This window comes from Sitophilus oryzae, unplaced genomic scaffold, assembly GCF_002938485.1.
Source record: "Sitophilus oryzae breed Bouriz unplaced genomic scaffold, Soryzae_2.0 scaffold_1170_pilon_pilon, whole genome shotgun sequence".
NCBI lineage: Eukaryota > Metazoa > Arthropoda > Insecta > Coleoptera > Curculionidae > Sitophilus > Sitophilus oryzae.
Genome location: NW_022145805.1, coordinates 237,101 through 309,189, shown reverse-complemented (window position 1 = coordinate 309,189; position 72,089 = coordinate 237,101). Strand labels below are relative to the sequence as shown.

Genomic DNA, 72,089 nt, shown 5'->3' with positions numbered 1-72,089 from the left:
CCCGGGTCCTATACAAAACCAGACAGCGCCACAGGAAATGCAGGACCGTTCCCTCTTCTTTCGGGTCCTTTCAGCTGCGGCAACCTTTGTTAAAAGAGATGCGCATTCTCGTCGCATGTTTACATTTTGGTCAGTGAAATCCTTACGCGATTTAGTTATCAGCTTCCTCGATTTCGTAAGGTCGTATTTGGGCCAAATTTTTCGGGCTGTTCTGCAGGTGCATAAAAGTTTTTCAACTGTGGTATTGAGGAGTTATCAACTATGGGTGGCTGCAACGACGTCCCGTAATCCTGTTGTTAAAACATAACAATATGTTTTTATATGCAAAAACGAGCTGTTATGTTTTAAGAGCAAGATTACGGGACGTCGTTGTAGCCACCGGAAGTAACCAAAACGTTACCTACATTTTTTCGCCGAATTAGAAGGGTATTATTTGGGACGTTTTACTAAGGTAACATACTCAAGGTAGTTTGCTATTTCTTTGAGGAAGCAGATCGCTGACCGTACTATATAAATATTTATTTAAATAATTAATGTGCTCGTACCGACTGGAAGCTAAACTTAATAAGCTTGGGCCAACAGTAAACACATTAACCACTAAGCCACAGCCAACCACTGCTCATGTCAAACAGAACTTCATGTACTTTACAGTTGAGGATTAGAACCTTTGGTGTTACAACTAGTAGTGGGAACTATCGAATGAATACTATCGAAACATTCGATAGTTGCAATTCATTCGAATAATTCGATAGCTAGTAAAAAAACATTCGTTGAAAACTATTCGAATAAAATCTGCCTTGAAATATTGTATTCTAGTAATTCGGCAGCACAAACCATTCATTTATTAAATTCATTCATTTATGAAATTCATTTATTCGTCAGGATCGATTATAATAAAATATTAACTGGATTTTAGTTGTCGCCCGGCGACGTAGGTTTCTTTCCGAGAAACCCGACAGCGGTCGGTGGCAATGCTAGAAAGAAGCCGGCATCTTTGATTTTTTGCGGAGTCATATAAAGATAAGGACACATTATTTTTTTTTATTGAGGTGCTAGTATTTACACAGAAAATACATTATGAAGGGCGCTGTTGCCATATATTGGTATTAGTTCATATTAGCAAAGAATATTATTGTTTGGCTTTAGTTAGTTAGGGATAGTATGTCTATATATTTTGCATTTTTTTTTATTAATATTCTGTTGTTAGGTTAGGTTAGATAATAAAATATTTTGGATGTAGGAAAATGATTTTTAATGATTTTAAACAAAGACTGGTTTAATAAAAATAATAATAACAGTAATAATTTGTTATACCTATTAACAACAAAATTTAAAATAATTTAATATAAACATTTTTTTTACGTAGTAGCAAAATATAAACAACAAATTAGATGTCAAAATTATTTATATTAGATCATATTTAAAAATAATATAGTCTTTAAATTTTGGCATCGTTGGTTTATTAAATAATAATAATTACAGAGCTAATTTGTTATATTAACAACAAACCTTAAAATCATGAAATATAAACATTTATTAATTTTCTAAGCATGCAGTGTAATGGAAGGAAAATATAAATGAAAAATTAGAAATCAAAATTATTTATATTAGGTACTTTATATTATTATTTAAAAATAATATTTACTTTCACTGGCATTTACTTTAAAAAATAAATGAAATATTTCTTCGCAAAAAACTACATGTAAGAGAATTAGCATAAACAAAATACAAACATCGTTAACTTTTTTTTTAAATTGGCACGTGTAAAACTTTAAGTTCATCTCATCTCTCTTAAAAATTGCTACTTCTCAAAATTTCCCATTAAAAAATAGACCATATATACCATATAAAATAAAATAATTGAAAGATCGGGCTACGGAAAATCACACAATTTTCGGAAAAATTTTGACACCTGCACACGCACACAATCGTCAATTTAAAAAACTACTATTTTAGTATTTTAAATATTTTAATAAACGCAAAAATAGCACAGTATTTATAAGGTGAAGTTATAAAAATTTGGAAGAACTAATAATGCACTGACGCACACAAAAATCAAACGAATACTAAATTTTATTTTTCATTTATCAAAAGCATTCGATAGTCGTGGCTCAACGATAACCATTTAGTCGCACGGCGAGGTTGTCACATATGCTTTAGTATACAAATGAATGAATGATTTTATTCGAATAAAACCATTCGATAGTTGAAATCATTCATTCAGTAACCATTCGATAGTCTAATTCATTCGATAGTTTCCATCGCTAGTTACAACAGCAAAATAAAACACTAATTCACCACAATACATCAAAACGCTTTATTTTTGGACTGGGCGCGCGTTTCGCTAACCATGTTAGATCATCCGCAGATGATCAAAACTGCTAAAAAAAGTTTAATCGTCTGCTGATAATGCTAATATGGTTAAAGAAACGCGCGTCTCGTGCAGAAGTAAAAGTGTTTTGGTGTATTGTGGTGATTTAGTGTTTTATTTTGCTTCATGGTCTTGTCAAAATCAAGGGTCGCAAATCTAAAATAAATCGCATTGGAAGAATTAAAGAAGATATTTTTATTATAAATAGTAATAATATTTTCAGCAAAATAAACATTATCAAGTGCCAAAATTTTTGGAAAACATATTTTAACGTTTTGAACTATGTATATGAACGTATATAACACTACTACCTCCTTAAATCATCCGTACGTGCTGCCAGTCAACGGCTACTTACTGTCGAATCGATCTTATTGAGAGACGTGAATGTGAGTTAAAGGCGCGCTATTTCGCTCATTTTTATCACCGTCTAACCGCACATGAAAGTTTTTTCTTCGCGTCGAATAAAAATGTTTTAATTGTAGCGAATTTATCGGATGTAACAGTACCGCGTACCGCGCAGGTTATGTAATTGGGAGAGGTCAGAAGAAAGAGACGAAGAAATCAGCTGATTTTCATTAGTAACTTTCCATTTAAAGCCGGTGCCGATTTCCCGTTTCTAGGATTCTAAATTCGTGTCAATATCGTGTTGATAAATGATTTTTATTGAAAAAAAAAGAAAAATGCTTAGTTTTCGATTTGCATTTAGGTACGTTCAATTTCTCTTAACTCTTGACATTGTCATAGGTTTCATTTATTAGAAATCTTCCTTTCATTAGATCTGTACGTGGAAATAAAGAAATGTGATTTATAGTCTGTGTAGGCATAGATAATAAAATAAATGAAGGTGTATTTATTGGTGGTTGGTATTGGTAGGTGGTGTTAATACACGAGACTGAATTATGATAGACAGAAGTTGCTTGTTAATCTTACACCGCAGTACATAAAGTTTATGTCGAATCAATTCAGTTTGCCCGATAAAAAAATGACAGTGTCATGTGTCAACTTTACATAAAAATAAATTGGCGCCGGGAGGCACTTATAGCCGCCCATACTAAAATATGTTAAAATATGTTAATAAAAAGTTGGTAGGCAGTCATTTTAGTTTTAATGTAAAGGAACATTTTAATTTTTTTTATCACAAAAACTGCGACTTTGACTGATTTTGATGTTATTACAAATTTTGTTGCAAATATTATTCCTAAACTTAAATTGAAAACCGCGTTTCGCTAGCTACTGTAATTTTAGAGTTACGATTTTTTAAAATTTTTAACTCCCTCCCATACCGCCTTAACAACCCCCCACCTCACCAAAAAGTAATTCCAGATTCTCGGGTGCCACAGTATTTTTGTGCCAAATTTGGTTAAAATCGGTTTAGCGGTTTTTGAGTTATCGTGTTACAGACGGACAGACAGACAGACACCATGAAAATATTTTGTATTTAGGTCATTTATGACCCAAATAACTAATTTTGAGTGAAATCAAAAAAACTTTTTTTTTGCCGATCTTAATAGCCTACCATATCTATTGGTATGGTCGGCTAAAAAGTGAGGTTATTAAAATAATGACGATATATTGAAAAACCTGAAAAATAAGTTGTACAGACGTAGATTTCATGTCTATGTTAATTTTCAAAAAAATATGCAGAATTTCAAAAACATCTCTATTTTAATCATTTCGAAAAATTAAAAAAAAAACAATCTTTTGACTAGAATCACTGGATCTTTTTCAAAAGTGGCTCACATCTATAATATTTATTTTTTTTGGATAAAAAAACAAAATTTGGTATTTTAGTATATGACACGATACATGAGAATTGATCCGTATAGCGAGAAAAAGCCAACCGCAAAATCTAAACTAGTCTAAATCCAGTTACTAATCCGAAAATTCTCTAACAATGTATTGCCAACTATTTATATCGTTGTGGATAGCTCCATGCAACTAAATATGTACCGTATGATTGAAAAAAAATGGCGTCCAGTTGGTTTGGAAATGACGAATCGATGACATATCCCATATAATTTTACATATAAAATGACAGCGATCTTCATTTCATAACCATCGCTGACACCGTTTTTATTCGATCATACGGGAGTAGCTATATTAATCCAAATCTAGTTGTTGATATTATAAAACCATTGTATCTTTCATTCTTTTTAAAATTATTTTTATGTCTTAACATTCATGTATTATTTTTTGTATACTCTAGATTTTTCAAAACCGCTTAATATTTAATGAGACATAAGCAGGCGTTTCATAATTGCAACAACTAGACTGTTACATAATCGTTTTTATAATAAACTTTTAAGTCTCGTTTCCTCAGCTAATATACTTAATTCATATGCTAACCCCTTGTCTAAATATTTGCTCATTCTCTTCGTTATATTAAGGCTTTTAATGCTTAGAGCTTATTAAAGGAATTATATCACTACAATTGGTTTTATTCAGTTTTTAGTTCTTTTTATTGTTTGTTTATTGTAAATATTATTTTATTTATTTAATAATAAATTTACAGCGTTAATAAGATTTTATTAATTTTATTGGTGAGATATGATTTAGAATTTTACTTAATTATATTGATTTAATCATCAAAATATCGAAATTTTGAAAACGAAAGTATGCAAACATATACTGGAGAATAAATTACACAGCATTGACATAGTTTTTAGTTTAAATAAAAAATATTGATTGTTTTAATACTGCACAATACGTTAAATATTATATCTTTATTAATTTAATGATACCTGACCTGTCTGAAAGTATATAAATATACAAAATTAGATTTAGGTGAGTTCCAAGTAACAATATATTTACAATATTAGATAATATCGCAATTAAGACAAACTATTTAATAATCATCAAAATATCTGCTTTGCGAAGAAAAACAGGATTAGAGAGAAACGATTCTTTTTCATGGTTCTTTCATGGGAGACTCACTTTGTCTAAGCCCTCAAACAACATAAATTTGTAGAAGAAGGTAGCAATGTGATATGATGGGTTTGTAAATTGATCACAGTAGGCCGATGATAGGGGTGAGCATAGTACATATTGAACGGTTTTTTTTGCAAGTCTCGGGTTCATCCCAATACTTCTTAAAACGATTTTGTCTGTCATTGCTGCAATAGGTAATGAGCTTGGGACCGGTCCAATAATAATATTTAAACCGGCTACCTCCTTAAGCAATATATCAGAGTTTTTGTTGTCATTACATATTGTTCGTGTCGTTTTATGCAGCTCAACGCAATCTTTAATATGAGAGCCATTATATTAGCCATTATACGCTCACCCGATAGTTATTTTGAATTTTCATAAGTGATCTACTATCTGTTAAGAAATTGATGTTCAGCAACAGTTTCACAGAAGATAATTTTCTGGTTGTCATGCCTACCAGTTTCACCTGTAGGATACTGGTGTCTTTTTCGAAGGCACTAGTATATTTCATCTTGGATTTTAAGCCTGCGTGAAAATATTTTGCAGCCTGTATTTTCTTGCCTTTTTGAACCGTCTTTGAAGATATTGATTATACCTTGATAAAAATGTAGAAATCCATAATCAACAGATCCATTCTGTTATTATATTTTCAAAAACTTGTAAGGAGGAAAATTGTTTTTTAACAAATCTTCAGGGTTTAAAAATACAAAATAAACATTTCAATTGAACAAAAACTAAAAAACTAAAATTGAACAATATAATAAAAAAAGAAAATATTAAGAAAAAACTAAGTCGTCGAATTCCGCGCAAAAAAATCTAGAGGTGCGTCCAGACTTGAACATTTTAGCCTGAACGAACAAAACGAACCAAACGCGAATCAAAAGAATTAGTCTGAACAAAAAATAATTGTGTTCGCATGAATATAAATTTTTATAAATGTTCCATCTGCTCAAAATGTTTGTAAGTATACCGCGGTAGTTAATTTTTTACTGGTAAATGGTACAAAACCAACAAACATAGCAAAGTATAAAGATATAAAGAACATGAATACTGGATTTCCGAAAATCTATAATTACTGATAAGTATTCAAAACCCGCCAAATGCAATTAAAATGGGATACTTGGTAATACTGCTGCAGTCTTACAAGCAATATTTTTTAATTGGAGTATACGGTGTGGTGCATCGGAACACGGGACATAGGAAACCCATGTTAATTTTGAAAAGGTCAAATATTATCTCCCCGGATGATTTTGACCAAAAGTTGTATTAGACTTTTATGAAGAAGCGTTAAAGTTGGACTTTTGTGTAGAACTTCGAATCCACCAAATTAGTAAAAATTTTAATACGGCCCAGAGAAAGCTACAATTAAAATACCTGCAAAAATGTGTTTGTGTCATTGTCAAATTCGATGTCACATTTTGTTTACAAAAATTTGAAGATACCAAACAAAGTAAATTTGTATAAAATAATTATGAATTTTGCAACTTCTGTACAAGTTATACGATGGTTAAACGGCATTTTGCTGGAAATAATATTCCCGCTATGTTAGATATGTTCGCCCAGCTCAGTCGTCGGAAAGCGTTACCACAGTTTAAAGAATAAACCGGAGCTGAGGTTTGAAACTAAAGGCACTAAGGTATGGTCATGGAAATGTGAGGATAAAAATAATTAAACAGGAAGAAAATAACAATGACTTGAATATTCTTCATGTTGTCTTCAACATGAACGAAACTAACTCCCGTTTATTGCAGATACAGAAGGAAAAGGCCACACGATCTTTCGCCGAACGACTTCTTCCCTTTGGAGTACAGTCAACAACCGTCTTTATGGGTATATTAAATACAGAAATTTAGATGAACTGAAAACGACACCTCTGTGTTATGCTAAAAATTCTCCCCTTAACAGTTTTTGTATTGTGAGGCGTGTATTTCCTAATCATATGAGGTATTGTGTGGCTGCGAATGGGGAATTATGTAAACATTTTTAATTAGTACAGTTTAATAAAGTTTCTTGTATTACAAATATTTCGATTATCTTTGAATTATTGTGAATGTATCTGGTATGAGCGAGGCCTGCGAGTGATAAAGAGCCAAAAAGTCATACACGGCGAATACTATTTTCAGTTCAACTGATTCTTCCAATACGGAAAAAAAAATAACAACCTTTTTCAAACCATAGAAATTCTTGTAAATAAAAAAATGTGACATCGAATTTGACAATGACAAAATCATATTTTTACTGGTATTTTAATTGTACCTTTCTCTGGGTCCTATTATAAATTTTTAGTAATTTGAAGGTATATTTTTGCAAATAACATTTAGATGCATATTCCAAATAAAACGAAATTCTAGACAAGAGTACAACTTTAGCGCCTCTTCAAAAAAGTCTAATACAATTTTTGCATAAAATCATCTGGGGAGATAATATTTTACCTTTTCAAAATTTACATGGGATTTCCTGTCTCGCGTTCCGATGCACTACACGGTATATTTATAATTACAATCAAATATTAGTTATATAAATGAATATTGGATAGGATTTGGTATGGAACGGTAGAAAAGTACATTCATGTAATCATTAATCATGAAGATAAAATTTATTGAAACTGGGTTTGATGTATTCAGACCTTTTTTCCTGGTGGATTATATTCAGCTAGATATATGCGATGTCCAGGTGTCCGTAATAGTATCGGAATCGGAAAACTGCCGCTTTCCGTCGAAAAGAAAAGTCCGTAGCGGCCGTATTTCAGGCGCCTTAACAACACTGTGGGTGTAAATGCAGACGCTCCGTGGGTTTTATTTACAGTATATTACCCGGCCGCGAACCAACGAATATCTGGAGATGGGATGAGAACGGACCTTCGAGTGCGACAAGGATACGAATAGGTGTAAACCCAGAGCGATAAATAGATAGGGTGTATGTGTCGTTTGTACTATATGTTTGTTTCTCTAAGGTTCAGTTTACCACGAACTAAAAAATGTATTTTTTGAACAAGATTGGAAAATTAAATTTTATATAGTTGTATATAAAATAAGTCACTAAAGACATTAGATTTGTTGATGACACAATTCTTATTGCTCTTATATTGGACTCCAGAGTTTAGTGATGCGACTGTTTCCTGTAGGAAATGAGATGAAGATCAATTGCTCTAAAACTAAAATCATTGTATTTGGAAAGAACCAAAATATACCAATTCCCATTACTATTGGAGGCAATATCTTGAAACAGTTCTAAAAGTTCAAATATTTGAGGTCTCGGATTGTTAACACCTTGAATAACGACGTAGAAATAAAAACCAGGCTAGAACAGTCCAGATATGCATTTTTAAAAATGAAGAATTTTTTCCAAAACCCCAGGGCCTGGATTCTGGAACTTCGACTCAAAAACATTACGCTTTCAAAGCGGTAAGCGAAAGTATTCGATTAGCGGAACGCCAAGCAGTCGATTTTGGTACTCTCGGTAGTGCGAATCGTTTTCTGGCTTCGCGTTGAGCACATATTGGGAACATCGCAATTTCTCAGGTAAATAGTCAAATGTGGATAAACAATGAAAAATTCCAATGTTACGTTAATTTCATAACCTATTGTTGAGTTATGTCAACCTTTTTTTTCTATGGATTTCTATGGATGTGTATTCTTATTATACAAAGGAAATATTGAAGATGCTTTTCAGCATTTTGGATAATTTGGATAAGCTGCCAAGTCGTAACTTATCAATTACTTATAGAGGAATTTATTGAAGAAGTAGTTTTCACTAAAGAGCAAGAGAACGCACAAAATCACAATTTTGATCACAGTTCGACAAACAAAACGATCCTAGGTAGCCGTTTTCGAAACGCTTAGCACAATCAGTAAAGACGCTAAGTGCATCAGATGAAAATACCCAAATCGGTAGTTAAGTGTGGACTAAGAGAAAATTAACGTCATATATGCTGGGCGTCTAAAAGCGCTTAGCGTTAAGTTACTGAATTCAGGGCCCAGATTATATCTATAGAGTTGAGAATTAGGCTCGTCAGGTGTTATGTTTGGTCAATCCTGTTATAGGCGCAGAAATATGGATACTGAAGGTATTACTAAGAGATGAACCTCGAATCGTTCGAAACATGGATATATCGAAGAACACTTAAGATACCATGGACAGCCCGTTTCACAAAAACCGAGGTTTACGAAGATGGGTAGTTTACGAGAGGGTAGAGAATGGGAACTGCTCAATATATAATGAAAATGAAAAAAAACACCGTAATTGTTAATCGGAAAAAAATAAAAGAAATCGAAAAATAATAAAAAAAGAAGGAAAAAGGGGACTCTGCAGCAAAAAAATCCTTGGTTGAGAATCTTCAGAAATTGGACTCATCTTACTTTTGTTTCGTTTTTAGTCCACTTTTCCCATTCTGTTTACGAGACATGGTTTATTCAATATTTATGTCTTGACCTCACAAAACGTACGAACATGCGTCATCTCCAGCTCTTCTTACAATGGTACTTTTTTCGTCTCTAGGGGTGTGAAACAGAAATTTGATCGATTTTGATTTTTTCGCTTTGGTCGTTGCTTTAGATATTCTAGTTTTAGCAACCGCTACGGGTAAGTTTCTACTTGATTGTCTGGTAACCTTAACTTTAACTTTACATAATAAGAGCCTAAGTGGTTTAGCTGTCCTACCTAAGTGGTTTAGCTGTCCAATGGTGCATTAGTGCCCTAAAGGTTTAAATGAAAACCTACATCTACTTTTTTATCACTCTGGTGCTCTGAAACAAACACAAGACAAAATACGAAAAGAGAGACGCAGATAAACAGAGAGATGAATGCCGTTCTGGACCGGTTGCCGCGTATTTTTTTCTCTCTCTATACCCTCAAGAATCGATGCGGCCGGGAGCTTTTGGGCTGATGGTATTTCGTTCTTTCTGTCTTTTATTCTCTCCTGGGCACAAGTCGGGAAAATATCTTTTCCTTTTCACACAATTATCTAAGTTGGAAAGAGTGGCCATTAAACAGGACATAATTACCAGAAAGTTAAAAACAAAAATGATTCACTAAAAAATGATTGAGGATATTGATTCCCTATAGTTTTAAATAATGTATAATATTTTAAATGCTCTTATTACTACCAATAATCTTAAACAAGACTTTCAGCAATATCCCTACCTATAGATATTCTAAACAATATCTTTTGCAACTGTAAAAATATAAAGTGTTCGAGAAAATTAAAATACCTCTTTTTGATGAGAAGTTAGGTACAAAATGATGAAATAAACGATGGTAAGAAATTAATTAGGGGTACAAAATGATACTGATAGTGTTATATTATAATTATTATTGCATATGCATACTATTATTGTTTAAATCACCACAATACACCAAAACACTTTTACTTTTACACTGGACGCGCGTTTCGCTAACCATGTTAGCATCATCAGCAGATGATTATAAACTAGTTGTTTATAATCATCTTAGTTTATAATCATCTGCTGATGATGCTAACATGGTTAGCGAAACGCGCGTCCAGTGTAAAAGTAAAAGTGTTTTGGTGTATTGTGGTGATTTAGTGTTTTTATTTTGCTGTGTAACACCAAAGGTTCCAACCCTCAACTGTAATCTATTATTGTTTACTATCATATCAGGCTGCAAATATTGTCTTCTATATACTATTTTAAGGGTTTGTATATGTTTATATTTGTTACCTATATTGACAATGACATTTTTGTGTATAGTACCTATTTGGTTGATCTCTATAAATAGTAACAGTCACAATAAGAACCATGGATGGAGAGAACAAAGGCCATTGAAGGAATGCGATACAAAAAACTATTCTATTAATAACGAACAACTTGTAATAGTACTAGTATCGAGTAACTCTTTCACTCGAGTCAAGGAGACACGACACAAAACCGAAAAAATCAGTACCCATTGCGCAACCATGAGAAGACAACGGCAAAACAACGGTATTGTAGGTACTACGCTGGTGCGAGTTTCGGGAGATTTAACAGTAGCATAACAGAAAGATATTTTTTTAATATTCCAAATATCTACATTGAAAGAAAACTTACTAGTATTTAACTCTGTAATATCATGTAGAATGTATGGGAGGAGGGTTATTCACCGCGACCTTACATGTCTATTGTATCCCCCTTTTCTAAATAACGGTTTATTGTACAAAAAGCCAAAATAGCTTCATCGATAAAGCTTTTAAAAATTCCAATTTTAAAAAAAAATACGTCATTAAAATTACAAATAGAATATATATGGACATTGCAGAACACAAAAAAACATACATATCAATAAAATTTGATAATAGGAAAATTGTAAATGGATATAATCATGTAAGAGTATAATTAAATATTAGATACTAGACCTTTAATCAGTGTGTAAGATGATCAAAATTTTAAAATTCAAAATTGTTCATGATTAAACATCAACAAAATAGTCGTTTACCGCATATAGGGCTCTCTCTAGTAAGTATGATTTCAGAGCTTTGCGAAGTGCCGGAAAGAATGAAATCGATTTGATATCCAAAGACAGATGATTGTACCGGGTGGCCAACTAAGAATGGACGCCAGCTGTATCTCAGAAACTACTTATCCAATAACTTTGGGAAAAAAATTCTAATAAGTAAATTGATCAAGAGAAATCGCTGGAAATTATTTTCAAGTTCGAAAAATGCCCGCTAGGGGGCGTATCTAATAGCCAATCACAAAACAGGATTTTTCTCAAAAATATGCAGATAACAGGTATTTTTAATATTACTGTTGTAATCATCGAGAAATTTGTAATTCTTTCGATGTAGAGTATTTTGCTCTATCTTATAAAATAAAGTGGTGGGGGAAGGTTAAACTTACTTTTATTAAAATAAAGATAACTCTGGTTTGAGTTACGCGATTTAAACGAACTAGGGCTCATTTAAAAGAGCTTTTCTTCCTTAATGATCTCCAGTATAAATTTTGTTTTCACAATTTTTTTCGTGGTAGCTAGAGGGCGCTGTTTGACATCATAACAGATATTGCGATTTTGCGTAAAAAAATTAAATAAAAGGCTATATTTCTCTTTGCACAGTTAAATAGAGCACAACATTTCCAAAATATTAGCGCAAACCGTAACTTTCTATCTTCTTTCTAACCGGAGATATTAAGAGAACAAATCATGTTAGGCTGCTGCTTAGGATTATATGGTCTAAAAATTAAAGTAGTAGGCTAGGAAACAAAAAGAGGTAAATTGGTTGCGTCAAAATATCAAAACGTTTTAGTTCAGTTTTCGTGCATCCGAATTTCGGCCGTTTTCTTAAAAAAATGACGTCATAATTATTTAAACGTGTTTATGTAACATTATCATCCATCCATATAATTTTTACGAATTTCTTGGTTAATTATACGTAAATAGTTCTCAGATTAAAATGTCCGAAAGTCGGACAATCAATAATTTTATTAAAATTTCTAGGAATTTTGTGCCGCCATATTGCTTTTAACAGAAAATGGCAGAATTTCTTATGGTCGAAAACTAGGGGTTTATTTCATGTAACGACATTTAGTTATTAATCCAAGTTCGTCCTTGATTTTACTTGTTTTCGTGTTTTACCTGTTTTTTGTGTTATTTATTATTATATTATAAAGTTTATGTCGTTTGGGTCACTTTTCACATAGCACCGAACGAAAGTGCGAATCTTAACAATATGCATACTACTGGTACAAATCTATCCTTGATGCAAGTAGTTTAGTACCAAGACAGTTGGTCGGTAAATGTTTACGCAGGAATTCTAGGATGGTGAATGACTGGACTTTTTTAATTATCTGAATGAAATGAACTATCCATAATTTCTAAGAAATAAATTTCCAATTTTGTTAGGGGATCTATCATGATGAAATTGCAGTTGTTGTAAATGCATCAGCATGAATGCAGTTGGTGTAGTTGAGACAGTGGTGCCGCTTATTTTGCTATGAATGTGTGGGGCTTCTTGGATACCACTTACTTTCCATGGCTAGCTAGGTCATCGGATTCAATATGCTTGGGTTTTAATTTATGGAGTCGAATCAAGAACGAACATGGATAAATAATAATTAAATAGTATTAAAATGAAATTAAAATATATGTTTTGATATTTTGACGTAACCAATTTACCTCTTTTTGATTCCTAGCCTACTACGATAATTTCTAGACCATATAATCCTAAGCGGCAGCATAACATGATTTGTTCTCTTAATATCTCCGGTTAGAGAGAAGATAGAAAGTTGCGGTTTGCGCTGATATTTTGGAAATTTCGTGCTCTATTTAACTGTGCAAAGAGAAATATAGCCTCCTATTTAGTTTTTTACGCAAAAGCGCAATATCTGTTATGATGTCAAACAGCGCTCTCTAGCTACCACGAAAAAAAATTGTGGAAACAAAATTTATACTGGAGATCATTAAGGAAGAAAAGCTCTTTTAAACGAGCCCTAGTTTGTTTAAATCGCATAACCTAAATCAGAGTTATCCTTATTTTAATAAAAGCAAGTTTAACCTTCCCCCACCACTTTATTATATGAGATAGAGCAAAATACTATACCAAAAAAATTACAAATTTCTCGATGATTACAATAGTAATATTTAAAATACCTGTTCACCTGCATATTTTTGAGAAAAAAAAACTGTTTGCTGATTAGCTATTAGAGAAACGCCCCCTAGCAGGCATTTTTCGAACTTAATAATTTCCAGCGATTTCTCTTGATCGATTTACTTATTAGAATTTTTTTCCCAAAGTTATACAACAAGTAGTTTCTGAGATACAGCCGGCGTCCATTCTTAGTTGGCCACCCGGTACATTTTTTGGCATTGTACCTACAGTATTGAGCCTTTAACTAGTTTTGAGTTCGGGGTTGGCAGATAAAGATCGTGCTCCGCATTCCTAAGTGGATAGTTGTGAGGTGGCCTTTCGGGAATAGGAGATATATGCTTGCGGATTAAGCAAACGGATTCAAAAATGAATAAAGAAGAAAGAGTCAGTATTTTGAAATTTTTAAAGAAATTCTGGCAGTGAGTTCTACTATTCAGTCCCAGTAAATATCGAACTGCTCTCTTTTGAAGTTTGAAAACACAATCAAATTTTGTCGCGCAGCAAGTACCCCAGAATGAAAGGGCATAACGAAGATGCGACTCAAAAAGGGCAGTTACAACTCATCACACACTCTCAGGGTTTCGAAAAAGGCCAGTATCTGAGATGGTTTTACAGAGATTAGTTCTCCATCTCCGATATCAGTGGTACCAAAGTTGTTTCCCATTTTCCTCACAGAATCTGCATTCACTGTTGTTTCTTAGCTTCAATCTACTGAGATGTCCATTGAGGAGACAGTGTCTTCTTAAAACCCCGTGACAATCCAAAGATTGTTCTTACTTAAATCGAGGAAAATTTTTGATTTTTCTCGATCGTAAGTTTTCTCGGTCATATATTGTAGAACCATATTGACGTATTAGTACTGCTATTTTTTATTTTTGTAATAAACACTACACGGTAATTTTTTATAATAGTTTGAAAAGTGAAAATAAACCAGGTTAAATATTTACTGAAATAATTTCCTTCTGCCAATAGAAGCAATAGAAAAAAAAAACAAAGAAAATTAATTTTCATACAAAAGTTAAAGCTACCAAAAGTATCGTTGTATAATATACATACATTTTTATACCGAAGCATTTTCTGTAATCTTTTTATTTAACTTTATGTTTGAGTAAAAGTTTTTACTAATTATTTAAAGCAGTTCTTTAATTTCCACTTTTTCCTCTCTAAAATATGGATTTTACCATATTAGTAGGTAGTTCCTTTATATAGTATGTTATTCGAGCATCATAAAAAAAACTATCGTAAAATAATCATGTTTTTTCAGCATCAAAATCCCTTTGCGTTAATTTTAAAACTTTAGAAGTTTACTAATAAAAAGAGAGCATGTATAAGTAACGAATACTAACAATTTTAATATTGAAACAAACTTCGAACATGTATCGTTTTTAATTTTTTTAGCGACATTTTTATCAGAGGAATCTAATATCGACGTTTAATACGAAGATTGACATTAATTAATAATGCGTGTTAAAATGAGATGAATCTCCATTAAAGTTAAAATGGTAGTTTCTATTGGATGAAGAATACGTATAGCATTACAGAGTAGAATCGACCTATTGGAGAGCTTTTTATGAAATTCTCACTTTCGGATGAACAACAGGTATTTCGTACAGGAGGAAGATTTCGAGGGGATCTTCATTTTCACTTGTAGTAGCAAATATATACATAAGTTGTCCCATGTCTGAAACATGTTGGTCTAGCGGCGGGGTGTGTATCGGGTTAGCTCCTCTATCTTTTCCGTCATTATATTCGTCATTAGTCTGCTGACATTTTCCACTCGTTCTCATCTCTACTACGTTGTCTTTCGTAATTAATCTTTTTTGGATATACAAATTACATACTTTGGTACAAAGCCAACAACATGCATCCTGCTGTTTTTTTATCCTTTGAAGGTATGATCCAAAAAGCCTATGTCCACTTATAGCTTGTGATGTATAAAAATCCATATCACCCCATTTTTTGTCACAATTTACACTACATATTTATTGTCTAATGTCTTTGATGAAAGTCTTGGCCCTGACCAACTTAACTAGTGAGACCCATATTCCCTGACCAACTTAGTGAGAAAGAAAAAGACTCAACTAGTGAGAAAGAAACTAGCGAGAAAGAAAAAGACTCAAAGTTTACCGTTTAATGAGCTCCACGTAAAAAAATGAGATATGCACCACATCCGTCCTCAGAAAGTCAATAGAAACTGGACAATACTTCCAACTTATTCCAACTAAATAAAACAAGGAGTAATCCGCATATAACGTTTACACATACGTTTTTTTTTCTAGCAATGAACAGTACACATACATTTATTTTTTCTAGCAATGAACAGTTATCACATACCTGAATTCTAACATACGCACGAGCATCGACAGAAATCCCTCTCGGTTTTCTGTGGGTCGCGACACAGCAGACTCACAGCAGATATATATTACTGTATAAAGCCAACAAGACCTTGAAAGATTATCACCTAGTCAAGATACTTGAATCCTTGCTCCAAAACAGATGGTTTTTCGTGACGCTCGAGGACAAAAAGAGTCGACGGCGAAACCAGAAAAATGGGCTGGCGCAAGGGAGCGTGCTGGCGCCAATTCTTTTCAACATATACACAAATGACCAACCAATTCCAGATAACGCTATGTATACCTATCTTGGATACCGATACCTATGTATACAGATACTACCTACTCCCTATCTTGGCATTGTGCTGGACAGAACATTAACTTACAAATATCACTGTGAAAAAAAACACGCGAAAACGTAGAAGCACGAAATTCCCTAATAAGGAAGCTGACCAATAGCAAATTGGTAGCCAAACCTATCGTGGTCAGAACCTCTGCTTAAGCTCTATGTTTCTCAACTGCTGAATATGCCTGCCCAGTGTGGTGTGATCTGCCCATGCAAAAAAGGTGAACATTGGCCTGAATGAAACATGCAGAATATTCTTGGTTGGTAACAGGTTGTATGAAACCTACTCCTTTAGAAAACTTTTACAAGGCCGTAGATTTTACAAGCCACGATTTACGCAGGGCAAAGCTCAAGAACATACTGAGAAGCTAAAATAAACCTTTGATGTTTGTAACTCAATTTTTGGCCAAGAATGCGACCTCAAGTAGGATGAATTTCCCTCCCACTACCCACTTAGAGAGGACCCACCAGATGGTGTTTTTTGCGACTGGAAAACCTGGAGAATGCTCAACTGTATCAGAACTGGGGAGGCCCCAGTAAAATCCAATCTGATTGAATGGGGTTTGCTGGACAGAAATGACGATAAATGCGACTGCGGAACCTTTCAGGACATGGAATATCTCCTTCAATGCCCTGCCTGCCCCCAAAGATATACCCTCGACGATCTGTGGCTAAACGAGAAGCATTGGACGTAGCCGATTACTGGGCTAACAAACTATGATCCGGATACGAAAAAGTGAAGTATCTTTATTTATAACAGCAGATTTACAAGAATCAAAGTAGAAAGCTTCATTTGAGACTGCATTGATCAAGTTCCATGTGAGTGTTGGGTTTCGAATTTTGGAAAAAGAAAAAGTAATTATGAATGTATAAACCAAATCCATCAATATTTGTATTTCAGAATCAAATATTATATTAATTATTTTCATCTGTATAATTTTCTCGACTTTGTCGGGGATCATCTTTCCAACGGGCTAAGACAAGTTGGAAGATTCTTAATCTATAGTTGGCTATTGTCGTATATAAGGTGCATGGTTTCCACTGAGAAATCTCCTTACTATGGTACATTATGGTATTAAGTATGACTGCTTTTTGTATTTCAGTATGAGTGTATTCCGGTATATTGAGGGTTTTCAGTAGCGGTATAAATGTTTTTGGTCTTATTCCCGTTGTGGACATGATAAGTGGTTGATAACAACTTTTTCTTGTTTCCAGATTCTTTCAATCTCTTCAGCCAGTGGTGTGTACTTATCGATTTTTTGTCTATACTTTTGCTCTATGTTGTTATTATTGGGTATGGATACATCAATGAGGTATACTGTTTTTTTTTGTTTTGTTTATAAATACTATGTCTGGTCGGTTGGCATTAATTGTCTTATCCGTGTGAATGGGGAGATCGTATATTATGTATCACGTATATTAATTATTATTATTTATATTATTATTTATATTAATAAGGAAAGCCAAGAAATTGATAGGAAATAGCTCTTTCTCGGCCATGTTAATATTTCAATAGATTAAGAAAATCCAACGTTTTTTTTCTAGCAATGAACAGTTATCACACACCTGAACGACAAACGGTCCTAACATACGTGCGAGCATCGACAAAAAACCTTCTCGATTTCCTGTGGGTCGCGATTTTTCCGCCTCGCCGTGGAAAACGGCATCGCAGCCGCATACCTCTGTTTATATCTTTATTTATAACAGCGGCGCATTCCTGCGTTCGCCTCCTCTTCTTCTTCTTCGGTTTCTTCTTCGCTTTGGCTCTTGCCGACGTCGGTCAATTAGCCGACGGACAAATTGCGACGCGCGCGTCGGTTTGGCAAGTGGCCGAAGTAAATGAGCGGAGATGTTGAGCCGTTAGAAGCAAACCACGTTATAATTAGAATAAATTGTTTTTTTATTTTATTTACGTTATAACGGAAATACCACAGTTTAGTTTTAATTAGCTTACTCAAAAATATCAATGTTTTACGGAAAGGAGTATGTCTATATACAGTTATTAAAGCTTTTATAGATACGTAGATGCTTCATCGGTTTGAGTTTGAGTAGGTATTTTAAGCATTTAAGGTTTTATACAATATTACGATAGTGTTAATGTCCTGAGATTATGGTTAAAACACAAAAAATTTAAAACATGCACATCTATTATTTGAAAGATGTAGACAATGTTATGTTTTGAATAAAGAGCTTTTTGGATGCGCATCTTTCTTGTATTTTATAACACAATGCCAATGCTCACACAAGTTTCTACTAACTTCTAACAATATCAAGTGAATATGTTTAGATCAGCTGCTTAGATTTCTTGCATAGTGTTGATCATATACCTAACTGCACGCGAATTTTGGGTCAAAGGAAATATTTTGACAGATACCTAATAGAGTTGGTTAAGCGAGATCTATAAGAAGTAATAAAGCTTAGCTCATACAATTTATTTATTTCAAAGTGGTATACGATATTGTGTTTTGAATACAGAGCTTTTTGGATGTGTGTCTTTTTAAATTTTTATATGACTCAATGCAAACACTTACACAAGTTTTTAATAACATCTAATAATATCAACTGAATATATATTTAGATAAGTTTACAGCAGAAATAATGGTGATAATTCTACAGAGTTCGGCAATAGTGCGTTGGGCATCTGTAGCTTCTAGAATACAAAACTTGGGAATTTCGTTTAACTGCAAACCTAAAGTTTGTTCTAGGATGTATTGCAGGAAAATATTTTAACTCCTATAGGGTGGCTCGAACAAGTGTGAGTGGATCGGGATTATTTTTTTTAAGTGGAACACCCTGTATATCTTTGCATTGTTGGGTTCCTTTCAGATCACTTTACATAATCCTAAGATATTACTAAATTTGTATTGAAACTTCTAGGCAAGTAAATTAATAAATATTTTGAAAGATTATGTAAAATGATCTGAAAGGAAGCCAAAAATGCAATAATATACAGGGTGTTCCATTAAAAAAATTATCCAGATCCACTCACACTTTTTTGAGCCACCCTATAGAAGTTAAATATTTTCCTGAAATATATCCTCATATAATATATTTTAGGTTTACACTTAAATAGAATTATCTTTTTTCTATTCTACAGATGCCCGACGCACTTTTGCTGGACCCTGTATGTCAGTGAGTGGTTAAGCTTCTTGGCAGATAGCATTGATTAATGAATACATTATTATTGAATATGAATACATTATTATCCCTACAAATTATCATAACCACCTGTAAATCACAGATTTTCATAAAGGTATAACCACCTCGAAGTATTGAAAGACCAGCCAGATCTTTCTTAACCAACTCAACAGAGCTGGTTAAGAGAGATCTATAAAAAAATAATGGAGTGGCTCGTGGCTCACAGAAAAGGAGCCCTTGCGACTGCCGTAGAGTGACTCGCTTAGGATCGAGCTCAGCGTTTCTTAACTTGTGCTCCGCGGACCCCTGGGGGTTCGCGAGTATGTGTATGCGAGTCCGTCTTATCTATGAACATTTGATTTTTTATAAAAATGTATTTTTTTTGTACTAAAATAATTTGTCCTAAAATTTCTGTTTTTTTAACTAGGGTTTTTTTTTAACATTTTACATAATCTTTCAAAATATTTATTAATTTACTTGCCTAGAAGTTTCAATACAAATTTAGTAATATCTTAGAATTATGTAAAGTGATCTGAAAGGAACCCAACAATGCAATAATATACAGGGTGTTCCACTTAAAAAAAATAATCCCGATCCACTTACACTTGTTCGAGCCACCCTATAGGAGTTAAAATATTTTCCTGCAATACATCCTAGAACAAACTTTAGGTTTGCAGTTAAACGAAATTCCCAAATTTTGTATTCTAGAAGCTACACATGCCCGACGCACTATTGCCGAACTCTGTAGAATTATCACCATTATTTCTGCTGTAATTGCATGTCGTATTGCAGACACTATTTAGGCCCGTCATAGTGGAAAATATTTAGGTAGATAGTGCACGAAAAAAGAATATTTTTTATCAATGAGATTAATAAAACCCTTCTCACGTTTTGGTATTTAAAGATCTTTTATTTGAAACAGAACAGCATTACGGAGATATTGAGATGCTCCATTGATGGTTATTTACAGCTGGTGATAAGTGTTATGTTGTTATATATTTAGAGGATTGATCTTAATATTGGTACCCCAATACCAAGGCCAAGTCACCTCTGAAAGACGGATATTTAAATCTGGTCTTTTCTAGGCAACGCGTGGTCAAATGGAACAGATAGGTACGAGTGAGTCAATGGCATGTCCTATGTTACTGTTAGGGGAGTCCGAAACTTTTAAAAGTTACAAAGTGACGATTTTTTTTTGATCATCTAAATGAATATTTTTATATAACCTCACTTGATAAAGCCACTTTTACTATAGTCTAGTTAAACAAATATTTGTTGATTATATATATCCTGTTAACTAGAAATAGAAACCGATCACTCAACATCAACCTACGTCTGCGGTCTGCGTTTTGTTCATTGTTATGTATACTTAATCTTATTATACTGTGAAATCTGGACGCTTAATCTGGAAGCTTTTGAAATATGGTTCTACAGAAGACTCTTAAAAACACCCTGAACAGATCATGTACGTAATGAAGAGGTTCTTGGGAGGCTTAACAAACAAAGGGAATTACTGACAAATATAAAAAAACGTAAGACAGCATACCTGGGCCATGTCATGCGGAGTAGTAGAGCAAAATTTCTGCAGTTAATCATCGAAGGAAAGGTAGAAGGCAGAATGAACTCACACGAACTGTTTCGAGCTGCACAGCCTTCACTAGAAGGTGGTACTATAAGAAGAAGAGCTAGAATGGTATCTTTGATTAAGTAGAAAATAGAAAAAAACATTTTTTTCAAGTAAAGCTTTAGAAATTCCCTATTGCTGGCATATCTCGGCTCGATCCGACAACACCGCAGCGGGCTTCCGGCCGTCTGCTACTTACAGGGTTCCGCGCTCTGTTGCGACTCTCGAGGTGAACGATTGAATTAATTTGTAAAGTCATCATGCTTGTTTAAGCGCAAACGAATGTTTACAGGATTTTTCAGGCGTGTCGTAGCCGCGAACCGACAGGGTCCGGCCCATATAGCGCCAACATAACCTACTATCTTATAAGTACATAAAATTCTTAAAATACTTTATGATATGTTTTATAAAATCTATTCACTGAAGTTGATGCAGTTAGAAATAATTATTCCTCTTAATGGAGATGTAATATGTAAATTTAGATAATTGGAAGAGTCTATTTTAAAGTGATTTGATTGGATTAGATTCGGGTCAAGTTTTGTTTAGTCGAAATCTGTTAAATAAGAAACAAATTATTTTTTGTCATTTAGGTACATCAGGGAGTTTGCCGCGGAAATGCGTCACCATTTTTTGAATGCGGTTTAAAAGTAACAAAATGACGTACCTGAAAAATTAATGTTATTTCATATTTTAGACGTCTTTGTAGCTACTAATGCAGAAATGAAATTCCGCGGAAATGCGCTGTTGCCCTTTTTTGAATACGGTTTAGAAGTAACGAAATGAGATTTTTAGTTAATAATAGAAAAAATATTTTTTTTTCTCAAAAATTCCGAGTTTTCTCAAAAACAAAGAATTTCCGCGGTAAAAATCAAATTATGTAGTGCTAGTTTTCTTGTATAGAATCAAATTATAAACCAATGTTCTATGCAACTGATTTCGGCTAAACGAAACTTGAGCCTTAGATTCTGCGAGGTGGCTATGAGCCTGATCCACTGCGACATCTTCAGATTTATTGTGGTCCCCTTCTGGTCCTTAAGTTACATTCTCCAGTCCTATGCTTTTCAACAAGCTCTTCTTTTCTAGCAACTTGGAGACTGAACCCTTCATATAGCTCTCTATCAATGGCTTATTACCGAGAACCGCACATTTCGTCACCCTAGAATAAGATTGTTCTATAGACCTTTTCGATGAAACTGAGAAAACAAGGTTTAAAGTTTAAACTGGATATCCGTGAACACTATATACCAAAATGGTTTTATTAAACATATAAATTCAAGATAATATAAAAACCTATCAAACATATGTATTTATTTTACTTTTAGAAGCTTTATTTAAAAGATATTAGTGATTTTAGATTTGGATATAGAACAAATGTGTCTATTAGCTGTGCATTGAGCCGATTTTAGGGATATAGAACAAAATAAGGGGATATAGAATAATATAATACTAATTTTAAGCTGATTTATTTGTATTTCAAAATATTATTTCAACACAAAATATCTGAAGTGGAGACATTAAGACATTAACTAAAAACAATATAAAAAAATAATAACCTAAAATACAATAGTAGTAATTATTCGTTTGCATTGTTTATTAAAAACTATCATTTTCCGCCTATTTGTCATATGTATAGAGTTAGAATGCATTCAGATTTTAAATCTGATTTTTAACTTTCATTGGATTATTTAAATGTTTTTTCAGCTATCTCTAGTATTGATAGTATTAGAGAACGATTGAGCAGTCAAGTGAGTTGAAGCAGCTAATTTCACTAAATTCCAAAGTGTGAAACATTCGAATTTGCTAACAAATCAGGCCATCAGTGCTTTTCAAACGAACGATTGGGCAGTCAATTGAGTTGAAGCAGCTGGTTTAGCGAAATTCCAAAGTGTGAGACATTCGAATTTGCTAACAAATCAGGCAATCAGTGCTTTTCAAACGAACGATTGAGTAGTCAATTGAGTTGAAGCAGCTTCACGAAATTCCAAAGTGTGAAACATTCGAATTTGCTAACAAATCAGGCAATCAGTGTTTCAAACGAACGTTTAGTGGTGCAATTTCACCCGCTTAAAACAAAAGCCTTAAATTTAAATAAAAACAGATACATCCATTGTATGTTAGAGAGAAAGAGATCGAGAATAAATGGATATAGAACAATCTAATTTTTATGCATAGTAACATATTTTTTGTTCTGGTATTTTCGTTCCATATCCACTTCTTAGGATAAAGAACACAATAATTCTACCTTTTTTACTGTAGCCTTAAATAGTGATTTTTGGATGTAGGCCATTATATGGTTTCGCGATTCTCAAATTAATATGGATATAGTACAAAATATTAGATTTTTTTTCTTTATTTGTGAATTTGGCTATATTGTTTTTGTAGAAATAGAACAAGCTAATTCTGCATAAAAAAATGGTGTAACTCATTTTACCCCAAAAGTGGATATAGAACAACCTAATTCTAGGGTGACGATTTGCCAGGCTGTTGCATCGACATAAATAGATCAAATGTGATAGTTTTGTGACGTTTCTTGTTCAGATTGATAGAACCCGCAAATTGCATTGTCCGTTAATCCGATTAACTTTAGATGCTTATTCAGCTTACAATTTTCTGTGCCGTAAAAAAAAGAAAGAACGAAAAATTGTAAAAGCTGTCGCTCTGAGTGTCTTTACTTCTTTGCTTATCAGGTCTGCCGTGCATTTTGGCGAATGTTCTACTTTGACTTGTTCTACTATTTTAGAGATTTGTTGGACAATCATCGTTCCGTGGCCTATCTCGTGTCTACCTACTTTTGAGATGCGCGACACCGCAGAAGCGGTTTGGGCCTATGAATGACATCGATGAGTCTTGCTTGGCCATTTCATCACCCTTTTCTTTACCCTTGTGACCTTTTTACTAGCGTTTTCCAAAATTGGAGCACAGCAGAATTACTTCCGTTTTAGAGGACAGTCCTCAGTACTGCACCCAAAACGTTTGGGTTCGCAAACGCCGGCGCCGTTGACACAAGAGGGGCATTATTCAGCGTACAAGTCATGTTGCAAAAATGCTAGAGATGGGAGCTATAACGTTTTTGCGTGTCTAATAAGCTACAAAAAGACGTTTAACTGAGTGAAATATGAACAAATTAATGAAAGACGTTCTGAAAAAGAACCGGCATGGACGGTAAAGATTTACGAATCATAGCAAATTTGTATTGGAACCAATCGGTAGTTCTTAGAATGGATGGGGAGTATACAGGACAAGTGGACATTTCGCGTGGTGTAAGGCTCACCTATCATATTCAACCTGTACTCTAAACCCATCTTTAATGAAGCATTACAAGACATAGATGAAGGCATTTCGATCAATGGAGCTCCACTCAACAACCAGCAACGATACAATAGTGCTTGCCGAAAGCATCGAAAGCATGCGAAATCTGATGAACAGTTTTAAAGTAGTAAGAAGTATGGACTCGCCATAAATACAAGTTAAACCAAATTTATGATTATTAAGGACAAGATCACGGGAGTTTGTACTTGTATATAAACCAAGTGAGAATAGAGCGAGTCTCACAGTACACTTACCTGGGCTCTATGATCAATGAATCAAATCAATGATGTGATTGCATTGATCAATGCAATGAGATTCTTCTTCTTTTAAATACTTTAAAACATAAAATTTTTAATGATTTCGATCTATTTTTTTTATTTATATTAATTCGCTACTGTTATACCGCAAAAAACCTATCCGTTTAATGTTTGTTGTAATACGCTGTCTGTTTTATATACTCGTAGACTCTTAATATTATACTTAATAATAATAATTTAGTTAATACATTATACTTTCTAGCACTCGTATTAATTGTAATCGTAATTTTAATAACGACAAATTATTTGTCGTTTTCGCAAATTTTCTAAACCCACTATTGCAATACCTTAACAATATACTTAGTTTACCTGTCAAATTTAACATTTCTTACGAGAAATATAGAAAAGCTCCTTTATTTTTCAAAGTTTTGTAAAATTTTGTTTTGACACTATTTTTGACACACAGGTATCGAGTTTTGATACACTTTTATCGAGTAATCAATTTTTGCCATTCTAGAGTAATTTTTAGAGGCAGTAGAATAACTGGTCGTCCAAGACACGCATGGCAAAGGACAATTAAAAAGGAGATCGAATCAGTAAGCCGACCATGGCGAGTTGTCAAATCAATTGCAAACAACCGAACCCCCTGGAGAGCATTTAATGAAGCCCTATGCTCCACGTAAAGGTCAAAATAAAAAAATGAGAATAATTGTAATTTTGTCTCTCAATATTTTGGGGATTCATTGTAATTTTAGGAAGTTTTACTTTTAAATCTTAATATTTAATTATATTATTTAATATTTTTGAAATACGTTACAACTGCAACGCACTTTTGTAGTTTTACATATCACAAATTTTTATGCTTTCTATATTTTTGACAAATGAGAGTCAATAATAAATAAAATATCTCCAGAGAAGAAAAATATTTTATACTTTGAACAAAGCAAGTTTTCCATTGAGAAAGACAATTATTCATTATTACCATAAACTAATGATATTGAAATGAATATTCTTTCAAACGTTCAAAAAAATACATTAATTTTATCAGACTATGGTTCAATACGACAGTTTAGAATTTTTCTTCCTCTACATACGGGTGCGTCTCAAAAGTGGCTCACCCCCTATAACTTTTTTATTTTTTCAGATAAAACAACGAGATTTGGTATGTTAGTATATGACATAAATTGGGATTGATTGGCGTATTCAATTATTTTCGGTCACTTCCGGTTTCACCGGAAATTACTACAACTTTCGATTTTTAAATGGCACCCTCGGTATTTTTTTAGTTTATTCGATAAAAAATGACACTCTAAATCGAATGACATATCATACGTCAACTTTTGATATGGTCACCCAAAAACAATTATCAAACAAGTATTTTAAATTTCAATCTAGAGTGCCATGGCTGTGTTAAAAACACTAATTTTTAATCAAAGAGCCTGGGAAAAATAGATTTGATCACTAATGTTTTTAGTATCTTGTCCTGGTCGGTTAAAACATGCTCAAATCGTATTTTTAAACATATCTGAATTTTTTCAAATGGAACGAGGGTGACTCATTAGCATATTTGGAAAAAGCATTTTTTTGCGAATAATTTGATACCACACACTTGGTATTTCGAGTCAAATTGTCGTTAACTCCATGTTACAGTTTCAAATAAACCATATTCGAAAATATCAAAAGTTGACATGTGATATGTCATTCGATTCAGAGTGTCATTTTCTATCGAATGAAGTAAAAAAAAATACCGAGGGTGCCATTTAAAAACCAAAAGTTGTAGTCATTTCACCGGCAATGACAACCAACCGAACCAAACCAAACCGGAAGTAACCGAAAACAATTGAATATGTCAATCCTAATTTATGTCATATGGTAACATACCTGTTCGAATACAATTCAAACGCATTTGTTTTTTTTACTATTTTGATGAACACCTAGTATTAGTTTTGTAAATATGTTAAAATTATCCTACTACCTAATGTATACAAAATAGAAAGTTGATCACGAAGGGATGCTTTCACACGCTTCGCTAAATTGACCTGCAAAACACTTAAAATACAACCCTTGACGGCCATGTGTTTTTTTGTCTTGTTCGAATGGCAGATCTTAACTTTCTATTTTGTCACGAGGAGACGCCCGTGAACCCTCTCAGGCAGCATCACGCCTATTAATTTTAGTCTCTGAATTGTACATTTTTCGCTAATTCTCGCAATATTACTCTCGCCTCAGTTAGGCAATGTTATTTCTCTCTCTCACCTATTTATTGTAGGTATTTTATATATCAAGTTTACCTTTAAGTTACTGGGAAGCTGCAGTGAATTTGTTTAATTTCAGTTTGATTTACCGTTTTTAAAGTTTTATCATTTGCCAATATACGTGTTGTTGTTGACCCTAGTAGTTTTTTTGCGACGTGTACTGGATCCACTTTGAAATTAATTACACATCTGAGAGTAATTTGAATATTACTCTCAATTTTGGATTTGGTGCTCTCAAGCAGTAGTACCGATACAAAAGCTGGTCCTTCGAGCCGGATCTTTAAAAGGTCCTTAAGTGATGGTATATGTTTACAAAAACTCACAATAGTAGAAGTGCTCCAATAAAAGGGTAATTCAAACAGTGACAGTATTTTGGACATTAAAACAACTACAAGAAGTGATGAGTGTGTGACAGTGTAACTCGACTACAACGCGTGTGTGTGTGATAGTGTGCTAAAAGAGATAGGTGTAAGCTGGAAGTATCCCAGGTAAGACAAGTAGTCTTGCAAATTGTCTCAACAGGATTCCATTCTCCACAATCTCTATTATCTCGTCCTCGATAGACTATAAACTTTTTTAGAGACTCTCTCCCGAAGAAAATCATATAAACCATATTATATTGCTCTCTTTCCTCATTTTTTTTATTGTTGTTATTTTCGCACTAGATTTACACTGCTAGCCTCCCATATAAGTTGATATTGTAGTAAATTACTCAGAATAACTCTTTCTCTACTAGATTAGTAAATTAATCGTTTCTAAATTTATTGTAGGTCATTTTGTCATCTAAATTTTCTAGATATAACGTCACTAACCCACAGGTATTCTAACTATTGTAATAGCGAGCTATCTAAATTGTTTTTTTTTATTTATAATAGTTGTCGTGCCTTGGTAAAAAAAATGGCTGCAAGTTTGGAAGCTTTGGTTAAAGAACGCGGAATTTATAAAGGAAAAATATCGAAAATTATAAATTGGTATAATAAAAACGCAACCACAGAAACCGATTATTTGGAATTTGAAGCTAGGTTAGATTGCTTAACCCAAGCTTTCACGCTGTATGAAACCGTTAATATGCAAATTATGAACATAGATTCCAACAGCCAAGACAAGGATGACATAGATGATAAGTATTGCTCATGTCGAGCAAAGTTAAGGGGTAAAATTATAACGCTCTCGCCTCAATCGCAAACTCAACAGGCATCAGTACCCGTATCAAATCATCAGGGTCAAAAACCTAACGTTAATCTGCCTCAATTGCATATTCCTCGGTTTAATGGAGACCTCACTAGTTGGAATGCATTCTACCAATTATTTAATACGCTTATCGTTAACAACAATATGCTTTCAAATATAGAAAAGTTAATTTACCTGAAATCATACCTATCAGGAGAGCCTCTACACCTCATTGACACTTTACAATTAACTGACTCAAATTTAAATATTGCCATTGAAACCCTGAAACAACGTTATGATAATCAATTGTCAATAATATTCTCGCACATTAAGAATTTAGTTGACATACCCTCTCTCACTAAGGTAAATGCTCATATTATTAGAGATTTTATCGTAAAAATAAAACAAAATCTCGACTCTCTCAAAACTCAAGGAATCCCAGTAGACCAATGGGATTTAATACTCATTTACATTTTTTCCCAAAAACTAGATTATGGCACGCGGAAGGCGTACATTGCTGAGCGAGGGGCACATATATCAAAGGCTACATCAGGTACCTTTCCAAAACTAGATGACTTACTCAGTTTCCTTGAATCACGCTGCTCTGTTTTGGAAGACCTCTCAGAACCCAAAATATCCCCTCACACTCAAACCGGTCCCCCTCGAGGCCCTGCCCATAGTAGCTTCTATAGGGCTACTCACCTTGCTCAAGGATTCAATGAGCCAGGTGGTAATGGCCAAATTAATTCTCACCACACTCACTCATCCCACGATATCTCAAATAAATTTGGAACCTCTAGGCCCACTAATTGTATTTTTTGTAAATTACCCACTCACAGAATTTACTCTTGTTCACAGTTTATTCAATTGCCCTTGAACCGAAGAAGTGATTTTGTTTATCAGAACAAATTATGTATAAACTGTTTAGGTTCGAAACATCATATTCGTGACTGCATGTCACTCTTGTCTTGCTCAGTATGCAAGAAAAGACACCACTCGTTGCTGCATTCTGCTAGTCACCCCACTCAAAGGTTCAAACAGAACAATTCTCAAAACAATGCTCGTCAGAGTAACCAAGGCATGAACTCTACTTCTCAACCCCCTGAACCTAAGCAGCCATCCCAAACAAACCCCAATGATCTACCCCAGCAAACCACTAATAGTCACCAAACACTCACTGTTTTTACACAAGAAGATAACGAAGTATTGTTGGCAACAGCCCTTGTCAACATCGTTGCCAAAAATGGACATACCATTACTGCCAGAGCCATACTTGATTCTGGCAGCACTATATCCATTATCACTGAACGACTGTTGGAAATGCTCAATCATACCCCGGAAACTCAAAACGTTCAAATTTCAGGAATTGGGGGAAAAATTGAACACACGAGCAAAGTAATTCGACTTACATTATGCTCGTTGATAGGAAATTTCTCTCTCGATGCAAATTGTTGCATCTTAAATAAAATTACTGATGTCAGTCCTCGAGTTCGAGTAAAACAAAGTAACTTGCAGATCCCTCAAGGCATTGAACTTGCTGACCCTAAGTTTGATCAACCTGCTTGTGTAGATATGTTACTTGGTGCTGATATTTATTATAAGATTTTATCAGGTGACCTATTAAAAATTAATGAACACTCCCTCACTTTGGTTGGAACACACTTTGGATATCTCTTGTCTGGCCTAATTCCTCCGGATACTTTCTCAACACAGGCTATATTTGATGTCACCAACAACCGCAGCTGTCTTCTTGCTCGGAATTCAGATCTTGCTCTTGATTCATTGTTGGAAAAATTTTGGAACATGGAGAACTGCCCTCAATCCTCGGAGAAAATTTTATCTCCAGAAAATAACTTTGTGGAAACTAATTTTCGCGAAACTACCGTTATTTTGAATGACGGTTCTTTTCAAGTGAATCTTCCCCTCAAAATTCCTGAAAAATTATTTCCTCTGGGAGAATCATTCTTTCTCGCCAAAAAACGATTCCTTAATTTAGAAAGGCGATTCGAAAAAAATCCAAATTTATTTCAGGAATATAAAAATTTTATTGATGAATATCTCTCTTTAGGACACGCGCAAGTCGTTCCTCTCTCATTAAAAAACATTCACGGCCATAACAAATATTTTCTACCCCACCACTGTGTTATCCGCGAACAAAGCACAAGTACGAAATTGCGAGTAGTGTTTGACGGCTCTATGAAATCGTCATCAGGATTATCATTAAATGATACAATGTACAAAGGATACACAGTTCAACCTGATCTTTATGATATTTTGCTGAGATTCCGAAGCTTCAAATTCGTCCTCACTGCCGACATTGAGAAAATGTACAGACAGGTCCGAGTGAACCCACGTCAGACATACTTGCAAAATATCCTCTGGCGTAGTAATCCCGCTCATGATTTTCAATGTATTGAGCTGCAAACAGTGACTTATGGTACTAACTCCGCTCCATATTTAGCCACTCGTGTTCTAAACGAGCTGGCATTCTTAAATAAGGAAGAATACCCTCTTGCCGCTGACACAATCCTCTCACAGTGCTATGTTGATGATCTTTTGTGTGGTCAAGACACTCTCGATAAGTTAAAAGACCTGTATTTTCAATTGAACGAAATATGCAAAGGCGCGCATTTCAAGCTGCACAAGTGGTGCTCAAATTCGAATTCTCTTTTAAAAATCGTTAATTCTTCTAATGTATCCTCCGACGTACAGGCATATGACATTAAAGTAGAAGGAGTTTCAAACAAAGTTCTAGGTATTTCATGGAATTCAGAAGCTGACGTATTTTCTATATCGCTACCCGATGTTGCAATTTGCACATCAGCCACTAAACGGGATGTTTTATCAAAAATCGCGCAAATGTTCGATCCATTAGGATTAATTGGCCCTATAATAGTTAATGCTAAAATATTCATGCAAGATATTTGGAAGGCAAAGATTGGCTGGGACGAATATTTGAACGATAGTCTTCTCACAATATGGAATTCTTATTTTCAAAATATTACTCAACTCAAGTGTTTAAAAATACCCCGGTATATATTCCACGATAACCAGATATCTTCTGTTGAACTTCATGGATTTTGTGATGCCAGTCGCAAGGCCTTTGGATCTTGTGTCTACCTGAGAACTATTTACCTTGATAATTCTGTATCATGCTACTTAATTACTTCAAAATCTCGAGTAACTCCAATCAAGGAAGTTACAATACCCCGATTAGAACTCTGTGGTGCTCTATTGCTTTCAACTTTGATTAGTCGTGTCAAATCCATATTTAAGGATAGGTATAATTTTCATAGCGTGAATCTTTGGACAGATTCAGAGATTGTTCTAGCATGGCTAAAGGCTGATTCTTCACGATTCAATGTGTTTGTTGCTAACCGAATATCGCAGATCCAATCTCTCACTAATAATTATGTTTGGCGGCACATCCCTGGTGCAGAAAATCCTGCTGACTGCCTCTCTCGTGGTACAACTTCTGAGCAAATAATGAACTCTTCTCTTTGGTGGAATGGACCACAGTTTCTACAAACCTTTGATTTCGACTTAGACTCACTAAATATCAAGGTACCTCCAACTCACGAAGAAGAAAGAAAGGAAAGTACTGTCTTACTCCTCAGGAATGATAATTTCTGGGAAACACTGTTTGACCGATTTTCCAATTATTCCAAATTACGAAGATCTATTGCATTTATATTAAGGTTTATTAATAATAGTCGCGCTAATTCTCAAAAACTCATTGGACCTCTCACTGTTGATGAATTAAGAAACTCTGAACTTTTCATAATAAAAACAATTCAGTCTACGTATTTCTCAAAAGAACTAAACGAGTTAAAAAGTCCAGCTCGGAAGATATCGGACAAACAAATATTAAAATTAAATCCATTTATCGATGGAGAAAATGTAATCAGAGTAGGAGGAAGATTATCACAAGCTCTAGTCCCATATGATCAAAAATTTCCCATTTTATTGCCCTCAAAAAATCGCGTTGTCAAACTACTCTTACTTAAAGAGCATATTAGACTCGGACACGCTGGTCCTCAAACTGTCTTGTCAAATCTTCGCCTCCGATATTGGCCCCTAAATGGATTAAGGGAAATCAAAAAGGAATGCTTGCAATGTATGACATGTTGTAGATTCAAAATAAAAAACCATCAACAGCTGATGGCTGATCTCCCAAAAGACAGAGTCATTCCCTCTCGGCCATTTTCACGCACAGGTGTAGATTTTGGTGGCCCCTTTTTTGTGAAATCGTCGAGTCTTAGACGCTCAAAAACCGAAAAATGCTACATAGCATTATTTGTTTGCATGGTTACCAAGGCTATACATATAGAATTGGTGTCAAGTCTCTCTACAGAAGCATTTTTGGCTTCATTAAAACGATTCATTTCAAGGCGAGGAAATCCACATGTCATTTTTAGTGACAATGGAACAAATTTCTTAGGTGCACGAAACCAACTCAGAGAATTTTACACTCTATTCAAGTCTAAGTCAACCCAAGAACAGATAAATGATTTATTGGTATGCAATGAGATAAACTGGAAGTTTATTCCCCCACATTCTCCCCATTGGGGCGGCTTATGGGAAGCCGGAATCAAAAGTACCAAATATCATTTAAGGCGATTAGCAGGACAGCAGAATTTTACTTTTGAGGAGTTATATACAATACTCACACAAATTGAGGCAATATTAAATTCACGACCTCTTCTCCCCTTATCCTCTGACCCCTCAGATTTTACTTGTTTAACCCCGGGACATTTCTTGATAGGAACTTCGTTGACCTCTTTCCCAGAAAAAGACCTTTCCAATATTTCAGAAAATAGACTTAATCGCTGGAACGATGTGTCAAAATTCAACAACAGTTTTGGTCCAAATGGTCTAAAGACTACCTCAATCTTCTCCAGAATCGACCAAAATGGCTATACCCCTCACCAAACCTTCAAGTTAACGACATAGTTTTCTTAAAGGAAATTAACACTAAACCTCTAGACTGGCCTCTGGCTAGGGTACTTGAAATTATACCCAGTAAGGACGGAAATGTTAGACTTGTTAAAGTAAAATCTAAAAATGGCATTTTAACAAGAAACGTCACTAAATTATGTCCCCTACCCAAACTCGATAACTAGCCCTAAACATAAAATAATTTTCTTTATAGTAGGTTTCCTTTAAATTTTGATTTAAGTTTGTCGCGTACGGCTAAGAATTAGATTGTTTAGATATATTGTAAAAATGCAATTGATGATTCATCATACCTCAGTTACCCTGTTGTTTGCGGTTAAAGGCAGAGCCTTTAAGGCGGGGAGTATGTTCGAATACAATTCAAACGCATTTGTTTTTTTTACTATTTTGATGAACACCTAGTATTAGTTTTGTAAATATGTTAAAATTATCCTACTACCTAATGTATACAAAATAGAAAGTTGATCACGAAGGGATGCTTTCACACGCTTCGCTAAATTGACCTGCAAAACACTTAAAATACAACCCTTGACGGCCATGTGTTTTTTTTGTCTTGTTCGAATGGCAGATCTTAACTTTCTATTTTGTCACGAGGAGACGCCCGTGAACCCTCTCAGGCAGCATCACGCCTATTAATTTTAGTCTCTGAATTGTACATTTTTCGCTAATTCTCGCAATATTACTCTCGCCTCAGTTAGGCAATGTTATTTCTCTCTCTCACCTATTTATTGTAGGTATTTTATATATCAAGTTTACCTTTAAGTTACTGGGAAGCTGCAGTGAATTTGTTTAATTTCAGTTTGATTTACCGTTTTTAAAGTTTTATCATTTGCCAATATACGTGTTGTTGTTGACCCTAGTAGTTTTTTTGCGACGTGTACTGGATCCACTTTGAAATTAATTACACATTCGAGAGTAATTTGAATATTACTCTCAATTTTGGATTTGGTGCTCTCAAGCAGTAGTACCGATACAATACCAAATCTCGTTGTTTTATCTAAAAAAATAAAAAAATTATAGGGGTGAGCCACTTTTGAGACGCACCCGGTATAGTATGGTTTATAAATTTAATATGACAACTATATATAACAAAATACTTTACATCTTGTCCAAAATCTAATAGACTCTAGTCAGAAATATTGCACTACGAAAAAATATAAGTGAGATATGAAACGAATTTACTTGAGAGGCAAGATTTTTATAATTTTCGAGATATTGGATGAGCATCGAAATTGTCACCATTCTGTATACTCATATAATTAATTCAAATTATATTTTCCCATTATATCATCACTTGTCTCTAAAAATATGAATGGTTTATTGATTCCTTATCTTACCACACCACCATGAAGTAATTGAATAGGTCGATAAGTTCAAACAACTTAGAGTTTGGTGAGATAAGGTTGATATTACAATACCGAAAATTAAACAATATATTAACACGAGTCTAGAAAATAATAATATATTTTTCAGTAAAAATTAATTTGATTTTGTTGCTATGGGAAACAGATTTGCTCGAAATATTATCTTTAATTTCCATACTATTTTTTAATAATGCATTAATCATTTTATTGCGAAATTTAATTTTATTATTGTGTTCATAAATTTCGTATTTGTATTAGTGTGTACGCTGGAACTGAAAGAGTATTGATTGAGAATTTTTCAATTGAATAGCTATGCATGAAAATTTGATAATTAACTTTTGTTATTAAACATGGAAATTGGAACTGCATTTTCTCGATTTTGATTATCAATCATTATGTACTTTTTCAAACGAAGTTCAAATGCAAGGAAACATCTTATTTACGAATAAAGTTTTATAAATCTGTTTTGTGATTGTGGAATGAAACTACCCTTGATAATTTTAGCGGACTGTATTTACTGAAATTACTAATATAAATAAGAAAAAACTAATCAAATTCAAAAATAGTCTTTCACGTTGCGCGTTTTCAAAGTTACTACCCTTGTGGCTGCAATCTTCGCAAGGTTGCCACTCGCTCGCTGGTTTCATTTGAAAGATCCGACATTCCGGCCGCCTTGAAAGCAACCAGCCTTTCAACTGAATCACTAGATGTCTAATGGTAATAAGCAAACCTTATTAACTGCACGTTTCACTGAGCCGTGGAACGTTTTCACTTCAACGACACGCACTACCGTCGCGACCCGGAAACACTTGGGTGACACGTCCTAACCGCCACTGTAATGGAGCCAGGTTGTCCTCTCGAAGTAATACCAAACTACCTATCTTGATGACTGCTGTGGTTGGTTGTTGGCACCATTTGCTTCGCTCTTGAAGTTGGTTCAAGTAGTCGGCTGACCACCGCTGCCATAGATGTTACCCTTAGTAAGTGCACTGGATGGTCCTTATAATTTGGATCTGGTGTGAGATTGAGTGGTTGCCCAAGAAGAAAATGGGAAGGGGTTAGGACGGTGAGATCGTTAAGGTCATTAGAAGCAGGTATGAGAGGTCGTGAATTTAAGCATGCCTCAGTTTGTGTTAACAATGTTACATATTCTTCGTATGTGAGATTTGCAGTGCCGGTTATCTTTTTCATATGTGATTTTACAGATTTGACCGCAGCTTCCCACAGGCCTCCAAAAGTTGGTGATCGCGGAGGAATGTAATGCCAAGTGATGGGTTCCTTGGCGGCAAAGTCTTCTATTTGGTTCCAATCAGTATGATTTTGTAGGTGTTCAATCATGGAACGTAAATCCTTATTCGCCTTTACAAAATTTGTGGCAGTGGACATTGTCTGAGTGGACATGTGTAGGTTTCCCTCTTCTTGCCATAAAACGCTTGAATACAGCTAGAAATGACTCGGTTGTGAGACCATTTACCAATTCCAGGTGCACAGCTTTGCATGCAAGACAGACAAATACTGCAACATAACATTGAAAAGTGTGAACTCTTCCACGCCTGTGACTTTCCTTTATAGAAATCGGCCCAGCATAATCTAACCCAACTGCGTGAAAGGGTCTGCTTGGAGTTACTGTAGGTGTAGGTAATTGGCCCATTATGGGATTAGTTGATGTAGGTTTGTGTCTAAAACAAGTGATACATTTGTGTGTTACCTTTCGTACTTCTCTTCGCCCTGATAAAGGCCAAAAGTGTAGACGAAGTGATGATAATACTGCTTGTGGACCAGCATGTAAAAGTGAGATGTGTTCATTATGGATAATAAGTTCAGTCAGTTTGTGTTTTGCTGGTAACAATAACTGGTGCTTTTGAGAATACGGAAGGTTTGCGTGTGACATTCTGCCTCCAACTCGAATAAGATCCTCTGTATCTATGAAAGGATTGAGCGTGATGAGTTTACTCTTTCGATGGACTTGTCCTTTTATTTTCAAGTCTTTCCATTCTTCAAGAAATTGCTCTTTCTGTGCAATTTTTACTAATACCCTTAGTGCTTGATATAGCTCCCTTGCGCTTAATCTTCCTGTAATCTTCTGAGATGTGTGTCGAGTATTATGTGCAAATCTCAGACAATATGCAATAACAGCCTTTAATCTATTGAGTGACGAATACCTTAAAAATTCACAGTCCTTTACAAAGATGCAACCGGGGGGGCATTGAAAATGATGAATAAAAACGTAAAAATATGATTAGTGTTAATATGAGTGTATTACATACATATGTTTAAATAACGAACTTACCAAAAAACAACAGATTTAAAGATTCACTGAAAAAGTAGTAGTGTTAACATTAAATAAAACATTATCAATAATAATTATGCGATCGCACCTATCCGTAAAACAAGCAAGCAAAAAAACCTCGAAAAAAACAAAATAACATACAAAACATCAGGTTAACATGATGACAAATCATGATCAATGACAGATAAAGAATTCTTACGGAAAGTTACACTTTACGATATAATTTTTTAACTGTTAAAGGCAAACCCATTTAAACACAAAACTTTTTAATACCTACTACTGTATCTAAAAGACTTTTTTTAAATTACTAAATTCTTAGCCACGCTTCTGTTTTTCTTGGCTGTTGTGCGTCACGTCACAGATTAACAGGCCCACGTTTGCACACAAGGCGATGCTGCAGACTACTAGGTAGACCGGTCGTAGAAATTTATGTTATACAACTTGTAGTCAATCTACACAAATATTATCAAAAACTTTTTTTCTTTTAAAATGTGTTCAGATTTTATAAAAAGTATAAGTCAAAATCGCAAAACTTAAATTTGATATGAGTTTCTTAGTTTTTAACTAATATAGTGGCGAATTACAAAAATTCCTTTTCAATGAAAATTAATGAGTTAAATAAAATAATTTAATAAATTACTAGCTTTTTCTCGCAACTACGTTCGCGTTACACCTCGAATCGTTTATGCATTGATTTAAATGATTTTTTACTTCTTTATAGAGAGCTAGTGAACATATAGATGTTTTTTATTTTTCATCTTTTTTTTATTTATTAAGAGCACTAATACTCTCTTTATAGGTTATTTTTTATTCTTTGAAGGATAATTGAGGAAGATATATTTCCTTATGATGTCACTAAATAAACCCTTGTATAAAATTTTATACTGTCTGGTTTATAATGTTATAGTATTGCATTTTCGTACAGCAAACTTTCATTCCCTATTTTACTCCCTAAGGGTATAAATTTCATAAATTCGCTTTACCTTTGTGCCAATTTTTATGTGTATAATCCAGACGTCACCAAGTTTTATATAAATTTTTACTAACTTTACCCATTTGGTTGATGAATTTCAAAAATTTCTTCTAATTCTTTTTGTAGGATTTCATTCTTCTAGACGAAATAGTAAGGAATTTTCATACAACAAACTGTTCCGAGATAATTTTACTCTCTAAGAGGATGAATTTCCTAAAATCGCTTTGTGTAGCTAATTCACTAATGTCGTTTAAACGAACCTTTGTGCTAATATTTATGTATCTAAAGCTGGCGGCATCAACTCACTCTAAAATATCTAAAAACGTAATATATAATCTAACTGACACACCACTGACAATGACAACTAATTTATTTCTGGAGGTATTGTGTGTAGGTGTTTTCAGGTATGTTTTAGTATTTAGTCGTTTTACACAAAGAAATAGCCATTAAGCACTATAAAAATACTTCATAACAAATCTACACATATATACCTTTCATTTAAAAAAAGAATCATCAAGATTGGTAAAGCGCTTTCGGCGGGATGGATGCAACAAAAAAACCCTTTGAGCTTTTATATATGTATGGACTAATTATTTTTCCAACATATTTTACTTTGCAAATTTTTATAAATATTCAGACTCGCCAATATCGTACTCCACCGTGTCCAGCCTGTTTAGCCAAACGTAGGCCGATTCCTCTTCGGCGGCGTCGTGACCCTGGCCGAAGGAAGAGTCTTGAAGACGCTCATCCGCGCATAGGAATAAGTTGACTGCGTAGCGTATTGCGTATTAATCGATTCTGAAACTTTCTATCTCGTGTATAACATGTTACGCAAGTTTATTATTTTAATCTCGATTTTAATAGATAAATGTGTGAAATGCCACCTGAATATCTTCCGCCATGACATGTTTTTACTTTTTTGTTATGGTAAAGTGATTTGTATAAACTTTATTCAATAACGTATATTTTCCTCCATTTGTGATTTTTTAATTTTAAGCGAAAATTAAGTATAACATTTTAGGAAAAAGAAACACTGTAATATTTAAAAGAATAAGAAGAAATTAGTCTTATTTTGAAAGGAAAATATAGAAAAAACTCTTTCTATAGAAAAAGTCTTTATACTAACCAGAATCCGGTGACATATACGCGGTCTCACCGGAAACATTACTTATTACTTCGCATAACTTGAAGAATATCTACTTTTAATAATGAACACTTCAGAAATACACCAGTAAAAACATTTATTATTTGAGATTAAAACTCGAATTAAATTATAAATATTAGTTACCTATGTTGTTATAGCTTTTATAGGCCTGTTTAACGACTTAATAAGTTACCTAGCGAAAAAATCTGTGCGCGTACCTACCACTATTGTTACAGGTTAATTCGTTAAAGAAATATGTTACACAAGTTAAAAACGCTAAAATTTTAATGGTATTACTTGTGCATTATTGGCCTTATAATGTAATTTGTTGGAATTATATCTTCTTTAAATATAATTAGACTTTTTAACGACTTTTAAGTTACCTAGGAAAAAATCTGTGCACGTACCTACCAGTATTGTTACAGGTTAATTCGTGAAACAAATGTGTTACATATTATTCGTGGTATTAGTGGTATTATATTGGAATCAGCTTGGCATTAGTGGGGCATTATATGAGAAATTTTGGTATTTAATTTGTATTTTTGGCATTACTTTGGCATTAGTATACAGACATTTGTCAGCGGTTTACTCCTTGTAGATAATCAAAAAGTTTTTTGATAAAATTTGCTTTTTATGTCAGATCATTTCTATGAAAAATTACATTAGATTTTTATTAAAGACGCTGGGTAATTAAAACATTGACTAATAAAGCTTGTCCACTTTAAATAAGGGGTCACGAAATATCCTCCTTGGAGTGTTTGGGTTAAGGGGTGTATAATAAATTAATCGTTGTTTTATAATAAAAACCATAAAACATTTATTTGTGAGTAAAATAATGCAATGGTTGGATATCTCTCCTTTATAATTAGGTGACTAAAAATACACTAAAATAATTAGAAAAAAAATCTTGTACTTATTTAGTAATTACGTCAATATTAATTAATTGACTTTCTAGTCTATTTTATTTTATGTACAAATATATTATTAAATTTTAAGCATTAAGTAATAAAACACTTTGTGCCCTCTTATATCGTAAGAGGTTACGAAATATACTCCTGGTTACACCCCTTACAGAAAACAGTGTAAGGGGTGTAAATAAATTGTATAATCACTGTTTTTTATAATAAAAACTATAAAACATTTCTTATTTGTGAGATTAAAAAAACAAAACAATGCATTGGTTAAAATAAGTACATTCAATACATATGTATGTGTTATAACATAATATAGCCATTACTATTATACTATTATTATTAAAATAATATGTGTGTAACATATTTCTTTAACGAATTAACCTGTAACAGACATTTATATGCCCAGTATATTTTTGTTTAACAAACCAATCAGGAAAAATCCAAAACCTACCGTTATAGGAGGTATAAGATGATTAAACTTATATAATGACAACTACTTATCGGATAACAAATTAATTACTACTGTCAGCTAGTTCAGCTACTGTCTAGGTAGAATATACCTAGAGTACCTACACCTACCTATGATGTAGGTAGATTAAAGCTTATTTTGACGTTACCTCTCACTTCGGTGTCACAAGCTGAATTTTTCAGGGATGGAAGTACAGTACATGATATGGGGACCCTTATTCCGAAAGTAGTACAAAATTAGACCGGGTAAAGGGCACTATCATCAAAAATCGATATATTAATACCACCGTATAGAGAAAACAAATACTAATTTTTTGATCCAGTACACAATAAAGTCTTCGTAGGGAGTAATTTTTTATAATTATTTACAAAAAACATTTCCATTAGCGCTTATGACCAAAAAAAACTTTAAACATGAATAATCATTTCAATCATGCGAAAATTTGGTTTAAAAATAGATTTTTTTAATATAACTTTCATTTAACGAAAACGAAGGCCTAACTGAAAAAAAGAAACAATTTAAAAGTTTCGCTTATGTCTTGACAAGGTATCAAAGCAAACCCCATATTTTTTGCTTTTAAACTAATAAAGATATATCAATAAACAATTAGCGATGTAATGGTTTTTGCGCGCGCTGGCCGACTGCCGCCGCTGCGCCGAGATTTCCTATACCCTTGTATATATGACGTCATGGTGTGGCAAATGTAGCATTTTAATTCGATTTGGGCTCCCTTATATAGGATAACAGAAACATTTTCAATGTTAAAATATGTTAAACTGACCTGTGCAGGCTAGAACATTCATGGTTGATTTTGTCTCTAAATCAACTTGCTGCGCGATTTGTACCTCTGGAAAGGTAGATGGCCATTGTGATGGAACTTCCTGAAGCAATGAGGGTCCATGCCACCACAAATGATTGTGTAGAAGCTCATTCGGTTGTAGTCCCCGAGATATAATATCTGCTGGATTAAATGTTGTGGATACATGGTGCCAAATATCATCCTTTGTGTTGTCCTGTATTTGTGCAACTCTATTAGCCACATATGTTTTTAAAGTGTTTGACGATAAAGCTAACCAGTGAAGAACTATTGATGAAACCAGTGAAATCGCAGTCGATGCGTAATTATGGCGCGTTTTTTACCAACTACGAAATTTTAATAGAAGAAATAAACAATGCCTTCCAATTACGAAGATGAAAATTATAAGAATTTTGTTTTTTCCCTGATTAGGCAACTTTCTTGGACCTATTTACTTCGAGATTTACTCCTACGCCAAAATTTTTATAATTGTTATCCTCGAATCATATATAGATGGGTATATTTGTATTTCTTTGGTTGAAATTTCAAAAATTATTTTTTTTTATAAAAATGAGAAATTTAAAAATTATTCAGGGTTTCTATTTTGCAGAAAGTGCCGCGCGTTTCTGCGGCAACCACAAAAACGCGCAGTGTATAACCGGGATTAGTCGTACCAGTAAAAAAGTATGTATTATAATTTTTTCTGATAGAATCTACAAATTTTGCGTCACTGATCATTTTTACCATATCGAAATCTAACATTTCTCTAAGCTAATTGAATTATTACAAAATCTATTAATTTTAATATATAATATCATATTGAGGGTCACAAGCTCGGTTACAAGGCATGGATCTCGTATGATTTTCTAATAAAATTATATTATTTTTTAAAACAATTTTTGCGATATTTCACAAAAATAATTCAAAATATTTCATTTGATAATGAAGTATTGATATCTCGGCTCTATAAGATAATTCGTTTAAAAATAATTATAATAATTTAATATAAAATTTGGTATGTTTAAAAAATGATACGAGTTACTGCACTGTGACCTTCGATATGCAAAAAAGTTACCGAATTGTAGGTAGAATCTAATTCTAAAATAAAAATAGGGTATTCTCATTAAAAATATATGTTATATCCGAACGACAATCAACAATCACAAATCCAAACATTTTTTGAAGTACCCTGTATACTCTACAGTAATTTTAAAAGGTGCTTCTTAACCTTCCCTATAACTTTTCTGTTTAACATTTTGTTCCAAAAAGCGTTAAAAAAACAAAACCAAAACATTTTTGATATACCTTGAAGCCGTTAGCTTTTCATTATCTATTATACTGCAGTTATTATGAATTAATTTGACATCATTAACCATAAAACAAAAATCTATCTGAATGTATGTGAAATTTTCGAGAAAATATTTCTTCTACCCGATCATCACATGAGTCGTTTTATATATATTTTGTTAAACTAGAATTATGCTGCAAGTTTTTTTTACATTAAATTGAAAAAAAATATATATATTTGCTTCAAAATTGACAAGTTTTTATACAAAACATCCCGAAATTTGCCGATTGACTTCTGAATTCCAAGAGACTGCCAGTGATTGCCGCTACTGCCTAGCGACTGCCAGTGACTGCCGCGACTGCCTAGCGACTGCCAAGCGACTGCCAATCGACTGCCGAGCGACTGCCTATGAGTGCCATGTAATTATAGGCGACTGCCGTAAGACTGCCAAAGATTGCCAGCAACTGCCAAGAAAATGTACATGTAATTCCAACAGTGAGACACCCTTCGGTATTTGTAGTTAAACGCTATTAAAAGTTGAATTTATACTTTTTTGTTGGAATAAAAAAATTTCAGTGTTTATTATTATCTATTATTAAGAATAACAATTTTTTCTGTTTTTTTTTTTAAATTTATTTTTAATGTTTTTTTTTAATTCATATGTTTAACCTAAAACCAAAGGCAACTGGCATTTATGTCAATATTTTATGTCAATCGAGCAAAAAATAAAGTAATTTTACATCCTGCATAAGTTTTATTTTTGTTTGTATCCTAAGAATACACTATACACTATATCTCTCGCACTACTCAACCTATCACAAACTCAAGGACTGTTTCAAAATAAGAACAAAAGAGCGCATATTCTTTAACCTTTTTTGCTACAGAGTACGGTTCAAAAAAATTGAAGAAAAGCAAGTCGATTTCTTTTATTATTTTCCCTTTTTTATTTTTGACAGAAAAACAACCTGTCAAAATAGTTTTATATTTTTATTTCATTCTTTAGTCCAAAAAAAGGTAATTTTACTTGACGAAAATCGGTTAATAAATAAGAAAGTTACAATTCTTTTAAAGAATCGGATCAGATGCCACCTTTAATTCAACATGGCAGAGAAAGCAAGAAATCTAGGTGTAACTTTTTTTTACATAGTACTGTTAATGAGTACTATCATCTGTGAAAAAAATCAGCTTGATTGCAAAAACTTCCCCTATTTTTGCTAACTGCCCTGGTGTATTCTAGGTCTCTAAATTTTTCGTGGGTACCATGCTGTAATTTTTGTGGTTCTGTTGTGGTAAATCCATTATCCATTCTTCTTACTAGGTGTCCTGTCCATTGCTATTTGAGGGATTTAACTCTGTGGATGACATCTATTACCTGGGTCTTCTTTTGTATCAACTCTGTTCTTTTACGGTCTCTCTTGGTTACTTCCAGCATATTTCGTTCCATTGAACGTTGTGGGACTTGCAGTTTTCTTATGATGTCCGTTTTATGAGTCCAGTATGAAACTGGGAGTACACATTTGTCGAATATTTTCTTCTTTAGATAGAGTGGTATTCTAAATTTGAGTCTGATTGAGTTTCTTCCAATAAGAACTCCATGCTAACTTAATTCTTCTGTTGATTTCTGGTAGTAGAAATCCCGAGCTGTGTATTAGGTAGTTGTCCCCAAATATATATTCTATTACTATTTCCAGTCTTGTGATATTTATTAGAATGCCTTTCATTTCCACTAGTTCGTTGTACATTACTTTAGGTTTTGATAAATTCATTTTGAGATCCACTCCATTGCTGTCTGTATTTAGTTCATTAATTTTTGCTTGTAGTTGCTAATTAGCTTCAGAACTATTGGCAATTACGACTATGTCAACAGCGAATCTTAGATGGTTTGATAGAAGATATTCTCCATCTATTTTTAATCATTTTCCAGTCCAGTTGACGAAAGATTTTTTCTAATGTTGCTGTAAACAGCTTTGGGGAAAACACAGGGATTCACAGGTATAGATTGCATTAAATCACTAGTTGGACAGAGTTTATAATTTTATACAACTACACAGTAGAATTCTAAAACCTTATCTTGATATTATTTTACTAATAATGGTACCGACAAAAAAAATACTGTTCTTTCACTCTTGATAGTTTTGTATTGCTTTACACTAATTAACTGTAAATTAGTGATGAGCATATGCTAAACCAAGACGTAAAATCTGCACGAGTATGACTTAAGTCTGATAATATTACTATTGAAACACATGCTATCGATAAAATGTAAGGTTGGAAATTATCTGTTCGTTGTCCTGTCTCAGCAGCGTCAGCAAGATATAGTGTTGAGCATCTCCACACCTATCCGGCATATATTGTAGAACGAATCACATAAACAAGGGTCAGGGAACAAAGGATATTATTAAATCCAGATCCAGATTGAATATAGTCATATAATATAGACTAACCTTTACACTAAGCATGCCTCTGAGAAACACAGAAAGCTTCATATTCCTACGAAAAGTACAATGTTTCTACAAGGAAAGCATAGGAGCTAAAAACGTAAGCGTAGTAAAGCGTAGGACCCTAAAAACAACATGAACATGAATGATTTCTTCGGAAAATATTCTATAAGCTCACCTCGAAATAACTCGAGGGTTTCCATGATCAACAAATCCAGTTCCTTCTCCATTCTTCAACATTCTGGAGTGAACTCAAAAATATGCGACGATAAAAACCGGGTTTGAATTAGAAATAGTGAACGCTTGCAATCAGATATAAAATACCTTAGATCATATAAAATCAGTAACCTAACCCAAATCATTATTTGTAATTAATTAAATTAATTATTTTGAACGAATAAATAATTTCTTCATATAAATGCAAAACCGCAAGACCAAGACATGCTTGGTCTTGGTTTTGCGGAAGTCTTGCACTGGTCGATCTTGGTCTTAGTCATGCAGATCAAACGCTAGTATTGATCTTGGCCTTGCTTAACATATTGCCAGCATTTAAAAGAACAATTTAGTCGTTTTAAAAGTTTAAAATAATAAATTTTATATTTTTATTGAATTAATTTGAATTAACACCGACTTTGTCTCTAATCTTATCAACCTATTTTTGAAATTGTAGTTTATATTATTCTTATCAATATTTTATCATTTTTTAACTTTTACTGCTTTGACGCCGAGGGAGAACCCTGGCGACATCTTAAAATTAATTTTTATTTTAAACTAATTGATAGTTTTTCACAGTCACGTTTACCAGCACGAGAATAAATTTATTTACTCAAACGATCGATAAAATTTAATTAGTCATTTAGCGAAAACGCAGTACCAGTCTTATCAGCTTCGGATTAATGTTAGGCATACAGTGTGCGCAAAAAAATTGCTTAAAGTGGTATTTTTATTATTAGAAAAGAGTTAAATTGTTCTATGCAGTTAGTTCTTACATGTCTAAAAACCGATTGCTAACAAAAGAAAGTATGCTAACATAGTTGCGTGACTTGGTTTACCTGTCAATTTAGACACCAGCGCCCTTATTTATTAAAATTTTGAAAAATGTTTTGACATTTTTTATCTACCAGTCAAATTGTGTCACTCTATGGGATATTTTTCAAAAGTGGCTCATCCCTATAAGTTTGTTATTATTTCAGATAAAAAAAGAGATTTTGTATGTTAGTATACGCAGTTTCCTATTCAGAATATCATTTTATATTATATTTATATTCCTATTAATATGAAATAAATTAAAAAAATATCGAATTATACCATTTAAAAATCATAAATTGTAGTCATTTCCGGTGAAATCAGAAAGTGGCCAAAAAATATAAAAACTACTTAATTTTTTAAAAATGGTGTTTTCCATTTTTTTACAAAGTGTGTTTTCCTATTTTAAAATACGAATATACTCGTATTGAAATATAAATATTTTTATCAGGAAAAGATTATTTCTTTCTCTTAAAATTTGTTGCATTAAATTACTTACTATTCTATTTATTCAAGTGCCCTACTAAAAATCTATTAAAAAAGTGAAGACTTGCAAGGGTCTTGCAGCAAGACCAAGACCATGACTAGACCTTGAGCCAAACCAAGTCTACTTATTTGACTGTAAGGCCAAGACCAATGGATTCTTGCTCTTGACCTTGCATTTGCTCATCACTAATTTTAGGATAAGATTTACTTTATAGTCTCATTTTTTAACTATACTGTGTTTTTTATAAAATTGTTAAATAAGAATTAAAATATTACATTAAGGAGTTTTTTTATAATATATTAGATTAATAATATTGAATTTAGCTGTAAAATAAATAGTTGTAGTTAAAATATTTTCAAAAATAGTTGGTAATTTGTGATATTAAGAACAGACCAAAGAAAATATTCGAAAAATTGTTCGAAAACAAAAATTATCATAGAATGACTAAATTTAGAAGGAACATAGCTAAAATATATGAAGTTAACAAAAACAAAACAAAAATCTACACCCAATCTTTTTTCTAAACTTTTGTAAAAGTACGAACCTTTAGATAGTTTTAGTAAAAATAATATATTCACAGGTAAACCAAGATGCGAAACAATGAGGGCATATTTAATTTTTGTTGTACCAACAGCAAGTGGTAGTAAAAACCAACAAACCCCACCAAATAACCACCTAACCACCTAACCAATGCATTAACACCCCCCAAATAATCAGACTAACCAATGCATTAACACCCCCCAAATAATCAGACTAACCAATGCATTAACACCCTCCAAATAACCAGGCTAACCAATGCATTAACACCCTCCAAATAACCAGGTTAATCTAATTAGTTAATGCTCTTGGTAAATCCTAGGTTTAGCACGCTTATCCTAGGTTTTGCCACATTTCGGGCATTTACAGTAACATATATAATTAATAAAAAAAATCATTCGTGGCAAACTTTTTTGCAGACACTGTATACTTGTTTCTTATTTTTATGCGTTGCATTTATAGAACTCGCTATTATGCACTCATTTTTCTTGATAATCAGTTGACGTCATTAACTTAAAAAGTAGTATTTTGTCTGATATGTTGTGTAAATTTTGATAAAATCGTTGATTAGAAGTATAATTTTTCAGAAATTTGGCAGATGTGATAGGAAAATATGTTTTGTATATTTTAGTAGATTATTTGGAGTAATAATGATTCCCTGATTAGATTAAATTAAAGCTGAAAGTATTGTTGAAAAATTACAAAGAACTTAATCAATGCAAATTTCCAATTATTTGTGCAATAAATAGATACAGTGTGTACAAAATATATCTATTAATAAATATTTTTTATATTAATATTTTACTTAAAACAGTCTAGAATTCTTTTTCCACAGTAAAAGTAAATATAAAAATGAAAATGATTTTATTAATATTTGGTTCTATAATTTTTAAATAATTATTTTCATAACATCGAAAATTATCGAAACTAGGTGAATATTTGATATTTCAAAATTGTGTTTATTTCAACTTCACTTATTTTGTTCACCAAACATAGGTAGGAAATATTGCAAGACACACATTGAATTCTTGATAAAGGATACTTATCTGGAGACTACAGTGTCCAGAGGAAGACTCTCGATACATTAGTTGGTTCGACGATATCAAGATGACATCGGGATCTATTCGAGAGAAACAACTGATTGAAATAAATGGAAATTCGATTTAGAGAAGGCGGATAACCACAAAAGGATGTAGATACAGTATGTCCCCGGCAGGAGATATTTTTCTATAAGAATGCAAAGAATGTCTAGAAAAATACTTTTGAGGAGGTATTATAGATGCCAATATTCTAAGATAAACATTAACTTCTAAAAATTAATAGTTTAGAAGTTTTTAGAACTTTTTATAATATTTAACAAAAATAACTTCCAAAAACTTTAAATACTATTTCGTTTAGCTACTTGATGCCGGAAAAATATGATATTTTTCGTAAAAAAATTTCAATAACTCAACGATAACTAGTATCACCATTCACCAAAACGGCAAGGAAAGATTTTAAAAACATGAGCCATTTTAGAACAAGCAAATTTTTTTATGAAGAAAGAATGCATTTTTCATAAAATTTTTATAACAAAATTGTTTTTCCTCTTAAGCACACTGTAGAACATTGGCGAAGAAGAAAAATTCTAACCATAAAATTATGATATTAAAAAAATTGTGAAAAATTATTAAAAAATAAATTTTTAGAAGTCATTGTTTTTCTTATAAAATTGGGATATATAATCCCTGCTAAAAAGCATTATAACTTAACTTAAATAACTCTAAATATTTGTACATGGTGTTTTAAATTCGGCTCTCACCATGAAAATGTTGGAAACGGTAAGAGATGTAAGGCGGTTTAAATTGGGGTAAAGTTCCCTGTTAGTGAGCCCTATGATAATCCGTTTGAAAATTGAAATTTTTGGAAATATGGTGGGTGGTAAAACTGAAATTTTCGGTTTTTGTTTTTATTTTTTTAAAAGTTTATTTTTACTCTTAGAAAAAAATTACAAACACATTCTTAAAAAACTGTTAGTGTAGCTTTGTCCTTTGGTGACGTCAAAAATCACTTAAGACATTTCGTTTTTCTGGGAGCATCATTAACTTTGTTTTGTAAATGGTATGTATTGGTATGTATTTGGTTTGTTTTTGTAAATAGAGACCTGTATTTTTTATTTAATTTTTTGAAATATGAATGAGAAAAAAATCAAATTTTTCAAATTTTTTGAAATGTGAATCGCACATACCCAAAAATTTGTATGTTTTTTACACGCACATGACAAAAGTGATCCCTATACCCATACCCATCTCTCCACAACACATTGCCTATTATGAGGACTTTATTAATTGTACTTTTCTTGGGCAAGTGCACTGCATCATTGTATTTGGGAGGTCATAAACTCCTAAAGAGAAGGAGTACGCCAGGGCTGCGTACTACTGTGCCCAATGCTGTTCACTATTTACAGAGAGTACTTTATGAGAATTGTACCGGAGGAATGGAGAGGATGTGTATGACTTAATGGCTACAGAATATTAAACCTACATAATTTGCTGATGACATAGTATTGGTAATAGCAAATCAGCTAGAAGTGGAAACAATTATATCAAAATTGGAAACTACCAGTAGAGAGTTCGGACTTCGCATCAATTAGAACAAGAAAAAAGTGATGATCGTAGATCGCAAAAACAACAACCGCCCAGATATCACAAACATAAAGCGCTGCGAAGTTGTGCAAAAATTAATATATTTAGGTGCCCTTATATCTAATACCAGTAGTTGTAAAATAGAAATACACCGTAGAATTCAACTGGCCCGTAACGCTATGACGCAGCTCACCAAAGGTTGATCGAACAGTCATATAACAAAATCGACAACAATCAACCTTGTAAATAGTCTTGTCTTTCCGGTTATGCTTTATGTTTCGGAGACCTGGATATTGTTAGCGGGGGACAGAAGACGTATTGACGCCTTCGAGATGTGGTGGTGGAGGAGGATGTTGCGAATAACGTGAACAGCACATCGCACCTATATGTTGGTCCTTAACGAAATCCAATTACCATAAATACTTTCCAGCACTTCTTTCTATAAACGTATCACGTATCCTTTCCTTCTTCGGCCATGTCAACCGAAGCGTTCACATGGAGAGACTTGTAGTACTAGGAAGACCCGCAGGATCCTGTTGCCGAGGCAGATCACCAACCAGGTGGATGGGCATAAAAACTTACGAATTGGGGTTGAAAAACTTATAAATATACCAACCTGGAGGTAGCGTTTGAACGACAAAGAACAGGAAAAATTGGAGACGGACGGTGCCGGCCGTCAGGGTCCTTAGCGCCAGAACCAGATCCACTACACGTCGTACGCGGCATACGGACTTAGATGACGAATCTCCGAAAAAATGAAAGAAAAAACACTATCCGTATCAAAAAAAGTTGATTCTATTTCCAGAAAAACGAAATATTGTAAGTGATTTTTCAGGTCACCAGAGGAAGAAGCTAAGAAATTTTCTTTGACAATAACTTTACAGATTTTTACTAACTCTCAAAATCAACTCTTATAAATTAATATAAAAACAAAAACTGAAAATGTGAATTATCCGCCATATTTCCGAAAATTACAAAAATAAGTTCTACTACTATAAACGGATTACCATAGGGCTCACTCATAGGCATTACAGGCAACTTTGTTCCAATTTAAGCCACCCTGTATTTCTTACTGTCGAGATCCCAATGGCGAGAGTCGAATTTTAAACAAATAAATTCCTATTTTTTATATGAAGAGGAGGATATATCAAAAATAAAGATGTTTATTGATAATTTTTATAGGTAAAATTAAAGAAGCTTTAGTCAGGAATTGTTAACATATAGATCTGCAGAAAATACAGTGCATTTATCTGACCTAAAACATTCACTAAATATTTTATTTTGACCATATTATGACATTTTTCGTTTTCCGCAAACGCGCTTCGCTGTTTATACGGAAAAGTTACCGGCAATATTCGACCTGGCGGCAATGCATCATATTCTGGTCCCAAGAACGTAATTTATCGGTATGTTTCGGTGTCATAAATAGACGACGACGCCGACGTCCTGTCGTTGATCGTGTTCCCGTCATGTCCACAGAGAGATGCCAGTCGTCAAAAATAGCGTTGCGGTGCACCACCAACAACAACGGCAATTATCGGCTAACGAGCGTCGCGGCAACCGGCAGAAATCAAACAGGTGACATGTCGACACCTTCGCCGAGAGATGATATTTGTCGGACGTAAAGTTTTCGATATCTGGGAGGTCGTAAAGGTGCAAAAAAGTTGGAAAATATTATAATTCAGCTGTCATAACAGTAACACATTATTTAAAAGATATAACGAAAGAATAAAAAGAGTTGGAAAGAATAAATAAGCTCTGGATCATAATTTAAAATTAAATTCCGGTAAATCATAATTTGGCAGTGACATTACAACATTACAAAATTATTACAAATACGGCTATAATATTATGTTCATATAAAGAGTAATTCAAATTGGACCCATACCATTGAGATCACGAGAACTCTAGGACATACAAGGCTGGTTGTAGAATGCAGAATGTGTGGAAGAGGGTTAATCACCGCGATCTAAAGATCTATTGTGTCCCCTTTCTTGATAACTAATCATACTCTGTTGTATGGGGGCAGGGTACTTCCCATTCTCCTCTGACAACTGTTAACATCCTCCGAGGAGTGAACATCTACCTCCTACGAGGGTATACAACCTTCCAAGGTTGGGGTTTAGCTCTCCATGCCCTTCACACTTGAGGAGCTTGTCTCCGGTTTGCATTTTTACGTTTCCAAGACCGTGAACGCTACTGGTTGCGCTGACGAGCTAGGGAATGTATTACTGGACCCCACTCCGTTTCCTAGACAGTGGCCGCAACGCCACCGCGGAAAGTAACGCCTGGCTATAGGCGTTCTGCAACAGCACCTGTGGCTCCGTGACTGAGGCCATCGCTTCGTGAGCGAATGGTCCGTGGTTCAAATCCCACGCCGTACCAAAACTTTTTCATATTTTTTTTTGCTTATAGCGTGATTTGATTGCATTGGTTTCACTCTTTTTGGTTGGATTGGTTTAGTTATTTGGCGGGTTGGTTAGCGTGGTTATTTGGAAGGTGTTAATTCATTGGTTAGTTAGTTATTTGGTGGGATTGGTTGGTTTTTACTAATTTATATTTGTTTTTTAGATATTCATTGATTTTAATACAAATTATTACCTAGCTCTTTTTATTACTGTTACTTATGACCTATTGTCAGGCATTTGGAGTACAGCAAGCCATCACGCATTGTTGCGCCCGCTGTCTAGGAAACGGAGCCTTTGGCACTGCAGTCCATTTCCTAGCTCGTCAGCGCAACCAGTAGCGCTCACGGTCTAGGAAATGTAAAAATGCCTCCGGTTTAGGTACTCTGGAGGTGGAGGCTGGAGGATCTGTCTCCATTTTCTCCACCTCTTTAATTTGGTCTCTCCTTAGACCTGATACAGGTGTTGTCCCGTATCTATAATAGAGAATATGTCTCTTTTTCTCTACAGCCTTCCTGGCCTTGATGTCAATTTCTATTGTGAGGACCTGACCATGGCCCTCCTCCCTAGAGTTAATGACTCGCCAACTCAATGTCCTTACATTGGAGTTCTGGCAAACCTGGTGATACACCGCAAGGGTTAGTCGGTCCATTTCTACAGAGCTTCGTATGTAGAAGTAAGGGAGATGAAAATACAATGGGTTGAGACCAGTAGGGCCTTTTTTGTGGGGATGGTAAAAAAATCTTCTTAGACGCCAGGTCTGTTGTTCTAGCGACCGAGGTGTGTCGGATTCCTACCGACTAAAAAAAATCCACCCTATTTGCTTAACAAACTGCGCTGGAACTGCTCACGTATTACTTCGGCGAAGATGCCCCTCTCTACATTAGACTTTCTTTGGTCATTCTTCAGCCCTTCGTTGATCATGTTCTTTCTGTCGTAGAATTTGTGATATAAACACCACGAAAGCCTCCCATATATCTTCGTTCTCCACAATATATTAGGGTATTAAGTTTTCTTTTTTAAAGGGTGCCTTAAAGATCCCTTTGATCTACCTGGTTCCCAGGCCGAGCATTCAAACATAGTGTGACTGATATCGTTGATGGCACTGCTGCAATATTTATAGGCCGCACTAGCTCTTTTCTTGAAGCGATATAAATGGTGTTCGAAAGCTCCGTGACCGCTAGGTATCTGGAAAGGATAATAGTCTACCAGTCCGTGCTTTCGTCCAGTCCATCTTCTTATATTCGGGACTAACATATGTGTCCATTTCCCACCGGACGCCTCATCCCATCTTCTTTGCCGCTGCTGATATCTCCTTTGCTTCATTTTTGATATCAGCCTTATCTGTTCTTCCTCTAGTTTTCTGATCGTATTCTGATTTTCTTTCAGTCTCTTTCCTTTACTACCAGGTCTATTGGTGGTATACCTGTGATTACGAATACTGCTTGCTCCGCTACAGTTCTGTAGGCAGAAACAACTCTCAAGGCGCTCCATCGCTGAACTGATAGAAGTTTCTGTTTTTCTTTTTTAACCTCTAGTGCCTTTGCCCATATTGGAGCGGCGCGGCGTGGCGTACAAAACACTGGCGTGGACCACTTCATTTAAAAGTATCCTTTTCTCCTGTCTTGGACCTCCGATATTTGGCATTATTCTTGCTAATTTAGCCACTGTTGTCTGAGCCTTTACCACTATTGCATGTATCGGTTCTTTAAAGTTCAGTTTTTTGTCAATTTGCACTCCCAGATACCTGAGGCTTTTGGACCATGTGATTTCCGTCCCATCCAATAAAATCTTTGGTTACGTAAAAGATCGCTTATCCGTTATCAGTACCGCCTCTGTTTTATGGACAGCCAGTAGCAAATTTTTCGTCTTCAGCCCATCGTGTATTCTATCTAAACTATCGTTTACTTCAATCTCCAGTTGTTCTGTTTTACTTGCCGTTGCCACAACAGCAAAATCATCTGCAAATCCCACTATATATCATACTGTGTTTTCAGTCATTTCCAGTTCCATAAGCTCGTCATAAAATATGTTCCAGAAGGGGTCCTAGGACCGACCTTTGGACCTTCCCATTGTCATTTCATACTTCTTTGTTCCTTCATACGTTAGATATAATATTTTTTTCTCTGCAAGATAGCTTTTCACCATATTTTCAGATATTTTGGGAAATATTTTCTCTCCAAAGCTTGTATAATTTCTCCCCATCTTGCAATATTGAAAGCATTTTTGTCATCTAAAGTTATTAATGCTCAATATCCTTTATTTTTCCAATTCCCTTCCTTTAGACTCCTTGCAATGGTGACTATTCGATTGATTGCATCGATGGTCGATATGTCTTTACGATATCCGTACTGCAGATGTGATAATCCTCCGATGTTGTCTACATGGATCTCCATTCTTTGTAGTATTAATCTTTCCAGGAATATGACACTAGCGTCTATTAGACCGAGGCACTGGTATCTCTTAGGCAGATTGGTCTATAGGCCAACAAGCCTATAGAGAATACGTCATCTTATAAGATGACGTATTCTCTATAGGATTGTTGGCCTTGTGTAGAAGAACCAAATTTTGTTGCTTCCATTTGTTTGGGAAATATCCAGGAAATAAACATTCGTATACTGTATGTAGTAGTAGCTCCGGCCATACATCAATGGCTGTTTTTCCTGACCAGTAGAGGCTAGTCTTCTATCTAGTCATGCATCCATTTGACCTGGTCCCGCAACCATACGATTTAGGTTTTTAGTAAGGCTGTCTCCTCTTGGTCCGGGCGGTTAAGCTGAAACATGACCACATACACTAGAGGGTGCCTCGTATGACGGATTGGTCCCTCCCCTCCGGCGTCGTACGTCTTGGTGCAATTCCTTGGTCACGACACTACAGCCAGGGACAAAGCAATAAGAGGATGGGTAAATAAGGACAAAGTTACGCATTTATAATTTTGCTTATTTACAACATTTATTTGCAACATTTATAATTTTGCTCAGTCACCATCACCGTCATCTTATTGCATGTTGTGATAGGTGGTTATAGAAACTATCTCGTTTTAAATTGTTTTGGGTCTAATTTTTGAATATCCATGCCCAATTTGATCCTTTTTGATTTCATTTCTTCTATTCCACTTATCAAGTCTTATACCATGATAATATGATAATTATACTTTGCTGTTTTCGATTCATCGTAATACATGGTTTTTCTATACATTTTAATTGTGAAAAATTTTATTCACATGCCTATTTTTGGGATTAGGTATAGGATTAGGTTGTTGAACCATTGTTTCAAATTTTTCTATTGGTAACGTGATAACGATGTCATCAGCAAATCGCTATTTTGAGTTTTTTTTAACTTTTTAAGCGTCATCGTTTAATGCCAAGATTAAATTATACACACTCTATAATACGTTAATATAATCATTTCTTTTCTCTATTAAGAGAAAAACATATTGCATTCCATTTTCGATCACATCTATAAATCTCCTACCCATAAATCTCAGCCTGTTCTTTCTTTTCTCCCTACTTTCATTTTATTTTCGGTTATTCGTTTGTTCTTATTTCTCTTTTTTTTTCTTCCATATTCTTTTACCGAGAAAGAAAGACAACCGATCGTCATCGGGGAAATTGCGTATGTCATTAACCCCATCGGGACGACCGACGCCTGGGCTGCCATGGGATAATTTTAAATTTCAAATCTGTCTCGCTGCTTCTCGTATGACGTGCGTATTCTTGTGCGAGTATTTGTGTGTGTGTGTGTGGGTCCGCCCGCGTCTTCATTCCGCTTATTTGTATATATACGGAGAGCTATTTTCAACTGCAGTGCCGTACAATAAGAGATTAAGTATTCTCGGAATATTACTTTTTAAAGTTTAAAGTACGTTAGTAAGGAACTAGAAGTTTAAGATACTTTTTTCGTACTACGCATTCATTCGTTTTGTCCTTTACTCCTACGTGGAGCATAGAGGTTCTATAAATGCTCTCCAGCGGGTTCGGTTGTTTGAAATTGATTTGACACCTCGCCATGATCGGTTTACTGCTTCAATCTCTTTTTAAATGTCCTTTGCCATGTGTGTCTTGGACGACCAGTTCCTCTACTGCCTTGTGGATTCCACTCAACCAACTCTGCCAACAACGTTGTTGCCCTTCGCCTTAAGTGTGACTAATTCGCCTCCGTTTCCTAAGTTTAATCTCGTTATACACCTGGTTGTTTAAGCTCTATATATCCTCATTTCTGATAGTATTTGGCCGGAATATTTCTACAATTTTTCGCAGACAGTGGTTTATGAATACTTGTTTGTTAATTAATGGCGATGTAATTTTCGAAGTCTCTGCACCATACAGCAATACTAGGGTGCAATTTTGTTCAAGTTAGCAACCGATCGTTTAGAAGCGATGTCGAAGCCAGATCGGTACTATGTTCTTTGCAAAACTATTGTCGCTCAAATGCTGCGAAATATGGTATCACTATCACACTCTTGCACACGTGTGCGACACGGTCTACACTGTCGCTTCGCCACAAAGCGAGAAATCAGAATATCGCTACGAATCGATGTTGCTACTGAACATAGCGCCTCAAGGTACAAAATTACTTTGCTATCGCTTTGAAACATGAACAAAGTTGCACTGCTGATTTGTCATTCGAATTGAGAATTTTAAGTTTAGTAAGTTGAGAGTACTGTCTAGATCTCCAAATATTGTTGAGTATGCAAAATGTTATTCTGGCCTTGTTTATGCTATTATGATATCTTGCTATGTGCCTCCGTTGGTTAAAATTATACTACCCAAATAACTAAATTTTACCTCCTCTATAGTTGTTGTTCCCATGATAAAAGGAGCGACATTGTTGGATTTAGTTTTTTTAATATTGATCTTAGGACCTGCAATTCGAGCTTCATTTGAGTCAAATAGTTTTAATGCCATATTCGCACAACTATAAGAAATGTGAAATATGTCATCTGCATAACTGAGATCTTCTAACATGCTAAGGAGAGTCCACCATATTCTACTTTGATTCTTGGAAATTGTTCTCTATAGAATATAATCAAAGATAATATGAAAAGAAATGGCGACAGGATGCAACCCTGCCTCACCTCATTCCGACTGTTGATGGATTCACTCCGTTGACCCTTATGCAAGACTGTACATTGAGCCTCACACACTTTTCGTACTACTAGGATGGCATTTTGTGATGAAGTTGACTGCGATATATTTGGGAATGGATATAAAATTGTTATAAAATGGATGATCGGCTTTCCACCTCAAACAAATCTCTCTATGATAGCAATGGAGGAAGTGGTAAAATATATGTTCCCTAACCACATCTGTGATATTTAAGTGCTGTGATATAGATAAGTTTGAATGTTTTGCAAAGGATGAACTACTAATGGCTTGTGATAGGTTAAAAAATAATAAGGCACCAGGGCTTGCTGGTATTCCTCCAGAATATAATATAAACTAAATAATGGACATCATCTAGAACTTATCCGCCATTTGTAATCTCCATCGATTACTGTACATACATTAATATCTAAGCTTTTAATAATCCTTAAAACACTTTCCTTAAACTCGTTTTTTTTGCCCCAATAGTCATCGAGAGGGTTACTTACGCTCTGACCAACTTCAAAATACGTTTAATGAACGAGGAATAAGATAAAAAAAATATTATAACATAAAAAATAATTACACATTTTATTATCGATACCAACTTTTTAGTTATACTTGATATACAATATTAAAGGAAATATGTTTCTAGGAAATGAATAGATTATGAGTCTGGTACCTACGTCTATGAAGTGCGCTGCATCAGAGCAGCACCATAGCGTTCCCACTCATGTAAATATAACATAAAAATGTCACTAATTGTCTGGCTTTGGAGCATTTTTTTCGAAAGTCGAGCTTGTTTATAAAACAATCAGTTCACAGTCAAGAGGTTCATTATTACGAAGAGAGTTTTAACATTGTCCCAATTCTAAAGTAACGTATTATTGTTCTAATATGAGTCGTGAACAACTTGACAACTAAAGTGAAGAAAATGGTATCAATACCGAAAAAAAAACATATTAATAACAAATCATTTACAACAGTGGAGCGATCATCTCGTACGTAATAACCTAAGCTACATTATTTTTACATATAGATCATTAAAGCTTAAAGTATTACAATACTATTTAAACCAAAAACTCGTAATACAAAACTAAAGTGTCAAAACGGATGACAATGTCGGGAAATAAATAAATAAACGTGGCAACTTGACATTTTTACAGCAGAGCTACCTCCTAAATCCTCAGCGGGAAATTTAAATTCCAGTTAGTCAACCCGGCGCCGAATATGTCCATGGTTGGCAATAATGAATAATAATGTTTAATTGGTATCAAATATAGTTAAGTATATCGTGCCACAAAGATCTCTTTATTCGTTTCTCTAGAAAAGTTTTTTTCAAACTGATTTGCAAGTCAATGCTTGCAAGAAATTATAATATTAAAAAGAAAAAATAGTAATTAACGGCATAGCCCTCAAGAAATGAACCGTATGTAACTGTCTTCCGGCGTCATCAGTACGGTAGGAATAAGCAAAGAGGACACATAGATGATGACTAGTTGATCTTAAGAAATATAAACAAGAAAGCAAACGGGAGCATAAAGCCCCAATTTGCAGCTTAGACCCACAGTCGCCCAGATTTTTGGGCTTCACCCAGGACAGCTGTGGAGGTAGCCAAAAATAGGACAGCTGTGGTTTTGCCGAGTAAATACGAAAATAAGAGAAAAATTAGTTAGGGAAAGTGAACAAAAAGAAAAAAATAGTAATTAGCGACATAGCCCTCAAGAAATTAGCCGTATTTTTTTCCATAACAAGGGGCCGCGGCCGTCCTCTGCCGGAAACACTACGACCTGTGAGGCCTATTGTGTTTGTCCTCCTTCTATATCTGCACCCATTCTCCTATCCCTGTGCCCTGCACTAGCTTATGCAGGTCCTTGATAGGATGGGAGTTCCTCCGGTTCCAGCCTAGCTTTCCCAAATAAAAAGTATCGCTTGCGATCCGAGCCTCGTAATGACATATTATGTGCTCTGCTGTTTCAGAATCTTTATCGCAGAGTCTGCAGCAAAGACTTCCTTGATACAGGTTGAGCTTGTTCAGATAACACTTGACAGCCATGTGTCCTGTCAAGAGGCCTGTTGTAATCCGCACTTTATTCCTGCTAAGCATTTACAGTTTTTTTGCGGTTTTAGAGCTAGGTCCTTGAATAAAAGCCTTGCTGTGTCTGTGCCCCTGTCTGTTACTCCAATGGACATTGTGCTTTTCCCTGATCCAGAGTTTTAGTGCACTACGGGCAATACAATTGGGTATTCCCAGTACTGGCTCTGGACCAAGATAGGATGCCGATGATCCCTGCTTAGATCGCTCATTGGCTTTTTCGTTGCCTTGGATGCCGCTGTGGCCCGGCACCCAGAATAATTTAATTATAATAGCCGTATACGCATACACTAGTGTAACTGCCTTCCAAAACAAGCAATGATATTTTTATATTTTCCCTGCAGTTACCTATGAATATCTATAGCATCTGAAAGAACTTCTGCTAAAGCTCTATGTTTCTCAACTGTTGAATATGCCTGCGCAATGTGGTGTAGATCTGTTCATGCGAAAAAGGTGAACATTAGCTTGAATGAAACATGCAGAATAGTCACAGGTTGTATGAAACCCACCCCTCTAGAAAATCTTTACAAGACCGCATGAAAATCTCTACATAATCCCGACTTACGTAGAAAACCTCATGAACATACTGAGAAGCTAAATCAAACCTTTGATGTTCGCCATTCAATTTTTGGCCAAGAGTTAGGCCCCAAGCCATTTAACCGACTTTAATCCAAGCGCCGTTTCCTAAGCCACGCCCTGGATGAACCTCCCTCCCACTACCCACTTAGATAAGGCCTACAAAACGATATTACTAGCGGCTGGAAAACCTGGATGCCGACCGTATCAGAACTGGGGTGGCCCCAGTAAAATGCAGTCTAATCAAATGGGATTTGCTGGACAGAAATGACGACAAATGCGACAGTGGCACCTTTCATGAGACAGGAAACATGAAACATCTTCTTAAATGTCCTACCCGTATGGATGGTTAAACGGGAAGCATTGAACATAGCCCACAGAACACTGGGAGAACATAGAACATAGAACAGAGAACATAGAACACTGGGCTCACAAAAACACTATAATACGGATACGAAAAAGAAAAGTAAGTATAGCATCTGAGCACAGAATGCCATATTGATTTGGTCAAACATAATCTGCGTTTCTTAATTTTAAGGTTACGCCTTTTATTATGTTGTTGTATGATTTCCCTTAACTCGAATTACTATTACGCTCTTGAATTTTCTTTATGTAAGATTCTCCGCACACATATAGTAACTTACATATTATTACGTATGCATATATTTACGTAACATAAAATATAAGAAATAACGTTGTCGTTTAACGCTAATTACTCAAATGTAAACCCCTATAACGACAGTGTCGTAAAGTATCGTAGTAAGTACATTAGGGCGGACAGATTTATAATCAGAAAGAAAAGTATTTCTCTTTTCTCTGGACAAACAAAGGAGCTTTGTTAGTTTGTCCCAATATTAAAAATAGAAATTTCATTTTATCCTGTTTTTTTTTCGTTCATTCTTTTTCATTTCCGAAAAAAATATTAGGTCAAAAATCTCGGCCGACGTTCTATATGCGATTGAATTTTTCTTGGAGACGTAAAATCTGACAAAGAAAACACCATAAATATTTCAATATGTTTGGCATTTTGTATTTTTTCACAGACTAAATTTATGAATCTCTTGTGTAGGGTAATGGGTATACAGGGAAACTTTGATTTATAAACATAGGCTAAAATGAAGTAATTCCAGTTTTCTTTTATATTTACAATGTCGTTTTATAAATAACTATTTGAATCTTAAAAAGCAGGACTGGTTTGATTTTAGTGATACACTTACAAAAAACCATTTTTATACATATTTTCTAAAAATCTTCCTATCGATGAATTAATTAAGGAATTGCTCATCATTTTATTCAGCTTTAATCTATTATTTATATGTTGATATCTGATGCTATTGATTGTAATATCCTAAATATTAACAAGTTAATTGTAAATGATCATTTCACTTCGATTTACCTAGGTTCATTTTTATAATAATATTTTAAAAATAAATAAAGATAATTGTGATTTCAACAATTTATTAATATCATAAAATATATGAATTAAACGTTATTTGTATTTTTAGTTTTTTTTTTACTATAAAAGCTGTACAAAGCATAGCCCAGTCAGAGTTAAACAAAGAAAAAGAGAGTTAGAAGAAAGTTAAACCAAAATTAAGAAAAAAACAGAGTTAACATACAAAGAAAAAGAAAAGTGACTATTGCATTATTTAAATTCTGATCATTAGTATTTTATTCGTCTGAATATTTTAACTTCCTGTTGCTCGAGGCCTCTTTTGTTGATATTAACGCCCAAATATTTAAATTGTCCGACCTGGTGTAGCTGCACTTCATCATTCAGTAGGAGTTCGAAATTGGTTTCTGAGTTAACTATATACCGCAAAAATTCGGTTTACTCAGGGTTCCCTATTTAACCCCGTGTGCAATTTCTGTGCCGTAAGAAAAAGGCAACATAACCCAGCTCCATATTAAAACTGCATAAGTCTATTTCACCCGGATATGGATTGAACTGCGATTGCGCCAAACTCCGATTGATTGTTGTTTTAGTTCTGTTTGGATTACTTTTTATTTGTGCGCGTAAAAGAGTGATTTTGTTTAGTTTATTGTTTCCAACTATTTTTTGATATTTTTCTAACTCCATGATAATGTGTTATAAATAATAAAAATATAAATAAAATTGAAGGTTAGGTGAAATGTCAGTCAACCACTTCCCTTAAAAACATCGACCAATGAAAACTTCTTCAGGTGAGGCATGCTCAGTTAAATGAATATCCGGGTGAAATAGACTTATGCAGAATTCCATATTGTTCTTTCACTGTTTGGGCTTCACTTTTTGGAGATTAGGCTGGATATATTTGTAAATAATACGTATATGCAAAATACGCACGAGTATCTAGAAGAGGGTGCGTACGCAACGAAGAGGTAAGAGGAGGAATGGATGCTCAGAACACGGTTGTTGATAGGTTAGAGAGAAGACCGCTGAAATAGTTTCATCTTATGAGAATGCCAGATGATCGATGGCCAAAACGAGTTGTTCAATGGGTTCCGCCGCAACGAACAAAACGAGGAAGACCACGACGATCCTGGAATGACGGAAAAAGAGAATCCATGGATGTTCGACAACGAGAGGATGATGATGTCTTTGATAGACAAGCTTGGAGACAGGAAAAAAACTTGTTTTTGATAGTTCACGTCAACCAAACCAATCTCATTCGCTTTTTAAGTGAAGCTCATAATCCGATTTGTTACATAAGATAAGCATAAGAAAATTCATAAAGTAGTATCAAAAATTGTAAAACACGACACGTGAGCTGGTTGGTACTGAACACGCATTGTAGCACGATTATGGAATTAGCATACATATGACAATTTCCAATTTCACACAAACAATCCACAAATCATAAGTTTGAAAATGTAATTAATGTATAGTAGACATAGTGGAGCGACTTCAAGGCTCCAGTAAGTAATACGGGATGAAGATCAACTAATTTTTCTAAAATTCACAGTCGTGGTATTTAGAAAGAACGAATATGTAGAAATTTCCAATAATATAGGGGGCACCCTAATTATTTTAATAGAGGGTTAGGTTTTTACAACAGGTTTATAAGATCAAATATTTGGGGATCTGGATTTTTAATCCTTTGAATAACAATGTGGAAATACAAATCAGGATAGAACAGGCCAGAAATGAAGAACGTTCTACAGAACCCCAGATTGGATCTTGAGTTGAGAATTAGGTTCGTCAGGTGTTGGTCTATCCTGTTATAGGCGCAGAAACATGGACACAGGAAGTTCAAGAGATGAATCGCCTCGAATCGTTCAAAACATGGATATATCCAAGCGTTGCGCAGTGTTGCGCCCTATGGACAAAATGTAAAATAAAAACTTTGCTTTTAATAAACGAAATCCATTAAATTTTATCGAAGATGGTCGAAGGTACTAAAAATATGCCGAATATTTCAAATTCCAATGCTAATAATAAGGAATCATTGCTTAGAACTGATAAGAAAAATAATTTGGTTTTGGTCAGTACATTAAAATTTGTGGGTACAGCAGATTAACTTTATTTTTTCTGCATTTATTAAATATTTAGTTATGTGTCTAACTATGGATTGTAGTTATACAGGTATGTATTTTATTTCGCCGGTTTTACGTAATTGCCGGTAACAAAATATTAAAAAATTTTATTTGCATATTTTTAATTTTTGTTTTTTATTTAATGTCCTCGTATGTCCTCCATGAATTTTCGTAATATACTACCTCCACCAGTGTTCTTTGTTATGCAACTTTTTGTTTTTGCCCCAATCTGCCCCCTTGTTAGTTATTAAATTTTTTAGATGTCTTCTATGAGATACCCAAAAATATATTATTTGATGAGGGCTATTAAGTAGATCAAAAGACAAAGAACACATGATCGTTTTGAAAATAAAAACATTGTTAAATCTAGAGGAAGACATTAAAGACTTAAAAAACTATTCTGGGTCTAACGGTATAACAACTATAAATTATTGTTACTCAACTTTTCCAGAGTTTTTTAAAATCTCATAGATTACATTTATGACATCTATGACTATTACACGTCATATGGTGCGTTTAGACTTGAGCACGCACGAACTGAGCGTGCGCACTCGTTCGCGCTCTCGGCTCCGTTCAAATTAAAAACTTATTTTTCGACGAATGAAGTGATCCATTTGTGCGCGAAATAATGGACGACCAAGAAATAATCGAGGCTGCAGTCATTGTTATGCACAGCTTAATTATTGAAAAGGAGAAAAATCGAAAAAATCGTCGCTGGTGGTAAACCCAAATTTTTAGAAATTGATATAATTTACTGCACAACTTAGTGTCTGAGGGCTATGATCAGTTCAAAAGCTTTACAAGAATGACCAGACCCAACTTTGAATATTTACAGAATTTAATAATACCAAAAATTACGAACAAAAGATACAAATTTTAGAATACCAATTTAATTAATATCGACATATTCAATATTAATTTTATTTACAAGATCTTGCCATGCGTTTTTTTTATTTTTTAATAATACAAAGAATGTTTAACATCCCATAATATAGGCAACTTTTCATATTCTTCAATTAACAATAACGAAAATTCATTGATCCACTCTATAATTTTAATAAAGAAAACGAAAAAAAATCACACATACACGCACGAACGCAGAGAAAACAAATTGCCGGTGGAAACTGAGCATTCGCGCACACATAAAATCCCTTTGAGCACGGACCAAAAACCGACACCAGACGGCTCACGTTCGCGGTTGCTCGCGCACAGACAGATTCAGAGTGAGCGTGCGCGCACAGCCGTTTACACTTGAGCATTCGCGGAGGATCAGTGCGTGCGTGCTCAAATCTAAACGCACCAATAGATGTCATAGATAACTTTTACATCCAAGTAAAGAATACACTCAATACATACACAAATTTTAACTGGATTTTAAAAGTATATTTTTTTTAGTTTATGGAAAACTAAAAGTATCCAGAAGTTTATTGAAGGGGTAAAATTGATCCCTATCAAATTAAATCTTGGCAAAAAACAAATTCCTCCTGCTTTATTTCAATATTTTTCCAAAAAATCTGGAAAATACTCTATCCAGAAATTCAAAAACTCAATTTTGACCACAAATTCGTGATCCCCGACCTCGATAACCCCCAGATACCAAATTTCGAGAACGTAATGCTTTTTGTCCCATTATCCCATATGATGGAAACACTGTGGCATTGGTTCGGTATATTCATGTCTATGATATAAAATTTCATGGGTAGTCCATATCACAATTACCGAAGTCTACAGCGTCATAGGTAGAGAAAGAGAACCGCTCAATATAATAAAAATAAGAACGTATTTAGGGTATATATTAAGAAACGACGAATATCACGTCCTACGATTAGAAGGGAGTATATACAGGTAAGGGAAGAAGGAAAAGAGGCCTCAACAGGAGAAAACTATCTTAGTTGCGAAACATCAGAAACTGGCTTACATCAGAAGTTCAATTCAAATTTTACTTAAATTTTATTTATTTAATTACTTAATAAAATTTTCTTTTAGAAAAACAATTATAAAGTTAAGTTAAAGTATAAGAAAAGTAAATCGAATTTCATTATATAAATTAAGTGAAATATTTAATAACGAAAATGAAACAAAGGATGTACGTATTAATTTTAATACAATACATTTTCTTATTATTGAAAGATCTCGCGCAAAATTTATTAGGATTGGTACTTCATGAATTACCCAGATGTCAATATTTTTTTCTAAGAATAAAATATTACGACCATACACAATACGTATTGTTTGTTATTGCATTGTTATAATTAGTTATGACCGATCTTCGCTGACTAATGCCTCAATAAACACATTTTTGTGGTCGAATTTGGGATTCTCCAATAGGTCGATAATATCGCTGGTACCTGCCACACCAATCCATGACTAACTTACTTGACTAACCGAATAAACCGAAAACAAACTCCAGTAGAGATAAACTTCTCGGGTCTATTTCTATTTTGTTCAAGTATTTTTAATGTAAACATAGCCAGAGTTAAAAATAACACGCCCGCCGTACCCACTAGTATATGGATATATTTTTTCTAATTTAAATCGTTTCTAAAAACATAACCGTATTGCCTGGTTGTTGGCAGGATTATTTAATCTACATCTTACATCACTTAGGAAAAAACAGGCTTTAAAAATAACTTTTTTTGTTATACGGGTTTAAAAGCAGATGACTAAAAATATATGAATATCTATTTTTATCTATATAAAGAAGAACTTAAGATATTATTATATTTCTAATCTTAAAAAATATAAAATAATATTGTCTACTTTTAAAATAATAATTAAATTTTTATTTAATAATTAAACTCGGAATGTACGCAATAGGACCTTACTGTAAACATCGATAAAACGGAATACCTGATGACTAACTCAGATAATAAATTTGATATTTTCATTACTGAGGACTCAAAGCTCAGAGAGGTTGAGTGGTTTAAGTATTTGGGGGCATCACCTCAAGGGTATCTCAGCCATAAACAAACTCCTCGACTGTGATGGGCACGGAGGGCTGAACCCTAACTGTGGAAGGGTGTGTACCCTCGTACGAGGTAGATGTCCACCCCTCGGAGGATGAACAGTTGTCAGAGGAGGATTAATTGGAAATACCCTGTCCTCCCTAGAAAAGGAAGATCCCCATTTATGATGAGTTATAACTCAAGAAAGGGGGACACAATAGATATTTAAGGTCGCGGTGATTGACTTCCGTTCTGGATACCGCAGCTCTAAAGATGTCTATTGATGGATATCCAAACCTTTCTTCTGAGATCCTTCAACTGGAAATTTTGACGTCTACCGACAGCTCTTTTTTCTTGAGTCTAAGAAATTCGTATTTATCGTGTCTCATTATATTATGGCCTATATAGCTGGGTTTTCAATGTTTTGCAGTTAATAGTAGCCCTTTTTGTTTTCTCATACATACTATCGATATACAAGTATTGTACGGATTGAAAAGGAAAGCACAATATTGACGGGACGGTCTTATAGACAGGATTGTAGCAGATTTTTAGTCAAACTAATGCTTTGCTTAAGGGTACAGTTGCTGTCGGAACTGTATATCTAGTACCTATACATGGAGTTGCACAAATGAGTTTTGATTGCCTTGATTTCATTTTATTTCTTCGTTATTCTCTCTTATTTTTAATATGATTTTGTTTGCTTTGAGCTTTGGTGTCTTGTTTTTAAAATTGAGTGTCAAATTTTCAGTCAGTTGCTTTATCGATCAGCTCTGATTTCCAGATAGTGAGTAACTGCAGCAGATGGAAGCTAATCTGTTAATGTATACGCGTTTAGGTGCATTCTATAGTGAGTACTTTAAAAGCTAGTCTATTGTGAATACATTCTGGAACTCTCAATTGTATAATTAATTTAAATTTTTATTTCTTATTGTTTTTATTGCTGTATATTTTTTTATTGGCAATTCTAACTAACTTTAATGAAATTTAATAAATTGTAACATAATATGTAGATGTAGAAGTTTTTTGAAAAGTTCTATGTAGGTTTAGACTAAATATTTATACTTAAGGGTTAAATTTAATAATTAGATTAATTTTCAAATTTTATATTAATATTACAATTTTATGTATCTATTTTATTGAGTTTTATACCAAGTGCGTCTCAAAAGTGGCTCAACCTTATAAATTTTTATTTTTTCAGATAAAAAACAAGATTTGGTATGTTAGTATATGACATAAATTAGGATTAATTGACGTATTCAATTGTTTTCGGTCACTTTCTGTTTCACCGGAAATGACCATCTAACCTAACCTAACCAACTTTTGATTTTTAAATGGCACCCTTCTTATTTTTTTACTTTATTCAATAGAAAATGACACTCTGAGTAGAATGACATATCATATGCCAACTCTTGGCATTCGCGCTTAAAAAAGCGTATTTGAAATTTCAATCTAGTGTTAAAAGTACTAATTTAATCAGAGAGCCTTGAAAAAATATATTTGATGTTTAATGTTTTTCGTGCCTTGTTCTAGCCGGTTAAAAGATGCCCAAATCGTGTTTTTAATCATATCTCAATTTTTTCAAATTTAATTTGAAAGAATTTTTTTTTCAATCAAATGAAGTAAAAAAATACCAAAAGTTTAAAAATCAAAATTTGTAGTCATTTCGGACCGACCGGAAGTGACCGAAAATAAGTGAATAAGTCAATCAATCCTAATTTATTTCGTATACTAAGATAGCAAATCTCGTTTTTTTTATCTGAAAAAATATAAAAGTTATAGGGGTGAGCGACTTTTGAGACACACCCGGTATATTTCAGTATTAAACCGGCACTACACGACATAGCCAGGCTGGGTCATTGTGCAATTGGCAAGACTGGTTGCCAAACTAAACCAATATGGTCCAACTCCAATGTGTATATATATCTACACGATCGATGTACCAATATTGATAGATGTAAGGATAGCGAAAAACTACTAATATTGGTGAGGGATTACTGAGAAACAAATAATCGAAGGTGACGGTGAAGTAGGTGTTGTAGTTGCAAGCTGTGTGTTGATGAATTGGGCCAATTATGGTCCAGCCTGTGGCACACGTAATATTGTATTTAAGGGTGAGATGTTTAACATTTGGAAAACTAGTAATTTTTTGTATTTTCTTTTACATGTCGTAAATGTCTAAACCAATGTTATTCCAATATACAGGGTGTCCCAATATTTCGTGGACATAGAACTACTACGTATTTTGGAAACCAAAATAAGTTCATTGGACAAAATTTATCTCTATACAAAAGTGCTTCGTTTGCCCGCTAGAGAGCATCAATCTTTAACAAAATAAACACATTTTTTAAGATGTCTTAAGAACCGTTATGATGACGATTGGAATGAGATTTTGGGTGACTACGTTCTGCTAAGTTCTTTAACATTTGACTTTCACAAAAATCAAGAAAAAGTACAGGAAGGGTGAAAACTACCGCTATATAAATTTTAGTGTAAATATTTTTTAACTCTACCGACGACAGATTTTCTTTTCGTATAAAATGGTCCCTCTACTATTTACTACATTTTTTGTCTCTTGTAAAAAAAACGCCACATCGCATAGTTTTTGAGAAAAAAATCTTTGGGAGAATTTATCTTTCCAAAGCAGACCCATGAAATATACCGGGTGCGTCTCAAAAGTGGCTCACCCCCTATAACTTTTTTATTTTTTCAGGTAAAAAATTGAGATTTGGTATGTTAATATATGACATAAATTAGGATTGATATACATATTCAATTCTTTTCTGTCACTTCCTGTTTTGCCGGAAATGACTACAACTTTTGATTTTTAAATGGCACCTTCGGTTTTTTGTTGCTTTATTCGATAGAAAATGATACTCTGAATAGAATGACATATCATATGTCAACTTTGACATTTTCGAATATGATGGTTTATTTGAAATTGCAACATGCGATTCATAACGACAATTTGACTCGAAATACGAAGTGTGTGGTATCAAATTACTCGTAAAAAATGCTTTTTCCAAATATGCTAATGAGACACCCTCGTTCCATTTGAAAAAATTGGGATATAAAATCGTATTTTTACGATTTGGGCATCTTTTAACCAGCCAGGACAAGACACGAATAACATTAGAAGATCAAATCTATTTTTCCAAGGCTCCTTATCTAAAAATTAGTGTTTTTAACACAGCCATGGCACTCTAGATTGAAATTTAAAATTCAATTTTGTTTTAAGCAAAAATGTCAAAAGTTGACATATGATATGTCATTCTATTCAGAATGTCATTTTCTATCGAATAAAGTAAAAAAATACCGAGGGTGTCATTTAAAAATCAAAAGTTGTAGTTATTTCCGGCGAAACAGGAAGTGACAGAAAACAATTAAATACCTCAATCAATCCTAATTTATGTCATATACTAACATACTAAATCTCGTTTGTTTATCTGAAAAAATAAAAAAGTTATAGGGGTGAGCCACTTTTGAGACGCACCCGGTACAGGTAGTTCCCATATTCCGGGCACATAGAAAAACTATATATTTTTTTAATCAAAATAAGTTAATTGCACATAACTTACCTTTATACAAAAGTGCTTCGTTTGTCCGTTAGAGAGCCTCAATAAGAAGTAAACCGGAAAGTTAATTAATTTAAAATGTATTATTTTTTTAAGCTTTTTACGAAGCTTATTGTCCAAAATTTGCGATACTGACATAAAATTTCATATTTTCGTTAACTAGATTATTAGAGCATAATAGAGTTTATGTGCCTCAATAGCTTGACAAAAAAAGCTTTTTGGAAATCAGCTTCGGAATTTTTTTTTTCTTGAAAAAGTATGCGCGGTGGCGTTTTTTTTCAAGAGAGAAAAAATGTAGTAAATGCTAGCAATATTTTACGAAAAAAAGATCGGTAGTTGGTTTAGTTGGAAAATATTTATACTAAAATTTATGCAGGGGTAGGGGTAGTTTTTACCTTACCGTACTTTTTCTTGATTTTTGTGAAAGTCAAATGTTAAAGCACTTAGCAAAACATAGACACCCAAAATTTCATTCAAATCGGAATAACGTTTCTTAAGATATCTGAAAAAATGTATTTATTTTTATAGTTTGATACCTTCTAACGGACAAATGAAGTACTTTTGTATAGAGGTAAATTGTGTCCAAGGAACTGATTTTGATTCAACGGAATACTGGAAAACCCTGCACTGAGAGAAAAAACGTTGTAAAATCAAAAATAATGCTAATGAATCAAATAAAATCAAACATGTTTTGGCCTCATTAATGGTCATAATTGAATTAATAAGATATCTATTGATTTTATGCATATAGTAGTATATAAAACATACATGATCATTGTCATTGTTAGTGGTATATCAGATTTCGAATAAAAATGCTGCCTATTTGATTTAAAGAAATATACATTTGTTTATTAGTGTTTTCCTTTTGTTTTTCAAATACATTCCTTTTATTTCAAGCTTTTCTCTTTATATTTTCAAATGCAATGCTTAATGATTTATTAATATGTCACTTTGTTTAAAACTTGAGTTGATTTTAATCGAATAGGATCAGTACTAACAATTTAAATGAAATAAATATCAAATTTATTAGGAAAATAATTTTATTTCGGAATTATTCTTTTGGTGATAAGTAGGTAAACACAATTGTATTGAATGTCTTCCAAAATCAAAAAAAAAAAGATAGATATAAGGGTATCCTGGTGAATTTTGTCTAGTGACGAATGGTTTTTGTAATGTCCTGGAATTGATCTGCCTTTATTAGATTCCTTCAAAGGTCACAGAGATTCTAAAAAAGGAAGCAACGTTTAGTTAAGTATATGATATACTTTTCTCCGTCTTAAAACTGGAGTTAACCTGAAACAGAAATGTTTCTATACAGGGTATACAGGATTTGCAGGTTTTCTGAATCGTATAATTGCAAAAAACAGTATTTTTTAGGTTCCTAACGCCACTATAGATGAGAAAACCGCGCTATGTTGAATTTAAAAAGTGGGGTTCTTAAATTTCTTGAAAAAAAAAATTCTTCATTCTTTCGCGAAAAAAATATTGTCGTTGGGTAATACATTAAATTTTCCACCCTGTACAAATTTCTGTTCTGTACAGGATGAGTCAACGATAGAGTTCTCTATCTAGAGATCTCAATAATTGTTTGGAGGTTTACAAATAAATGTTAAATACAAAAGTTTACGGTACACGTTTTAAATTATTGTAGAATATTGTATTGAGTATTGTATATTTTTTGTATTATTGTATATTTTTTTGTATTATATATTATTTGTATTGTTATATTGTAGAATATACTGGGTGCTTCATAAAGTAAAAAAAAATGGGTTGGAAAAAAATATATTTTTTATTTATTTATTAATATCTCTGATATTATCGAAATATATTTACTCATATATAATATATTATGTAAAGTGGTCCAAAAGGAAGCCAAAAATGCAATAAAATACAGGGTGTTCCATTTAAAAAAAACATACCGATCCACTTACACATGTTTGAGCCACCCCATAGAAGTTGAAATATTTTCCTGTAATACATCCTCGTACATACTTTAGGTTTGAACTTAAACAAAATTGTGAAGTTTATTATTCTAGGAGCTACAAATGCCCGACGCACTACTGCTGGACCCTGTATATTATAAAAAAAATATTATTAGATAAAAAAGTTATAGAATTTTACGTAGGATTTAAAAAATAAAATAAAAAATAGGGTGTTGCATATAACATGTTATATCCGCAACACTTTTTTGAAGCACTCTGTATATTCTACAATAATTTTAAAATGTTTATCTTAACCCTCCCTATAACTTTTATATTTAACATTTTTTGTAAATCTC

The 72,089-nt window shown here is 33.8% G+C and overlaps 2 protein-coding genes across 2 annotated transcripts; one reads left to right on the top strand and one right to left on the bottom strand.

Moving 5' to 3' along the window:
• Window positions 1-28,036: 28,036 nt before the first annotated feature.
• On the top strand, window positions 28,037-33,262 carry LOC115888930. Its single transcript, XM_030908822.1, has one exon. It carries the CDS (start codon window positions 28,037-28,039, stop codon window positions 33,260-33,262), a length of 5,226 nt encoding a protein of 1,741 aa, XP_030764682.1.
• A 2,240-nt stretch (window positions 33,263-35,502) lies between these two features.
• On the bottom strand, window positions 35,503-43,809 carry LOC115888919. The gene is made up of 4 exons (XM_030908811.1): window positions 43,723-43,809; window positions 41,201-41,432; window positions 36,146-36,702; window positions 35,503-36,072 (listed from the first exon to the last, which is right to left on the bottom strand). Exons 1-4 carry the CDS (start codon window positions 43,807-43,809, stop codon window positions 35,503-35,505), a joined length of 1,446 nt encoding a protein of 481 aa, XP_030764671.1.
• Between the last annotated feature and the right edge of the window lie 28,280 nt (window positions 43,810-72,089).

What these genes read in the sequence shown, in the direction of transcription:
- LOC115888930 (XM_030908822.1), top strand. Translation starts at nt 28,037, where the DNA reads ATGGCTGCAAGTTTGGAAGCTTTGGTTAAAGAACGCGGAATTTATAAA.
- LOC115888919 (XM_030908811.1), bottom strand. Translation starts at nt 43,809, where the DNA reads ATGGATAATGGATTTACCACAACAGAACCACAAAAATTACAGCATGGT. An exon ending in ACCTAGAATACACCAGGGCA is followed by an intron (nt 41,433 to 43,722) that starts GTTAGCAAAAAT and finishes GCACAAATACAG; the next exon opens with GACAACACAAAGGATGATAT. An exon ending in CTTTTCAATGTTATGTTGCA is followed by an intron (nt 36,073 to 36,145) that starts GTATTTGTCTGT and finishes AGTCATTTCTAG; the next exon opens with CTGTATTCAAGCGTTTTATG.